Source organism: Vigna umbellata, chromosome 3, assembly GCF_029865625.1.
Source record: "Vigna umbellata cultivar VRB3 chromosome 3, Vumbellata_1.0, whole genome shotgun sequence".
NCBI lineage: Eukaryota > Viridiplantae > Streptophyta > Magnoliopsida > Fabales > Fabaceae > Vigna > Vigna umbellata.
The window spans coordinates 4565123-4637211 of NC_142167.1; the positions used below are offsets into that span (position 1 = coordinate 4565123).

The window sequence follows — 72089 nt, forward strand, 5'->3', positions numbered from 1 at the left end:
CACAAGTCTCAAGAATGCCCAACAAGAAAATTATGATGTTAAGGGCCAAAAGCTTGAGTAAAAATGTAAAGGTCTCCTTACTATCTTCCTCTAGAAGCATAACAAGAAAATATCCAAAGGATCCCTGTGCTGGAAATAAAATCTTTAAGAAAAATGTTTCTACTTTCTAAGACCTTAATCATTCATTTTATTTAAGGTGTATCCTTCTTGGGAGTTATATCCTTCACATACTTACTATTATAATACTTATCCTAACTTGTTATAAAATAAGTATTTAACCCTGATAGAAAAATAAGGAAGAATTGAAGATAATGAAGAAAATGAAGTTTCCTTTAGCTCATGTTAAAGATTTGAGGGCAAATTATTTTCAAGAGGGAAGGGATGATGGCATACCCCCTAGCCATGGCCAAGCACATTCATGAAGAGTTGGAGTAATCTATGGAAGATGGGCCTATGCTCTTTCTCTTGGGCCATTTTAAGCCATCATGAAGATTCTAGTGGAGTAAAAATAATTATGGCCCTTGTATTTTGGGCCAAGTAATCTAGGTTTTATTTGGACTTGTATTATGGGCCTAGTAATGTAGGATTTTAATTGGACCTTGTATTTTGGGCAAAGCAGAATAGGATTTTGACCACCTAGGTCAACATTGGGTCTTAAGCCCAACATTAACCAAGGTGGATGTCCAAAAGGGTGAATTGACCAAGAAGTCAACATTTTTGGCCAAGCTTGGAGATCAAGGGAGCAATTCGGCCTTGACATGGGGAGGCACCATATTGGAGAGCTTTTCCTCTTAGTTAGTAGCCACGTGTCACTCTAGTAATGGAGAGTTTTTCCATAGGTAATGGCCACATGTCACCCTCTCATTTGAGAGGATTTTTTCCACTTGTTTCCTTCCTATTGGAGCAAGCCAACCAAGGTGACTCTTAGGTTAATGTTTATGCCCATTGCAAGACACCTTAACCTATAAATAGAAGTGTCTCTCCTTCATGTATTCACCTTTGAAATAAAGTAAAGTTATGCTGCCATTTTGTGCACTCATACACTTGTAAGGTTACCCTAGGCTAGAGCAACCCAAGTGACCTCCTCTAGCCATCTTTCTCCAAGAGGCTCAATTTGTCTTAGAGAACCCTTAAACACATCTTACATCACCATAGATCACTCCAAAACTGAGACAAACATCAACCATCCCACCACTAAATTTCGCACCACCTAAAACTGTGAACATCATGGCTTGGTCCTTCTAGATTTGGAGAGGATTTGTGGACACTTGTCCACTCCTTAGAATGCCTCATTTTTCAACCAATGAGTGCAAAGGTGGGAGATCATGTTTTTAGGGTTTTTAGGAGACACCTTTGCCTCTATATAGAAGTGTTTCCTCTCTTGTAATCATCTTCGATGTTGAGTAATGTTATGTTTTCCATTTTTGACCATACTACTCATCTTAGATCAAGACTAGAACAACTTATGAGGCCCCTCTACTCACCTTCTTCTTAAAGTTGGTCTAACCTCTCTTAGAGCCTTCAAACACCATACCAGCACCTCTCCAACACATATGGTTGTGAGCTTCTTCCCTCACAAAACCATAGCTTCCACATTTTTTAGCTTTTATCATTCATGATCCACTACATTTTCGCACCATATATCTTCAAATATGTTACAATAGTCAATTCTTTTCTACTTTCTATATTTCCATATTTTTGTCATGCATTTTCGTTATGGATGACAATGCAGGCTATCTTTTTTAGGTTTATCTAGCATATGATTCGCAAAAAATGGGCAAGGTTAGCTTGCTCTACAAAAGACATGTGAGTTCGATTCTCTGGTCTGTCCCACATAACAACTAGCTTGTAGGCTTGTAGGCCAACCCACATAAATAAAGATAATTTTTCTCATATTTTCATGTAATTTTGGAATGAAGTTTGTTTCTATATTAAGTTTGTATAATGTTAATATTTACAATTAGTTATATTAAATTTTGGTACATATTTCATAAATCCATAAAATGTATAAATTTCAAAAAACTAAAATGATAAAGTAAGAAAAAATGTTCAAAGTAAAAAAGTTTAACAACAACAATCTTTTATTTACTAATATTTCATCTCTGCAAACCTTTTGCTTAAGATTTTAAACAATTGGAAAATAGCTCCACTTTAGACTAAAATTTATGTACATCAACTTAATTAGTATAAAGGGATGTCCAAAAAGTAAAAATGTCAAAATGGATTCTAACTCGTAAGCCAACTTGAACCCGACTCATTAATCCACAAGTTCAAGTTAGGTTGAAAGTAGATTGACCCATATATAACACTTTATTAACTTTTTTACCATTTTTTTATAAATTTTTATTATAATTATTTAATACTTTTAATTACATAGGTTTACAATTTGATCTTTTTAAATATTGGAATATTATTAAATAATGTTTTAATAGCTTAAATGTTTGATTTTGTTTGTCTATCAAGTTGTATACATTGATACTTTTATTTTAAAATTACTATCTTTATAATATTTTTTGGAGAATTAGATAAACATTTTGATTCCACTATATTAAGAAAATAAATTGAGTAATCCACTTTAATTGTATTACAATAAATGTATAAAATAAATTAAAAAAATAAATCAGTCATGAGTGAATCAGTCTACAAATCCATCAACCTATCCATCAACCTATGGTGGGTTGAGTTACGTTGAACTAATCTTTTTTTGGCTCAATCCCATGGAAACCCATGAATCAACCCATGTGAGCCAGTTCACACTCCTACTCCTACCAAAAGGTGTTGAGTAACGGAGTGGCATGATCTAAATACATTAGCAAACACAACATGTAAGTACAAAATAAATTCACGTTTTAGTTCCATCAATTGCATCAGCATTAATCGATGGTGTTTATTTGGATTAAGTTGGTGAGAGAAAGAGAACAAAGAAAGATTAACCAACTAGAGAGGGGTTTGCACACAGCAATGCTAGAGAGGGGTTTTCGTATTCTTATGTTAGACTAGGGTTGGAAAAAGAATTATACATGTTACCCAATCCCAACTCGTCCTTGATCCACACAAACTGTAAGTTATGCGAGACAAGCCTAAACGAATGAACACACTCAAAAACTCAGTCTACCCCAAACTTTTATAGTCTGCCCCAGACTTTTCTATGATCGACTGTTCCACACTGTCAATCTTTTGTTTTGCTTCTTTAGGTTGAATAATAAAATAGTAATCGTACAATGAATAAACTTTTCAAATCTTAAAATAAAAAATTAACTTTCAAATCACACAAACCGAAAAATTATTCTCATAGACCTCTAAATTACATAATCCAAAACCTATTTTTAACTTTTCAACTGTATGATTCAAAAGCTAAAATTGATTTTCGAAAACTGAAGAAAAAAAATAATTTCCAGATTACATAATCAAAAGTCATTTTCAACTACTGAATTATATAATCCAAAAAGAATAAAACGAAAATTTTAATATTCACGAAAGTACAGGACCAAGGGTACGGAGGTGCAAAAAGAATTTACCATTGCAGCAACTTTTAGAAATTTTGTTGGATTCATTATCAAGCCACTTTGTTTTACCACATCCACCACTCTCTTTCTCCATATGCATGTTTTGTCCATGGCACCCAACAGTAGAAATCCACAAGAGAAAGCAATTGGTAATGTCCCAAGTATAACAGTATATTTTAGTCTCTTATTTTAAAGAACAGTTAGTTTACTAACATATGAACAGTTCAGTACAGTATACAGCTCAGTTGAACTCTTAAAATCCATTTTTTGCAGGTTTAATTTCTTTCTTAATCTAAACTATGAGCAACACTAATTGTTTCCAAATGGTGTTAAGTGCAACTAGAACATATAATTGAACGCCATGTATTGTGAGAGGGGCATACAACATATTCAACTCTGATGCACAACATACAAAAGTGTTTTGGTTTTCTTGGAGAGGATGGTAAGAACACCTAAATTGACAAGTGCTACAAGTAATTGGGTAACATTCATGTACAAAAACTACAATCCCATTTGTAGAATACCTAAGAGCCCTGTAACCATGGAAAATGACAAACAAGCATGACGAGTTTCTCTGATCAGTGCCCTCCTGGATTTCTATTCCATGACAAATATGAGGGATCTCCAAGTTGCCTACAAAGATGGAAAGATAGGTTAGGAGTTAATAATAATACAAAATTGCCACTTCAAGTAGCCGTTGAAGCATGGGTGAATTTTAGTTCTCCGTAAGTACTTCTAGAAAAAGAACAAGAAAATAAAAAGAAAAATGTGAAATAAATTCATGAGAAAAGCATTAAAACAGATATTCTGAGGCTTTTGCGTGTTCTACAAATCATAACTGTAAATTTTTTAAACATATTTCAATTGGATAAAGGAGCTAAGAACAAGATCCTAAACTACTTCATTCAAACAGTTGAGTGAACACACAGACCGAAATAGATGCAGGCACTCTTAATATTGGCATGCTACCCCATGAATTTCCTATCTACAAAATTTACTTTCAATTATTTTTTTTTGGTCAGTAACAAGTATATATTACCCCAACCTGTATACAAAAATGATGTCTACAAAAGAAAATAAAAAATAAAAAAAGAGAAAATTTGCCACCTTCTGGACTCCTCCCACTTTCATACCCCTACTAACATGTACCTTTATATTTATGCCTACTATTGGCATATAACATTGGTACATCGAGCTTTTCCCCTACATGTATCCTTAATTAAACCAAAACAAGTTCCCTAACCCATCAAAACAAGTGCTAGTCATAAAATGAACTTTCATGGTCTGAACCCAAAAGCAATAGTGTGGATTTCAAGTATTTACCTTGGCTTGACAAAATATACAATGGTAAAAGCCAGAGCCAAAAAGAAGCACAATCCTCCGACAGTGAGATAGGCAATGCCCAGGAAGTCATTCTTCCCACCAAGCCAGCTAGTAGTTGACAGTACAAGCTTTTTCTTGCCATTAAAACTGTATGTGTTATAGTTATTATGCAGTATTACATTTATGGTATCACCTTCATTCAGATCCTCCTCTATCCTTCCATACAACTTCCTAAAAGTTGGCAAAGCAGCGGTTCGCATCCAGACAATAAGATCCTCCTGCTTACTCAACTGTTCCATAAAACATTCCAAAAAAGTCAGTAAAATATCCCCCATTGATTGACAAAACTTGGATTAATTAAAAGATGGAACATATGAATATCAAGGGACGCAATTGAAATTTTTATATTAAGCTATGCAAATATGTGAAACAGCAGAATAATTTGCCATGTGAAGAATCATTGTCATATATAAATTACGAATACAAGTATAAAGAGCAGTAGTAGCAGTAACAAATAAACTAAAAGATACATGCATAACACAAGCCCATGCAAGGGTAAATGAAGGCTAAAATCTAATTTCACAGCTGAACCTTGTGAAGAAAAGTAAATATACTTGATAGAATTTTAATCTAATCAAAACAAAAGTTTATAAAAATACTCACTGGTATGGATTCATTGAGGATTGCACCACCTCTAATAGAACCATTCTGGAAGTTTTTAGGGAAAACATCTTTTCCAAATTTGTGCTCTCTATCACTCTTCCAAGAGATGCCTTCCTTGTTCACTGTCAAATTCCTGTTGTCCCGGGAGAAACTGTAAGTGTCATTGAATAAACTCCAAGCTATAAGACCACAAGGTACAATTGCCTTTCCATTGGCTGTATCTTCAGGCTTACAATCACTTGTGGAGTTCTCTTTATTACGATCCCTCAATTGCGCATCACTTCGGCTTTTAACATATCTAAAAGTAAACAAAATTGTCATGCTTATAAGTAAATATATTAAGCCTGAAACAGTTGAGGAAAATAACCAATCAAAGACATTAAAATGGCAATGTACTCTAAATAAAAAGAAGAGTATAGGAGGAAAACATCATATATGTGGATGCCTCTATACCTTACATGCCATACAAATAATAATTTGTTATCTAACAATTCCATATAGTTGTAGAAGTTACGTAACAGAATCACAGTTACATTACAGCTTAAATATATGTAACGATAGTTGCAACTTTGTCAGAATTGTGTAACTTATTTAGATGGGTTAACTTGTTAGAATAGGTTAACTTATGCATAGTATTACCCATCTGACACATTCGGGTAGGATTGAACATTACATCATTGTGTTTCTTTGATGTAAGGAACTCCTATAAATGAATGAATGAGCTGAGAGATGAATTACTCTCCAAATCGTATTTTCTATACTTATATATTCAGTTCATATCTTTGCTGGTTAATCTTGTTTTCTTTGTCAATGTTATGTTAATGATAAAGGACTATCTCCTGAAACATATATGAGAAGAACTTGAAGAAGAACATTTGCAATTCAAAAGATCTATGACAAGGTCAAAGATCAAAGATCAAAACACGTCTCCTTAAATCTTGAATGTTATAATCTTCCATGAAGAGAGGAATTTAAAGAACGTGAAGATCATGAGCACAAATGAAGAATAATTTAGGAAATTAAATAAATTGTATTTTTTTTATTTTAATTGCAAACAATTTGTTTCTATTTTTTAAGTTATTTTTGGATCCAATATCCTTGGGCTTTCTTTTAGGGTTTCTTAGGTGCCTTAAACATTTATACCTATATATAGGGGCAGCAAATACATATGTAGACACTTTTGGAGTCATAATATATGCATTTGCATTTTTGAGAGAGGATTCTCTTGGTTCTTGGTTTAGAACTTTGATTCTTATCAAAGATTAACATCTTTGTGGTGAATCTTCCTTGACTTATCAATATGCTAGATTGTGGCATCTCCATCTCTATCTTATTCCGCGTTCGTCTCTGATTTATTTTTATTGTGCCCCTAGAGGATTCAAATTCAGAAAAGATTGTGCTCTTTCTTGGACAGGATCGTATTAGTTAAGCCAAAAGTGGCTTGTAAAAAAATAATTGATTAAGACAAAAGTGGCTTGTGAAAAAAATATTTGGTTACGCCAAAGATGGCTTGTGAAAAGAATATTTGATTAAGCTAGAATTAGCTTGTTAAAAGAATACTTGGACGAGGTTAGCCAAGAGTGGTTACGAGTCCAAACAATACTCAAAGGGTTAACTAGGAGTTGTTACAAGCCCAAACAATAATCAAAAGATTAGCCAGGAATAGCTACAAGCCCAAAAATACTCGTGTTCTGCTTTGCAACATTAATCTGCTTAGTGATACTTAATCTATTAGAGTGTTATCTATATCGGATAACGAAAAATATCAAAGACCCCAAGAATCCTTTATAAAGTTATAATGGAAACTATATCAAGCTATGGCAAAAACATTGTTGTCAAAAGAAATATACTATACGCATTTAAAAAAGTACAAAAATATAACTATAATGAAAAATAGGTATATTTTGTGGGATGCTCTTGAATTGTGCTGGTCATTGGGCATTATTATTGCTGAAAATAGGTATATTTTTTCAGAAAATACAAAAGTGGAGAAGAAAAAACAATTAAAAAATGCAGGTGGCATTTGAAAAAAATAATTTGAAATAAAAAAAGTCATGCAATATGCAGAGGCTAGCGGTGACCGGCCACGAGGGTAGTTGGTGGCGGCAGTGACCGGCGAGGAGGGCGATTGGTGAGACAAAGGATAATGAGGTTGAAGAAGGAGAGGCGTTGGTATTAGGTTCAGGTACTAAGTTGAATGCTTTTATTGTGCCTGACCCAATTTTTAAGTATGTATTACTTGGGTTTTATACCCAACAGAAGAAAAAAATAAAACAACAACCTTCCATTTAGGGTTTCTTCTCCTTCCTATGCACCTACTGCCCTTCATGAATAGGGTTTCTTCTCCACACTGCTGCCTTTCTTACTTCTCCATGCCACTCCCCCCGCATTTTCTACTATACCCGTTTCGCTCCCTCCAATCGTTATACAAAAAGAAGCCACCATGGTCCGCCATGAGAAACTCAATTCTCCATCGCTTTGTTCTGGCAATAGGTTGCAAAACCGCCACCAATTTCCGCCATGGCACCACCATAACCGAGTTTTGATAGCACTGATCTATTGATTGAGAACCTAATGTAGTTTGCTGGTCAGACGAACCACTAAAAGCATTTTGTATTTCTCTTTCTTCCTATCCCTTAACATTGCATATTATTATTGTTTGTACTGACTTGAGAAAGAGAGTTATTGAGAGAATACATAAGCCAAACACTTTAAAACATGAAAATTAGTTAAGTTGTAAAGTTGCGTTGGTTGCATTTTACCAAACGCAAAAGTTAATAAATGATAGTTTGTCACAATTCACGAAAAAGCTTAAAGAAAATTAAAACACAATTTGACTCTTTCTTCTTGTGTTTTTCCTGTTTTCATACCTCACCAAGAGAAAAATCAACCACATTTTACCACAAACAATAGTAAAGTATCTAAGGAGTCATTTGATTTGTGTCCTTCACCATCAAACTATCCTTTGGATCCTAATGATGATAATTCAGGTTGGCCTATCACACGTAAAACACGTATTTGGTCTACTTAGAACCCCAATCCCACTTACAACTTTTTGAGCAATCATTGATTATCCCCCTTGTATTTTTCCTTTGTTTCCTCTGTATTTTCACTTACTATTCCCAAAAACATTCATGAAACACTTGATTATCCAAGATTGTGACAAGCCATGATTGCTAAAATGCAAGTGTTTGAACCTAGAGGTTGCTGCTCTTCCTCTTGGAAAGAAACCAGCTGGTCGTAAACAAGTTTATGCTATTAAAATTGGATGTACTGGTGAAGTTGATCACCTCAAAGACAAATTAGTGGATAAGAGATACACTCAGAAATATGGTCTAAATTATAGTGATACCTTTTCTTTGTGGCCAAAATCACTATCGTTCAATGGTTATCATTTGTCACTGGACTCCCCATCAACACAACATTAAAAGTGCCCTTCTTCATGGCGAATTGGAAAAGGAGATCTATACGAAGCAACCACCTAGGTTTGTTGCCCAGACAAAGTTTAGTTTAGAATGCAAATTGCAAAGATCTCTATGGTCCAAACGATCTCCTTTAGCCTGGTTTGCAGAATTTAGTCATATGTTGAAATTGGGATTAATAAGAAATAGATCATTCAATGTTCTATTGCTACATTCCTTGAGAAACATGTGTATCTAGTTGTTAATGTTGATGATATTGTGATTACAAGAACTGATGCTAAAATTTCCCAACTGAAAAAGCACTCATTATGCCACTTTCAAACCAAAGGTCATGGTTTTTTAAAATACTTTATTGGTATTGAGGTGGCCCAATCAAAGGAAGGAATTGTGATATCACAAAGAAAATATGCCCTACATACTTTGGAGAAAATGGGCAAGATTGAGTGTAGGCCCATTGATACTCCTAAGGATCTGAATCAAACGCCAATGAGTGATCATGGTGAGTTGTTCATAGATCTTAAGAGATATAGGAGATTGGTTGGGAAACATTTACCTCACAACCACAAGACCTAATCTTTCCTTTGTAGCTGGGGTTGTCAGTCAAATTATGTGGAATACTCACATTGATCGTTGAAATGTTGTCATACACAAAATGGGCAATGAAGTTGTATTCTGATAAATTTTTGTGTATGTATGAAAAACTATATGCACTATGGGCATTATTTGGTGTAAGGATAGTCCAAGCTGCTATACCTACACCATTATGGCCTTTTTACAGGCTTGGCTGCTCCACACTACTATCAGGGATTTACCTACTATGATACAGAGTACAGAGTAAAACTGGAAAATTAGTTTTACATTAGGTTTATAAAATTTCAAGACCGTTAAATAATGTTATGAGAATAAGCTTGAGAGAAGAAGCATTGTGAAAAGGCGGAGGACAAGCATCAGTTTCTGGATAGTCCCCTATCCAATAAATATTTGGGAAAACTGGTGAAGAAAGAACCAGGATATCCTTGTTTCATGGAAGGACCTTTTTCCCTCACTTTGTAAATGTGGATTAGAAACAGTTGAAATGAATGTCTAAAGCATGAAGACAAGGGTTGTTACATACCGGCGATGATTCTGGTAAAAGTTGTCAAGCTGATAGTAGACATGAATAGGTGACTTCATATGCTTGTGCACCTTTTCAAAAGAAAATTGTTTTAAGAAAAGAAAAGATTGCCTCAATGAGAACTCCATTTATTGTCAATCATAGGAACAAATTTAATAGAAAGAATTCAGTTAAATGAAATGGATAAACAGGTGCGAAGGAGATTTACATGAAGTGTTATGTTGCATGCTTTATTCGCAGAACTTTGAATGTATGCTACCTTGTCAGTAACATTATTTGGTATGCACGTTGATTCATACCTAAAAACAATTTCAACAACCTGACATATACAAGAAAATGAAAGTTGAACTCAGCATTATATACAACTATGAGCATAAGGTCACCAAATTTACAACACTCAACATAACCTTCCTCGAAGCAATTAGCGAAGCAACTCCAATAGGAACGAATACAATGCTGACAAGCAAGAATGCAGAAATAACCTGCATCAAAAACTTAAATTAAGTACCAGAAATATCACGACAACAGAAAAGGACTCAAAAGCATTTAAGTACACATAAAGTCACAAGCAGTGAATTAAAAAAGAAGTAGTAGTTAGTGTTACCGCTCGTGGCGTGAGAATTGGCTTACACGCTGGAAGTTCTTGCTGGGTAAACTTTGAATCTGAAAGGCATTGTATTTTCAAAAAGAGCTCTAATCAGTTCAATTTTCTGTTGCTACCCAAAAGAGCAAAAAGAAACAAAAAAAAAAACTGTTGTAAAATCATCACACACTATCCAACTGCATGAAACTCTTCCATTAAGTCACAAACACCGATTCACATCAGAAGCCTCTTGGAACACAAACACCGACACCCGAAAATCAAATCAAATAAAAAAAATGGACATTAGCTTCCACAAAGTATCGTATCTTCATGAAATAGAACTCCATCAAAGGCTATATCAATTTAGGAACAATCAGGCACTAAATACTAACACGAGAACTATCACAAGCGATACACCTTTCACAAGCACCTAAATAAAACCCAAAACCCCTTTTCCCCCGAACACATACTCAATTTAACTCAAACAAAAATAAATACGAAAGTTCCATCACAAACCAAAAATAGAGAAAAGGGTCACTGAAAACGGAGCTAAAAGGGCGAAAAACGACGATAGATCAGAGAGATCAGAGTGCATTACACTTGGGTCGCTTGGTGTTTCTTCTTGCAGCTGTGGGATCGGTGGATCCAGCACCGGCTGCACTTGAAGAAGCCATTTTCCGAATCAGAATCGATCAGAGACCTTTCAATTCCAATAAAACCCTCGAGATTCGTAGTGAAAATGGGGAATTTGTAATTAGGGAAGTTACAAGCGTATTCGGTTGCTTTCCCTCTCGCTCTCTAACTTTGCTGTGAATTGAAGAAAAGAAAGAGCACAGAAGAAGAACGCAAAGGTGCCCAAAACAGAGACAGTCAAAATAACGCCAATGCAATTACGCACGCTTGTTTGCTTATCCGAAAAGCTTAGGCACGCTTTTTGTTTTGGTGCATTTGGCTAAAACTTCAGAATGTGAATAACTTTTTCAATCGTTTAAGAAATTTTATTTAGGTTTTCATTTACACTGACCTTTTTTATTACAAGTCTTTGATTTTGCCAAAATTTTATAATTGAGTTTCTGGAATTAAGTTATAGAAACTCGAAACTTGTTGAAGATCCAGTGAAATAATAATATACAGGAGTTTAACAGTTAGAGAATTCTTGATTGAGTTAATATTTTTTATTATTTTAAATAAAAAATATTTAAAAAAAAACGACAAATTAACTTTAACCCATCCATGCTTAGACTTTCTCAAATACTCACTCTTCATTTTTTTTTTTTGGTTAAATATTTATTTTCCTAAATCTTCTGTATTTTATTTTGATTAAATTTGCTGTATTGATTGACAAATGAAAGACTGATCTTTGAGGCTTCGTTTCAAACGGGTTCTTAGTTTCAAAATGGAGTCAAAATCACCGTGTTCAGGTTAGGTGTTTTAATGGGAAAATTCAATTTCTTTTATAGAGATATATAAAAATCGTTTGTCCTGCATTTCAATTTACATCTTTTTTTACGTAGGTTTAAAATTTTGTTATTTTATAATATAACATTTTCTATTGTAAAAAAATATTTGAATCCTCGTTATTTAATTTTACTTAATAAAACATCTAGTGTTTTATCTATTCAAGTAAATTCCATATAACCAATTATCTTTAAAAAAATTATTATGTTTTCCTATTTAATGTTAGGAATAAGTGTTACTTTTCACTTCTATGTTGATTAATTTTGTAACTCCTTTTACATAATTATATAAGATTTTAAAATACAAATTATATATATATATATATATATATATATATATATATAAGGAAATATTATGATTAATAAAAAAAACAATTAAATTTCATTAATACACTAATATACAAAAATCATAATTCCATTAATATATCAGTATACAAAAATCATAATTCCATTAATATACCAATATAAAAAGTTATAAAGATTATATATGAATTTATACATTAAATATATTCAATAAATAAAATATCAATTGATATCTTCTGAAAGACTTATATTAATTATGTTCAATTAAAAAACTAATATTTGATTTAAACTACTAGTTAGATTTATAAGTGAACTAAATAGGTAATGGATAACTTAACATTCATTACAATCTAAGTTGGTGCATTCACATATGTTATAGTGTAAAAATTCTCCTTTAGTTTTTTACCACCTAATATTAAAGTTTATATGACTTAAATTATCATCAAAATAAGATTTATGTTACAACACAATACACAAATCAAACCATAGTTTTAATATCATGTCATATCATATAAGTGATCACAAATTTCATAGAGTTATTACTAATAGTCTAAAACAATCACTTTCATATACAATACATGATCTGAACAAAATCATAAATCAATTAAATAAGCAAATTAATATTCACTTTACATTTATAATAAAAAAACCACATACAATTTATTAGAGACAATAAGAAAATATATAAATAAATAAATTTGTTTGAGCAAAAAATTGACCAAAAATAAGGTTGAGTTGGAATACTATTTTCACTTGAGCAAACAAAACAGTTTTCAAATTTTTTATTTAAAACCACTTTAACAAATAAAACTTTTAAATAGTTCAAAATGATCAATATAATTTATAATTTGCTTAGTTGTCATATTTCTTGCATCCCGATTCAACCTTAATTATTAAAATTCAACGTGTGTTTTCATTCACATTAAATTCATAAATTAATATATGAAAAAGTATAGAAATTAACTTTACTCATTCAAAACTTAGTCTAATAATTATATACCCGAACAAGCATAATCCAACCACTAAATAAGTTTCTCATTGAGAGTGTTCAATGTAAGCATTGTAAAATCGATCATTTATTAATTAAAACTTAAATAACATTTAATTTCAAAGCATTCAAACAATTGTAAAACAAGACATCATCCCTGCATAAAAACTAAAATTTTGTAAATAAGTCACCTTCACATTTAGATCATCTATCCTAATATTTTATCAAAAATATAAATAGTTTCTCTATCTATAATTTTTTATTCCAAAGAAAGTCATAGTTCAAACACAAAGTTACCCCAAATTTAGGAACCTAGTATAAAGTATCCTAACAAAACCAAATTTCAATATGTGCTTATTCAAGTTGAAAGGGTAATTTTTCTTAACTAACCATACTAACATTGGTGACAAAATTATAAGAAAATGAAGATAATAAAGAATCATTAAAATAAATAATAACTTTTTTTGTTTGGAAATCTGATTACATAGGAATGTCCTTGGTTTCTCAACTATTATGAGATGCAATCCTATTCTAAAAGAGATGAGAAATGGAGTCAAAATACTTAAAGAGAAGTTGGAGGGAAGGGAAGAGAAAAAACAAGAGAGAAAAGGGGAAATAAAGAATATGATGACATACCCTTAGTCATGGCCAAACATATTAAAAAAGACTTGGAGTCATTTGTGGAAGGTGGACCCAAACTCTTATCATCATGGGTCATAAATGAGTTCTTACTAGATTAGGTTTATTTTAAGCCTTGTATAATTGGCCGAGTAGTTTAAGGTTTCTTTTGGATCTTGTATTTAGGTCTTGGATTATAGTGTAGGGTTTTAGGCACAGAGGATTTGGGCCCCAAGGAGACACATGTATTTAGGGTAAAAATCTAGCTTGGAGAGCAAACCTTTTAAAAGCTTATGAGCCATTAGCCATAGTGGTCTCTTCCCCTTGCTTGAGTCCTATATTTTAGAGGAGGAGAAGTCATCTCATCACATTAAAATGACTACATGAACACCATTTTTCACCAACATCAAGCTTTTGCAAACCACTACCCATTTCGGAGTCTCCCATTGGGTTATATAGGTTAGAGGAGCTTATTCCATAATTTGGCAATCCAAGCTTAGGTTATCTTTATTTTTCCTTGTGTTTTCCTAACATTCTCTTATTGTTGCTATCTTTGAATGGTCTAAAACAACCTCCCTTACACACAAAACAATTATAGCAGTAAATGTTGATGATTTTTAAAATAAAACTGCATCTAGCTTAGAGGTCCAAAAAAATACGTGTTTTTAGTCAAATGAAAGTCCTATTTAATTTTAGTTTCCAACAAAAATAATAATAATCTCATTTGGAATTCCGTGTATAAAATTATGAGTAAAACAATCAACAAAGGTCAAAGTTAAATAATATTGTCCTTGATGTTTTCCAAGTTCTATTTTGGTAGTTTTGATTACTTTTTTGTGTCTTCTAAATTCTCTTAAATGTGTTGTATAACATGTTTACATGTGCTTAGTCTTTTTTGAGTCGTTTCTTCATATTTTTCATTCGGTCACATCATATGTTTAGGTCTAGTTCTTTATATATCATTACTTCTTAGTCAAGTTATTTTTTAAGAAAAAACAAACTCAAAAATATTGTTCAAGTGTGTTTTCAAAGCTGCATTTATATGTGCCTTTGATGTTAATATGATATTGTAAGTGATGTGCATTAGTAGTGAGATAGCCTTAGAGAAGTGTAGATAATGAAAACTACTTAAGTTAGTTTCTACTGTATTGCATAAACTTTCTCTTTCTTTCCTTTAAGTATTATGTTTTTGAAAACTTTCTTTTGTACATTATTGAGGAATAATGTATACATGAAACATACTTGTGTAGTTTTTATGCTTAATATCAATTATGAGATGCTTTAATTAGTAAAAAAGTTTTACTAATTTGAGATGTTACACTTTTAGTAGTAAAGCAAGTCAAGCCTTATGTGATATGTAGGAAGTGAGTGTTAAGTTTCTATGATGTTGGTTGTGTGTTTATTTACCTATAATTGTATAAAGAGTTCAAAACATTCTATCCTTAGAATATGCGACTTAATTTTGTTATATTGAAAAAATATATAAATCTATGTCTAGAGAAGTATAAGGATATATAAACAAATTATATCTATGTAACTTTTATTTTAATATCAATTATAACATGCTTTAATTAATAGTATAATTGTATTAATAGGACCCATTTTAACCATTATTTAACTTTTCTTTTATCATTGTTTATATAAATTATTTTATTATTTGATTATTTCTATTATTTTATTATTGTTTTAAATGTAATTAATTACATATAATAAAATTATAAATATTAGTTATTTTATATCTATTTTTTTAAAATAATTATATGATAAAATGATTTTTTTATTATTAATAGAAAAGTGAACAGACGCATGTGTTTTTTTTCCTCTAATTATTATAATACATTTTTTTATTTATATTTATCACCGGTGAATACACTTAGCACATGTGTCAGAATAAAATAACCAACCTAATTGTTTTTAAAAGACAAAGTAATCCACAAAATTTGGGTTACTTTCGACTTGCCGCTGGAAAGCAACCTAAAACTTGTCTGTTGCGGACTTAACCGGAACGGTTGTACTGATCCCAATTAACACCACATCTGTGGCATTCATTCCTTATATTTAGATTAACTTATACCAATCATGCATCCACATTAACCTTTGTGACACTCTTGCTGGTTCATTTTCGTAAGACAATTAGAAACAATCGCTAATGGCGGCACGGAACCTTTGCTGCATGGCACTGCGATCGTCAAAGCTTCTCTCTCGCCCTTCCCATCTTCTCTCTGTTCAGATGCGGATGCAGATGCAGATGCAGATGCTGTCCTCTTCTCTTCCTCTCACCCGAAAGGCAAGCCCTTTCCGTCTTTTCACTTTTGCACCGTTTTCATTTTCTGACCTACCCACTTCTCACCGTGTCTTAATGTTTGAATTTGATTACAAAGTTTCAATCTTTTTACCTGCATTGGACATATTTTCATCCATTTGTTCAAGAGGATAATGTTGATATAACGGAAGTTTTACGCTTATCTTAACCTTTTTAATGAGTTTAAAGTAAAATTCTATAATTTTCAACTATATTGTCCTTAGAAATCAATCACTCTTCAATTGACTCTTAAAGTAATTATTACGAAAGTCAACAATTTTCAATTATAGGATAATCCATGTTTGAATGACGACACTACAAGCAACATTTAATTCTTTGTTTAAAGTGTGAGCGACATGAATCTGATTTCTTATTAGTATTGTTAATAGTTCTGTGCCCAAAATTGATATTTGAATGAGTAGTTTGATGTAATTATCATTAGAGGACCAAAATAAAGATACTTAAGCCTAATAAATGGGTGTTTGTTATTTTATTACTATTGTTTGGGATATTCTTGTTACTTGTTCATGGGTCAGGTTTATTTGAATGGCAGATGAGCATGGATGCACAGAGTGTTGCTTCCAAGCTTAATAGTTCTGGATTGCTGAGGACTCAGGGCCTTATTGGAGGGAAATGGAGTGACGCTTATGATGGAAAAACCATAAAGGTATACTTGATGTTTTCTTTTTTCTCTTCTTATTCTTCTTCCAATGTTTTTTTGGAAAAGTGCAATGGAAGAGATGCAGCATGTACTTGCTGCTTCGTGGTCTATTAATGTTACTGATAATAGTAGTGTAACCATGCAGCCTGCTTTTTACTTGAAATTTCTTTGTTTTAATAGTGTTATTGTTTTAGCATCTTATATATTTGATGCCGTGGCAGGTTTATAATCCAGCAACTGGTGAATCTATTGCAGATGTGGCATGCATGGGTGGAAGAGAGACGAATGATGCAATTTCTGCTGCCTATACTGCATATCGATGTATGAAACATCCCAGTTTGATGCTGTATGTTATATTTTAAGCTACGAACAGAAATATAGGATAATATTAAAATATATTAACAGAAATTCCTCAATATATATGCCGTTTCCTAAGATACTTAGGGTGTGTGTGTATTTGGAGGAGCCAATAAGGAGCTTATTCGAGCTCTTTATGAAACTTTTCAGTTTGGTATATTTCAGACTACAAGTAGTGACCAAAACTAAATATGTCTTTCCTAAGAAACATAAGGGGCGTTTGGAAAATAGCTTATTTTTATAATCTCTTTTTATCGTATTTCATTAAGCTTTGTGGTGAAGTTTATCAAAATAATAGTTTATCTCTTGTCAGAGAAAGATAAAACCAGAAGAAACTATGTAATATATTATCATTTCTGTGATACGTAAAGCAGAATTCAAAGGGAGCATTTATAGTAGCTACCCTCGAAAGCAAAAAGACCAAAAACCAAAATAGAATCACCGAAAAGTGACAGCTGGAAATAACAACCTAAAGGGGAATATTGTGATAGTGTAACGGAAAGATATACATATATAGAGAGAAAATAATATCTTTTATATTCTTTATTTTTCGAAATGTTGAAAAACTGAAAGAGTTACAGATCTGGACTTTAAAAGATAAATCCTTGTGAACTTAGAATGTGCATCAACAAAGGTAACATAGTATGTGTAACCAAAATGCGATGGTCCCTAGAGCTTAGTAAAACTTAAGTACAAAGGAGTTGTGTAAACAGTTTTAGAGGTAGAAGAAGGAAGTCTATGGGACTTCCCTTTACAACAAGAAGACCATAAATCAATAACTTTTTTTTATTGACAGAAGGAATATTGCAACGATTAAGTATGAGTTTAAGAACATGAGTAATTCATTTGGTTGTCACTCTCCCTGTCCTTCTCTTTGTCCTTAGGTCATTGACTTTAGTGGAACTGATTGTATATCTAGTAATCATTCTCTTTCCTCCTCCTTTACTACTACTACTACGACTGCTATAAATTTTCCTGTTATAACTTTTATTAATGGTTGACAAACACAAACCTGTAGCATTGGTACTACCCAACCTGGTCCATCCTTTTTTGTTGACTTTGTTCTTTATGCCCCTAACTATCCTTGTAATTTACAGTCTAACATTCGATTGACCCAATTCAATGACATTATCTTCACTTTCAATAGAAATAAGTTACATTGCTAGACTAGATATTAGGCATGATGGTCTCTCAATGATAGTTCATGCACACAATTAAGAGACCTTGAGTTGACAAAATTTCAGAAGATGGTGTTGAGTGTGGAACATTTGTTTAGTTTGAATTGTGAGTCATGTTAGTTAAGAAAACATATTTGTCAGTCTTTTGCGACACTGAATAAACTAGTTTTGTCTCCTTTTTAACTAGTTCACTCTAATATTTGGGGTCCTTCACATATTGTTATTCCTTGTGGTTTCAAATATTTTGTTACCTTAATTAATGAGTATTCTAGATGTACTTGAATTTGGCTATGAAAAATCGATAAAAGGCGTTTTCTATATTTTAGATTTCTTTTAGAAATCAAAACACAATTTTGTATATTCATACATTTTGTTTTAGTAGTGACAATGCCCGTGAATTATTGTCTCATCAATTCCAGTAGTTCATGACATCTAATGGTATTTTTCATCGAACTTCTTGTCCTCATAGCCCTCAACAAAATGAAGTGGTTGAACTTGAAAACAAACATCTTATAGAAACTACTCGGACACTTCTTCATAGTCATCTTTCTCATTGTTTTTGGAAGGTGGTTGTCCTTAGAACATGTTATCTCACAACTAGATGTCATCAACTGTCCTAATTTATAGGGTACCCCATGTTGTCTCTTTTCTTCATTGTCCTCTATACTGTCTTCTTCCACATGTTTTGTACATAACCTCATACTTGGTCAAAGAGAAACTTTCTCCTCGATTGTTCAAATGTGTCATTGTGGGATATCATTGTTTACAACAATGGTATTGAAGTTTCTCTCCTAATCTTAATTAGTATGTTGTGTTTGCTTATGTCTTTCTTTGAGTCTATTTTGTACCATACACCTGTTTCTTCTAATGGTGACTTATTTACTTCCCCACTACTATCAATGTTCACATGAATCTGCCTTAAATCAGGATGCTCTTCCAATACCTTGATGGGGGTATATCAATGTCATTTGTGACCTGTTGAAATTCTAGTACATGACCCATTTTTGACATAATGATATAGGAGGCCATCCCTTGTACTAAATCCGCTCTCCTTTGAAATGATTGGCCAATTACTACTCATAAAGGTACACGTTCTACTCATAACTCAATTATCATTACTTTCTATCATACATTATACTTGTTCAGTCTTGTTAATTTCTGTTCCAATTCCTAAGTTTTCAAGTGAAGTTTAATCTCACCTGAAATGGTGACAAACAATAATTAATGCATGCCCTTCAAAGTAGTGGTACTTGGGAGTTGATTCCTCTTGTAGCTAACAAATACTGTTTTAGGAGTTGGTGGTTGTACAATGTTCCAAGAAGACCTAATATAAAGTTGATCGTTGTATATCTAGTTGCCAAAGGATACACACAAATCTATGACCAAGATTATTGATATTTTCTCTTCTATTGCCAAAATTATATATTTCGACTTTTTTTCTCCAATGCAACTATTTATGATTGGACTGTTTCAACTTCACATTAAGAATACATTTCTATGTGGTGATCTTTGTAAGAAAGTTTGCATGGAACAACCACCTGAGTTTGTACTCCAGGGGAATGATATGATGTCATCTTCACAAGTCCCTATGTGGCCTCAAGCAATCATCTTGGGAATGGTTTGGGAATTTTCAGATTGTCATCCAATGATTTGGAACGATATGAAGTTAGGCTGACCATTCTATATCTTATCGTCATTCTCCCTAAGGATGTATCTATCTTATTGTTTACGTGGATGACATAGTTATCATAGATAATGATAAGGATGGTGTTGTCCAACTAAACATTATCTTGCTCAAAAGTTCTGAACAACCAAAGACTTGAATTTCTTTATTCCATGGGTTGAATATTGGTACAATACCAGTTTTCAGGCATCAACCAAGTTTACACCTTTTGAAATAGTTTATGGCCGTCCACCTCCTTCCATGTCCCGTTTTGTTCCCGGTGAAACGTCAATTGAAGCAGTAGCGCAGGACCTTAAGGACAGGCATAAGGCACTTAAGCAACTGAAATTTCACCTTGGACGAGTCCAAGCTCAGATGGTGAAATTTTCTAATAAGAAAAGGCGGGCAACTACAATTCAGGTGGGAGATTGGGTACTTTTGAAGATTCGACTTCACAGACAGATGTCTATGCCGACCAGATTACATCCTAAACTTGCACCCAGGTATTATGGGCCTTTTCTAGTCCTAAAGCAGGTTGGTCAGGTCACTTTTCGTTTTCAATTGCCAGAATATGCAAGGATACATCCAGTTTTTCATGTTTCCCAACTTAAGCTCGTGGTGGAGAATCACCATTTCACTGTAGAGTAGGAATCTCCAGGTGAGCTGCAGTACAAGGAGTCAAGTTGTGTCCCTCTCAAGGTTTTTGATCGCTCTTTGCAAGGCCTCAATGTTCCATATGTACATGTTGAATGAAGGAGGGGGTCCTGACAACGCAATTTGAGAGGAAGAAGCACTGAATAGAGATCAATTTCTTGATTTCAACTTTGAGGACAAGGTTTTTCAGACCCCTGGCAGTATTGATAGGTCTTGGAAGGTTTACATTAGAAAAAATAAACACGATAGTTAGTAAGTGGTGGTTGGGGGAGTTAGGAGGAGTTTCATAGCCGTTAGGGGTAGTTTTCTTTGGTTGTTGACAATTTGCTTTGTCAGTTATGTTTTGTTTATGTCTTTTAAGGAGGTGGGTGTGTATTTTGGTTGGTTGTTGAGTGTTTATTTCAGAAATAGGATCTGTCTTGTGTAAGGGAATGTTTTCCCTTGACTGTTGTTGATTGCTTTCAATGTTTTTCCATTCAATAAAACTGTTTCTCACTGTGAGAATTCATAAACCTGTTGTGATTATTTATTTTGAGATAGTATCTAGGTTTGTTGATACCAAGAAACCTAATAGATATGAACTTTAAGGTCTCTCGTATTTATTGGGAAGACAATCATTGTGTTGGTGATTTGGCAAATCTTGGGATTTATGATAGACTATTTTTTAAGTGGTTTAGTTTCATTCTTCGTGTTATTAGTTTAGATTTTTTTTAACGAACTCCTTGATTTTGGTTTTTAGCTGTACCCTTTGTGGGATAATGGTCGTTTGCTTTTGAGCATGAGTTTAGTTTGGTCCCTCCATGTTTTTGTATGTTTTTTTCCCATTTGTATATAGCTTTCCTTGTGATGGCATATGCTTGTTGAGTGTTGGGGTGCCAGCCTCTCTGGGATGCCAAGGTTCATAGTAATATCTAACATTTATTTAAAACGATGCCTCTCTATTCTTATTGTTTAACAATAGTCATACCCTTTGCTAATATATTAATGATGTATTAGTTCTTGGTTCTCTGAGCAAAAGATGAAATCCTGCCATTTTGGACCATGATAATATTATGATGACTAAAATTTCCTCTGTAGCATGGAGCAAAACCACTGCTGCTGAAAGAAGCAAATTTTTGAGGAAATGGTATGGTTTTTCTCTTTTGATTTCATGAGTTCATGAAGCCTGCATATGTTTCTATGCAATATAGCTTGACCTATCATGATGGAAGTTCCCGATTTTGTATTTTTTTTTTGTGATAATAGTTACGTCTTGTTAATTTTCTCTTCAATTTTCAAGGTATGATTTGCTAATGGCACATAAAGAAGAACTTGCACAACTTATAACCTTGGAGCAGGGGAAAACTCTTAAAGAGTCTATTGGTGAGGTACATAATGGGTGAACTTCTATCGTTTGGTACTTGGCCAATTGTTTTTCCTTTTCTTTCTTATGTATTTTCCCTGATTGAATTTCATTATGGTTACAATATATATGTAACTTACTATTTTACAGATAAACTATGGGGCTGGATTTATTGAGTTTTCAGCTGAGGAGGCAAAACGTGTATATGGGGATATAATTCCTGCACCTTTATCTGATCGGAGATTGTTTGTTCTTAAGCAGGTAGACTCGGTGTCTTAAATTTTTATTTCAGCAATTTTATTATACATTAACCAATAAGGTATGGCTTAGGGGATAATGGGATTTGGCTTTCTATGCCACTCTATGGTGCATTTGGTTTAGATGAAATGTCTATCATCTTTAAGGATTCTTCTCAGCTTAAACATGTCATGAATCAAAATCCTTTTTATGACCACTATATGGCCCACGGTCTTTGTTAGGACCTTAGTCGTGGACTCCGGCCCAGTCACTAGGCCCATAATATGAAGAGTTTATTACTAAAGTAATAGGAAGGGAAGCATGGAGCAATTGCTGAGGTAGTAGTGAGAGTGAGTTGTGGGTTGGTTGTGAAGGTCACTGGGATGAGAGGGGACATTAACGATTGTGGATAGTTAGTTATTGGTAAAGAGCATTTGTTCCTTTGAAGGAGCCTAGCATTTGGCAGTAGGATTTTCAATTCTATTGCATTTCCTCTTATGCATTCATAATACACTCATTTTCCTGATTCCACCACTGATCTTTTATTTCTGATTGTGGTTTCTAACAAATTGGTTCTATGTGTTGGATAACTCAATTTGGGAGGATGCTTTGAGTTTTTGAGTTAGCAGATTTGTTTTTCTCATCTTATGGCCCCATGGGCATAAAACAGTTGAAGCTTGCATTTCCAACTTTGCTCCTTGGTACCATGGTCCTTTCCAAATTATTGAAAGAATAGGAACAGTGGCGGACAAAATTCAGTTGTCGGATTAATCCAGTATTCCATGTTTATTTGTTAAAGAAGGTTGTTAGAAGTTTTATAGTTGAAGAGGATCAGCCTACTGATTTGAAGGGTGACACAGAAGGTTCCTTTGATTCGGAGGCAATAGTGGCAGCTTGTAGCATAACCAAAGCAGGGGATTTAGTTCCCAATTGTTGGTGCTTTTGAAGAAGTCATTTGGGCGAAGGTGTTCAATTTTTGGAGTCAGATTCAACGTTTTATACCTGAGGACATGAATGTTGTTCAAGAAGTGACAATGTTAGGACCCCATTTGTGGACTCAGGTCCAGTCTCTTGGTCAGCAATGTGGAGAGTTTATTCCAGATCAAACAGGAAGGGAAATAGGTAATAATTATTGGGGGTAGAGAAGGAGAATGAGTAGTGGATTGGTTGTGAAGAAAATTCTGTTATAAGGTTCTTAGTGGTATAAGAGGGGGCATTACATGTTTTGGATAGTTATTCATGGGTGGGGAGCATTTGTAGCTTCAAAGGGCCCTAGCTCTTGGCAGTAGGAACTTTTATTCTATTGTATTTCCATTTGATGCATTCATAATAGTGACATTTTCATCATTCGTGTTTCTTTCACAACTGATATTTTATTTCTGATTGTGGCTTCAAAAAGTCTCTTTATTGAAGTCTCCTTAATATATACATATTGGGATTGAGAGCTCTATTTAATTGTTGTCTTTATTTTCCCTGTTTGTTTTATGGTTTAATTATGTTCTTAGGTTTTGAAATTTGGGTAAATCCCCTTTTAGTCCGTCAAATAAAAAGGTTCTTTTTTGTTTCCTCAAATTTATTGAAATAGGGTTTGTTTTTAAGTACTAAATTTGAGGGACTAAAAATGGTTTTAAATTTTAAATCTCAAACCCTAATCCCTTAAAAATTCATTTTAATGCCTCAAATTTAGTGTTTAGGGACTAAAATCATATTCTTTTTCCAATTTTGAGGATTAAAAAAGTTGTTTAAATTTGAGTGCATAACCAGAATTACCTTAAATTTCACAGACTAACAACATAGCCTTATTTATTTAGGGTATATAGTTAGTTCAGTATGGTAAATATTAACATGTGATCTTAATGCAATAAGAAAAAGAAAAACTAGTCTTATTATAACAATTTTAATTCTGTTAGTTTTGTTTGAACTTTGTATATTTAGTATAATTGAGCATGTGTTTGGTATTTAGTATTGGTCATGTGCATTTATTAAAGGAAAAAATTATGTTAATATGCAATTATTCTTAAATGAATCACTAAAGATTTTCAAATTTACAAAGCAAAAAGGAAGTCCTTTCAAGGATAATTGCATATTAATTTAATTTTTCCTTTAATAAACACACACGGCATTTACAAAAGACCAAACATGTGTTTAACTACTTTAACTTAACCATTAATTGGTTAAATATAAAACTAACGGAATTAAAATTTTTGTACTAAGACTGTAACTTTGTTTTTTATTGTACTAAAAGTGAGATATACAAATTCTTTTTGTACGAATTAAGTTCTCTTCCACCCCTCCATTTCCTATGTTCTAGTAGAAGAAAATGGGAAATGGTGCTTCTAAATTATATTGATGTGAAAAATGGCTATTAATAAAGCCAAAATATGCCATTGTTCAAGTGTGACTGAATATTTTATTTTAGGTCATATGTCAAGTAGGATCCAAGGAGGCACACAAATGGAAAGTATACTCCCCTCTTATTAAAAGAAATGACATTAGGTTGTAGCTATATTTTTATACATCTGTATTTGAAAGGTGTTGGAAATTAAACATCGACTAGCGCTAAGGCGAGTTTATAATATATAAGTGGGTACAAATCTTATCTTATAAGCCGATTTTGTGGGGTTGAGTTAGGCTTAAAGTCTACTTCTTAACATGATCGATGGATTAGAGCCTATCTTGGCAAATTTTGATGTTTGTTTGATCTATTGTTCCACTCGCTATCAAGCCGATATAATGTCTAGTTCTATACTTGATATGAATATACATCAGTGTGAAGGCGGTGTATTGGAAGTCTCACATTAACTAGAATAAGATGAGTTTATAATATATAAGTGGGTGCAAAATTCACCTTAAACTGGTTTTATATGGTTGAGTTATGTTTAAAGTCCACTTCTTAATAAAAGGAATATTCTTGTGATTGTTGAGGAAGCTTTTTCCTCAGCAAATGAAACATATATTTTTGTCTTGATTTCCAATAATTTAGTGCATGTGAATGCAGCGGGAAATTATTGTTCCAGTTGTCCTTTATACTGGAAGTTCTAGAATTTGATTTTACCGATTCTAATCAGCTTGATAGTCCTGATTCCTAGTATTTATGTAGATGGATTATGTTAATGTCTTTGGAATTTGCAGCCTGTAGGGGTTGTAGGTGCAATTACACCTTGGAACTTTCCCCTTGCTATGATTACTCGAAAGGTATCTTTAGTTTTGAATCTTCACAGCCAAATTTGACCCATTTTTACTTTTAAGTGATTTTACAAGTTTTTGGCCCATTCTAATATATCAGGTTGGTCCAGCCCTTGCATGTGGCTGTACAGTGGTGATAAAACCCTCTGAACTTACACCTCTCACTGCTTTAGCTGCTGCAGAACTCTCCATTCAAGCTGGAATACCAGCGGTAGTTTCTTAAAGATATCTTTATGACAGTAATGAAATTTCATTGCATATTTTGCTAAGGCTCCATCTTTTTCGGTGTGATGTTTTGTAATTTTGTAATTTTGTAATTAAATTGATTGAAAATTGTTATTTTATCATAAATCAACAGCTTGATTGTTATGTTTGTATGTGGTTCATTTTGATACTTTGGAATGTAATCTACTACGTGTTTATGTGGAAATTATATTAAACTGTGTGCAGTTATTCTGTTTCCTTTGTCTTTTACTAACTTTAATGTTTTACTATTAATATTTTGGTACTGTACAATGTACTTGTTGCGTATGTGAAGTAGGTCTTCAGAAGAGAAATACTAAGTTGGCTCCTTTGGACACCCCTAATCATCATTAGTTTCTTCCACTAGATTGTGTAAATTTTCCAAAAGTCTTTAGTTACCCATTTCTTATGTTGCTATATGTTTGAGTCTTCTTCTTCCAGTCTTTTACCATAATAAACCTTCCGTGTTTTTTTTTTCATCCTTCTCACCCTTGTTTATGATTTTAATGGGTGTGGTATTTATGACACAGGGTGTTGTGAATGTTGTAATGGGAAATGCTCCTGAAATTGGAGACAGTTTGCTTGCAAGTCCACAGGTTTAGTGACCATTTGATTTTATGAAGCAATTACCTTGTGAATGTAATTGAATATTTGAGAAAGAAATTGTCAACCTTATTTAGGTAAGGAAGATCACATTCACAGGCTCAACAGCTGTTGGAAAGAAATTAATGGCTGGTTCAGCTGAGACAGTTAAAAAAGTATGCTTTGATTTTGTCATTAATTTCTTCAAATACTGGGTCTGTGCATCTAATATTTAAAAGAATATTTTACCCTTATATGCATGTTTTTTGGATTTCTAGGTATCTCTGGAACTTGGTGGCAATGCACCTTGCATAGTTTTTGATGATGCTGACCTTGATGTTGCAGTAAAAGGAACTGTAAGCTAGAAATGACGAGAATGCATGTTGGCTGAAATAATGTTTTTCTTTTAATATATTTGTTGATTTTTTGGGTCTAATTTGGTTACTATGTAGTGCTTGAAACCATTTGACAATGACTCAGGAATAATGTAGAGTTCTTGTTTAACTACAAAAACTTGAGCTGAAACCATGTGTTTCTTTGACAGCCCATGGGCTTTATTTATATTGAAAAAACAAAAATAATGCAATTAATAAAATGAAATTTAAGCTTAACTCAATCCTACAAAATCAACTTGTAAGGTAAGATTTGCACATGCTTATATATTATAATTTGATTTTATCTCTGGTTGAGGTGGACTTTTCAACACACCTCCTCATGTTGAGGATTGACCATCTCTGAGTGTGGGAGACGAGGAACATGTGACATGAGGCCGAACAACTTGCTAGGATAGACTCTAAATAATTCTAATAACACCTTAAGAAAGTGTAATTTAAGCCTAATTCAATCATATAAAACTAGTTTGTAAGGATAGATGTGCATCTAGTTATTTACTATAATTTGGCCTTATCTCTTGGTTGATGTAGGCTCTTCAACATTGGTTGGGTCTTTTTCTAGTCTTTTTCTAATTGGTGAGATTTGACATTGTTGTAAAACAGTAGTAGGATGCTGGAATTAATTATTCTCTCATTCATGCTTTTGAAACAATACATAGGTGTTTAAAAAGAAACAAACTATTGTCTAATTAAGGTAAAAAATCTCCTGAAATAAAGTCTCTAAATCAGGAGATATCTACCCAATAATACCTGATCTTAATAAAAGGAAATTTGCCCAATAATTACTAATCCTAATCCCTTAATTTTAGGGATTACACATAATTGCAGGATTACACATAATTGCTATATTAATTGTGCAATAAATTCACATATTCTGACACCCCCCTCAAGCTGAGGAATAGATATTGGTCATTTCCAGCTTGCTTATAAGATCTTGGAAGATAGGGCTATTGAGACCTTTTGTTAACACATAAGCTACTTGTTGCCTGGATGGGACATACACCATGCATAATAGACCTTCGTCTACTTTTTCTTTGATGAAGTATCTATCTATTTCAACGTGTTTTGTCCGGTCATGTTGAACCGTATTATGTGCAATTTCTATTGCTGATTTATTATCACAATACAGTTTCATGGGACCCTTCAAATCAACTTTCAAATCATCCAGAATAATTTTTATCCATAATAATTCACATATTCCTTGAGCAAGTGCTCTGAACTTTGATTCAGCTGATGATCTAGACACTACATTCTGTTTTTTACTTCTTCAAGTTACTAAATTTCCACCTAGGAAAGTACAATATCCAGTAGTCGATCTTCTATTAATTAGAGATCTTGCATAGTCTGCATCGGTGTAGGCTTCAAGGTTCAATTTTTCATTCTTCTTGAATAGGATTCCCTTTCCGGGAGTGCCTTTTAAGTAATGTAGAATCCTGTAGGCAGCTTGAAGGTGAGACTCCTTTGGTTCATGCATAAACTGACTTATTACACTTACCGAATGGGCAATATCTGGTCGGGTATGTGCCAAATATATTAATTTTCCAACCAGCCTCAGGTACATCCTTTTTTCTACTTCTGGTTCATCTCCAGATTTACTCAGTTTGTGATTGGGGTCCATTGGAGTTGTTGCGGGTCTGCATCCAATAGTCTTTGTCTCAGCCAACAAATCGGTTATGTATTTTTGTTGGGATATAAAGATTCCTTGGGTAGAGTATGCTACTTCAATTCCTAGAAAATATTTCAGTTTCCAAGCTCTTTGAGATCAAATTCTTGGACTAGTCTTTGTTTCAATTTTTCCTTTTCTTTTTCATCATTCCCAGTTGCTATAATATCATCCACATACACCAGAAGAACTGTTACCTTCCCCTTTTCTGAATGTTTTATGAACAACGTGTGGTCTCCTTGGCTTTGTTTGTAGCCAAATCCCTTCATAACTTTTGAGAACCTCCCAAACCATGCTATAGGAGATTGTTTCAGTCCATATAGTGCCTTCTTAAGTCTGCACACCTTATTTTGTCTATCTCCTTCAACCCCCTGTGGGATATTCATGTAGATTTCTTCCTCTAGGTCTCCATGAAGAAAGGCATTTTTAACATCATACTGTAGTAGTTTCCAATCAAAATGAGCAGCTAAGGATAGAAGAATCCTTAGAGTATTCATTTTAGCAACTGGTGCAAACATGTCTTCATAGTCTATTCCATATGCTTGAGTGTATCCTTTGGCCACCAATCTTGCTTTGTATCGTTCAAGTGACCCATCAGCATTATATTTTACTGTGAATATCCACTTACAGTCAACAATATTCTTTTCTTTGGGTTTATCCACAATTTCCCAAGTGTTATTCTTCTCTAATGCTGTCATTTCCACCGGGAAGGCGGCGCGTGGGGAACTCGCGGCGGAGAATGGCCGAAAAGAAGCGGCGCGTGGCGACTGGTGCGGAGGCTTCGGAAGACGGGACCACCAGGGTTGGGTTGCGCTTCTCAAGGCGCACGTAACCCTTGACTTCGCCGGAGAAAGCGACGCTTGGCGGCGGCGGACAGTGGCGACGACGACGACAACGGACAGCGGACAGCGGAGTGAACGGCAGAAATGACAAAGATGATGCCGCCGACGGTAGACAAAGAAGACACAAAGGTCTGGCTCTTGATACCAACTTGAAGAGTTGAGAGAAGATGAAAAGTCTTATATTTTTCACGTAATGAGCCTAATACAACTTACTACTGTATTTATAGGAGACAGTAGTTCTGAAATATAAAAGGGCGGGAAGCCCCTAACAAATCCCTAACATAAATATTAATAATAATAAAGACACTATACTTCAACATTTTTGAGTTGGTTACCAAGACAAACCATTGACTCTAGTACCATATTCACGTAGCGGAATTTAAGTCTTACTCAATCTTACAAAATTGTCACGAAGATATCAAGTCTAGTACCATCAATGTTGGGACAAGTTTTGATATTACCCACATGTATTAGTTTAATTGCCATGTCTTGCCTGAGGTAATAGTGAGGACCAATGTTGTCACTAAGATATCAAGACAAACCATTGACTCTAGTACCATATTCAGGTAGTGGAACTAACTCAATCTTACAAAATTGTCACTAAGATATCAAGTCTAGTACCATCAATGTTGGGACAAGTTTTGATATTACATAGATGTATTGGTTTAATTGCCATCCCTTGTCTCAGGTAATAGTGAGGACCAATGTTGTTAAAATTGCGATCTAGATCGCGTACTTGCACGATTCTGCGAGTTTTCACCTGCAAGCGAGTTGATGCGGAGATCAGATTGAAAGCTTCCTAGATCGAAGTGATCTTCTGAGGTAGCTCGTTGGATCGAAGGATCGTTCGTCGTGTCGATCTTCTTGGTGCACCTTCTCCATCTTCATGGTGCTGTGATATTGGAGTTAGATATCATGTTTTATTACTATGATGACTTGACCATGTTTTAAAAGAAAGTGACCTGATCCAGTTTTAATAAAAAACTAACCTAGCCCAAATAATAAGTTCGCTAACACTTATCTTTCCCTCTTTTTTGTCAGGGTTTGTTGGGTTTATGAGGGGTGGGGGTTCACTGGGGAGATACAATACCAATGAGACGTGAGCGCAATCACATAAGGGATTGACACCACTCTCAACCCAAAACCTTAAGGCAATGGGTTTCACCTTTATCTGGTGCTCCACTTTCTCATTTTTGTCCAATGTGAGACTTAGACTCACACTTGGATTCCCAACAAATCTTTCCCTTATGGATGAGTCCCTTCCACATTGGTACACTCCCCCTCCAGCAAAAGCATTCCCAACCACGAGTACCCCTTCTCGTATTGTCGTTCATCTTTAACGGGACACACTTACTTGGAACTCTTGCCAAGAAGACTTTCGATACAGGGACTATTATACTCACTGAGCCAGTCACCAAGACTAACCATCGACTTTGATACCACTTCTTAGGTTTATCGAGGTGGAGGGGGTTCACTGGGAGATACAACACTCTCAACTCAAAACCTTAAGACAATGAGTTAATGGGTCTTCACCTTGTGCTACACTTGGGTTCCCAACAAGGGTTAAGGGTCCACAACTCACCAAAAGAATAGACACCTCACTTTGCACATAAAAGGAGAAAACTCACGAGTCATACGAGCTTTCTACAACATCCACCTACGTTGTTGAAACTCATCGCCAACAGTCATCGTGATGATCGTGACCCTTACAACCATTGTTCTTCTCCATTTTTTCTCCTTGCGTCTTTCTTTTTCTCCTCACCATTCACATTTCTTTAGTTTGTATTTGAAGAAAAAATGGCATCAGGTGACACTCGAAGTGGAAGTGGAATTGGAGTTAGGACTTATCCTGCAAGGAGTCATTGTGTTTCTATTGATGGGAAAACAAGAAATCTGAAATGTAAATACTGTGAAAAAGTATTGACAGGTGGAATTTATCGACTCAAGCATCATTTAATAGGAACTTCAAATTATGTACATTTTATGTTTCCAGAAACTCCAATTACCAGTATGATTATTATTGGTCTTGGCTTGATGACTGAGGCCTGTTTGACTAGGTAGTTTCAATTTTAGTAGTGGATTACTGATACCATTCATGCTAGTGTTAAATAGCTCAATATTTTTAAGGCAATGTAGGTCTTATCGTTCATTATTTCTGCCACAGCATAACTTTTATGTTTGTTATTCAAATTACTTGAGTCTAGAACTAGTGATCCTTGCTTCCTGTTTCTTACAATAAGTGGTAAAAGACCAACTTAAGTTTAAATACCCACATTACAAAGACAAGTTCATATTGTTATCTTCTAGTCATCTGATCACCTTGACTAGATTTTTCGTTGTGCAACTGTTAGCTGATGAAGTTTAAGTTAGCTGATGAAGTTTAAGTATGTGTTCTTTTGTTTCAGGTATTATCTAGCATGATGTATTGGGCTGGTGAAGTGATTTTTTTAATTAAACTGTCTTTTCACTAGCCTTTTTGTGATTTTTATCCATTTTGTAGATTTTATTTCCTTCAAAAATTTTAGTAGAATATTATTTATTAATCATGTTTGAGATTTTAATATGTGCTATAAAATAACGTGCTCTCTATATCTATCAAATGAACAGAACTCCCACAATATGGGGGAAACCTCCCCAGTTTAATTTGAGCAGTTTTGGAGTGTTTATGTGGAATTTCTGTTTTTTGAAGATTATGGTTTCTGTGCAAGGAATATTTTGTTTATTATAATAATCAGCAATGGATTTGTGGTTGGGCAAGTTGACCATGGGATGGCATGGTAAAAACCAACAAAGCTTATAAAAATGTTAAAAAATTGAATATAAGCTTCCAAATTTTGTTAGTCTCTAAAACTGAAAGTTAAGTGGCATGTTGTAATTGTCCGTTCTTCAGTTATGATAATACACTAATTATAAGATGTCATTAATTTGATTGCAGCTTGCAGCGAAGTTCCGTAATAGTGGACAAACATGCGTTTGTGCAAATAGAATTATTGTACAAGATGGTTAGATTTAAAAGATAGTAAACTGTCAATTTTTTTGCAATTACATCTGTCAGCTCTTGAAACTTCTCATTCAAATGTATTAATGTTGTATGTTTATGATTCCCAATTTATGAAAACTTTTAAGAGAATTTGATACTTTTTTGTTTGCTAATCCATTTGATTAAGCTCCTTCTCCTTAATAGTATGAGTTTCCGAAATGTACTATCTTTTTGACAAAAAGTGTTCTTTTATATCAGTGTTCTTGATATGATCATGATGACATTGTGAAACTTTACTGGATTCTTACTAGCCTTTTGTAACCTTTCAATACCGTAATCATTAGTCTTATTGATCACGGCTACTGTGTGAATGGATTTTTATTTATGATCTCATGATATGACATTGAATTTGTTACGTTTTGAAAAATAAAAATTTCAGAAACAAAAACAGGAGAACCCAAGATAAACAATAATGATAATTGCAGTGACATTCTTATGAGATTTCTCTCCGAAGAATTTTATATTCCTTTTGATGGTTTTGTTTTCTGTTTGAAGTTCACACAAATTAGTACATTATTTGTTTTGGTACTCTTTGATTTATGTTTTACTTAATCTTTTCTTTGTGAAGGTATATATGAAAAATTTGCAAATGCACTCCGTGATGCTGTTCTGAATATGAAAGTTGGGGATGGTTTTAGTGAAGATGTGGCACAGGTAGTTGTTGGTCTGTTTTTGTTTTAATTTTTTATGTTAGTGGGGATAATTTTCATTTGAACCCACTGTCTACGCTTTTCCAACTTAGTGGGGATAATTTTCATTCAAATAGAATTCAGGTGCTGTTTGATAAATAATTACTTTCCTTTCCAATATTTCCTTTATATATATAATATATTGAGTGTCATTACTCTGTAGAGTCCTCTCCTAAATTTAGAGAAAATGAGTCATGGTGTAACTCAATTTCATATCCATCTCTAAACAGGGCCCTCTAATCAATGAAGCTGCTGTGCAAAAGGTTTGTGTTTCTCTTAATATTTCATTTTCTTTTTGTATTGTTAGAGGGTCTCCTCCAACTGATAGGAACAATTTTTTTTTTGCTTTATGATTTTTACTTACAGGTGGAGTCCTTAATTCATGATGCTACATCAAAGGTTTGTTGTCTTTGCTATTCCTCCATGTGATTATTTGCTTTAACTGCCCTGGCTCCCCTCTATGTAAGGCTGGGCATGGTCAATTCTGAGTTAAAACTAAACTGAACTGTTACTGAACCAGATTTTATTGACTTTATAAGCATAGAAGTCTTGTTGAAATTGTTATCATCGAAAATTATTTTGAGGTTTGGTTAACCAGTTCCTATTAAAATCCGAACTTTATCTTTTCACTTATCAACATGTCATATATCTTCATCCTGTGACGGCACCAAATATTTTACTTTGTGATAGGACTGACTACCGCATAGTGGTACATGTAGGATTTGTATGTGGTCTTTAAAAGCTAAACTGATAAATATGTCAGCATCTCTGTTGGATGGTGAAGCTTGTTGCTTGAATATTGGAAAAAATATTATTTATATAATCTTTTGCTATTGGAATGAATGGTTCTCTCTTCCTTTGGTATTAATGGCTTGTTCTTCATAGTCACTACAAAGCTTGTTGTGGTTAATGGCTTTTGTTTGTCGTTGCTGTTCCGAGAATATACATTTTGTTAATTCAGTGGATGAGTTTCGTTATAACATAAAGGAGAAAAATAAACAAGTTTTCCTACCAATCTTTAATATTGTGTTTTTTCTACAGAAGTCTCTTCACTTCCAATTTTATGATTTTGTTGAATAGAAACTCCTGAAGTTTTACATCCTAGCTTAATTGTTTCTTCGAGGAGTTCAAGTACATATTTATTTTGGGAGATAAATATCTTCTTTCCTTGGATAAGCAACATCTGTTCCAAGGAAGTACTTAAGTTTTCTCAAGTCTCTCATTTTCAATCAAGCTACTAATGTTTCCTTTAAAGCCAATTTCTCTATTTCATCATCTCTTGCAATAATCATGTCATTGACATTGACAACCAGTTGTGAAGTTTATACTTGTAAGGGAGTCTTTTGTGATTAAAGTATGATCTACTTGACTTTGTTTATATCCTAAAGAAACCATTACTTTTGTAAATATCCCAAATTATGCTCTTAGAGATTGTTTAAGACCATAAAGGCATTCTTTAGGAGTCATGCCTTATTCCTTCCATTGAGTTTCAAATTTGGAAGGAATCTCCATGAACTAAGAAATTCTTCACATTCATATGGTCTAACCCAATATGAGCTGCCAGAGTAAGAACAACTCAAATTGTGTTCATCTTTGTTATAGGACAAAAAGTCTTCTTATAGTCAATTCCATAAGTTTTTGTATCCTTTGTATTGAATATAATAAAAACTAGGTATAGGATTAATCTCTCTTGTGTAAAAAATACACATAGGGTAATGTATTTATAATAATGAGAATGTAGGTTAAGCCCAAATACAAATGAATATGTAAAAATAACATAATTAACATAGGGACTATGTTTCCCTAATTAACATAAAATGCAATATATATAACACTTTCTCTCAAGATGGTGCATATAAATTGTATGTACCAAACTTGTTACAAATATAATCAAGTCCCGGTAAAAACTTAGTGAAAATATCTGCTAACTGATCATTTGAGTGATGAATTCAATCTTATGTCTCTAGATACCATCTTTTCTCGAATGAAATGACAATCAAACTCTTAAGTAAAACTCTCCGTGCATTTCCCCCAGCTGTTGGTGCCAAGAAATCAAATCCACCCTCAAGAATGCCAATATCTTTACGGATATAAAGAATATCCACGTGCATATTATTACCAATAGCATATAAAAATTCACTCCTATTGTTGTTACCCACTCCAAATTCTTGAATGTAATCTTCCACCCTTTCTTGTTGTTTAATTGTTCCCCATTTTCTAAAAGGTCGAGACAAAATCAGTGAAATTGTTACGTATCCGAGTTGGAGACGTAATTAATCACGATCACAGTAGGTAGAAAAGACAATGACTGAATGATAATGAACGAATGAATCTCTTTTATTGATGGTAATATCTGAATAAACAAAAGTAAACAATAATTGGGAGCATAACCTCCTTCAATTACTTGGGAGCATAACCTCCCTCACAGGACGCATAACTGTCTGTCAACAAAACTCAATAATCAAAAGCATGACCCTAACAATAGCCTCTAGCCTTATTTATACTAATTATTTCCTAAATAAAATATTTCCTTAGAATAAAATATTTCCTAGAATAAAATTTTTCCCTAGAATAAAATATGAATATTGTTCTAAATGAAATATTTTCCTAGAATAAAATATTCCCTTGAATAAAATCTTTCCCTAGAATATATTTCCTTGAATATCGCTCTATACTAAATATTTCCCGCATATCCTAACTGCGAGCAGTTAGGATAGTAACTTCTTCAACCGATCGGCTCATGTTCTTTGCTGCTTCCCGCCGTTTGGCTCGAGCTCTCACCGCCTTCAGCCGTTCGGCTCGACTCCTCACCGCCTTCCACCATTCGGCATGACCTCTCCTTGCCTTCCACCGTTTAGCTTGACCTCTCCCTGCCTTCCACCTTTCGGCCTGACCTCTCTCCTTTTCCAACCGTTCGGCCTTCTCCTTCTCTCCTATACCTTTTTCTCTCATATACCTTGTACCCTAACAGAAATGTAGAACGTGTCAATTTTTGTTTTTTACAACTCCATTTTATTGTGAAATGTTCACATATTTTAACTCATGAACAATACCATTATGAGACAAATAAGGAGAATTCATGATTCACATATTTAGTACCATGCATAATGTATGTCAATGTGACATGAGCACAAGTATCAATAATAGTAACAAACCATTTTTCTCCATAAATATATTCTAAAACAGGTTCCCCAACAATATAGTGAATAGAGTCGAGTTAGTAGTAGAACATATAAAACATCCTTTAGTACCATAGATGATTCTAAAATTACATTCCCATATCCCCGAATGGGTACACTATAATCATTTGCAATTGTAATGAGTTAACTATTTTATAGTTTAGGAAAGGAGTCATGTGATTAGTTATTCTTGAATCAAGAATCCGAACATTGGGCCAAAATATTGAATGCACTCCTACCTTTCATGGATAGGGTATATGATCCAAAGGACTTGGTCATTGATTCAATCATGTTCTCAAATGATTAAGTTTCTTTTTAAAAGAGCTTTCATATCAGACATTAAAAAAAAACAACAAAGAGATAATAAAGGATCAACTTTGATTAGTAAGAAAGAGAACCTGTTTGGCAAAAGAACCGAAAAAATTGAGTTCTAGTCAAATTGGAATCATATGAAATGTCACCACCCGTTGAAATAGGCTTAGGAGATCCCAACAACACTATTTGTGGCAGTGATGAGTGGGGCACATCTTTCTCCCCCACCACTAACCTCAACCAAGATAGCTAATTTTGTGTGCATATAATTTCCTCCCCATGTATTTATGATTATGTCTAGAGTGGAGGTTATGACATTTTCTTGGCTTCGTTGGCATTTCTCTGATGCTTGTTAAGCTACTGTGTTGTATGCTTGAGCAGCAACAGAGTCTAATTCCACAGGATGGGTTTGGTTACATTGAACAAACAATGTTATTATGAAAAACCAAGGTCTTTTAATTGTCTATTGGCCATCGTTCTTTATAGCTGTGGTGTATGAAAAGAAAAATTTATATTCAAAATATTTTCTCATTTTTTTCAGATGTACAACGTACAATTCTTTTGCTCTTTGAAAAATATTCCAAGGTGGATAAATATGTCTAGTAACAAATGGTTATAATTCTCACAACTTATTTCCTCTTTATCTGAAGGGGGCAAAAATAATTCTTGGGGGTAAAAGACATAGCCTTGGATTTACATTTTATGAACCAACGGTGATCAGTGATGTCAACATTGATATGCGCATATCCAGGTAAATCTTTTGCGACGTTGTCTAGGTTTTTTATTTGTGTTTCTCATTAGATTGCTAAGTTATAACTGACAACTTTGACATGATATTTTGATTGTTTTCTTCACTAATTGATATTCGCACAACATACCTGAGCTTTGGTATATTATAATATCTGGCCTTGTTAATTTAATGGATGCTGCACCTTAGATATCTGGTGCCCATGCATTATATTAGTGAATTCAAATTTCAAATTTCTTAAATAGTCAGGAATAAGATAAGATCAACATAATTGTTATTGAAAATTCAAAGTTTTTTTTTTTTTTGTTTTAATATGCTCAATGCCCATGCTTATGGATTGTTAGAAATATAGCTTCAGGAGTGGAGACTATGTCCAATAATCTGCAATGAGAGAATACTTTTCATTGAGAGTAGGATGCTTGCAGTGCCAGTGCATACTCAGTTATATGCGAACAAGCTTAGAGGAATTCAAACTAATACCTAATCAGCTCTAAAGCACTTTATAACTACTCTAAACTGGATATTATGTGTTTTCTCTGTCAGAATTGTGTAACTTATTTGGATGGGTTAACTTGTTAGAATTGGTTAACTTATGCATAGTATTGCCTGTCTGACCTATATAGATGTACTATGTTGGTATCCATATTGTATCTATTAGACTTTTCTAACAATGATAGTGTTAGAAAAGCTTTTATCAGAGAATTAGAGAGATATAGGGTGTAAGACACTATGTAAAACGGATGTATGCCTTAACATAAGAAGAGAGCCCAATCCTAGAAACTAGTCCATTAGGTGGGAGAGCCTAAAGGCTTAAAGTACCACTTGGGACTCTTAACAACATGTGTCAAACGCCCCCAGCTATTATTATCAGCATATTCTGTCACTGTCATTCTCACATTCCTTAATCAAACTCCACTCAATCACCTGTAGTCCCTTCCCAGTTGATCACCCTAGATTTTTGGGTAAAGACTTCCTTAATTATATTCTAATTCTTGACTCGGGAATTATAGTTTCCCTGTCACTACAGATAATTTGTGAACTGCTTTTTCTTTCTTTTTAAGATAAATAAACTGGATGTTCTGGGGTTATAGATGCGTTTTTATATACACAAGGTTAGTCTTTATGAAGTTCAAACTGCGAATGAGTTTTGTAGAAACGAAACTGCAAAATTGTTGAATCGTTTCATTTCATTGTTTGTATATCTTCTGAAAAGCTAGCTTGCACCTGACTTTGCTGATATGAGGTTTCAAACCAATGTAACTAATGCAATTTATTGTTGCATATTTCCAGAAATTTTAGTATAGTTTCATATCACTTTGCCTTGTCATAGTCAAAAGGAATTTTGTTTTCAATTTTCAGTGGAGTTTTTTCTCTGGTTAATTCCTCTATATGATTTGTGTTATACCAGAGAGGAAGTATTTGGACCCGTTGCACCCCTTTTGAGATTCAAAACTGAAGAGGATGCTATCAGAATTGCTAACGACACCAACGCAGGTAGTTCTTGTTTACTATATTTTCTAGCTTGATTCTTCTTTTGGAAAAGAATGGTTTTTGGCCCCCTCCCATGCTGCCATTTAAATGTTTCTAGTTTTGACCAATCTGGTTTCTCTTGGTTTAACTTTGTCAAATGTTTTTCACCATGAAACCACATGTACATATGAAGGTTTGGGTTCATACGTGTTTACGAACAGTATCCAACGATCATGGCGTGTAGCAGAGGCTCTAGAATATGGACTTGTTGGTGTTAATGAAGGAGTAATTTCAACTGAGGTGCGTCCCATTCCTTATTCAACGAGATTAAGTTGCAATGATGTATTTCTGATGGGTTTATCTATGCCTATGCATTGATGTAGGTGGCTCCTTTCGGTGGTTTTAAGCAATCCGGGCTCGGAAGAGAAGGCTCCAAATATGGAATGGATGAATATTTAGAGGTACGGAAAATTTTTCAGCTCTATAATTTTACTCTACAAACAAAATTTCTTCAAAGTCCATGCTGATTGTACTCGTGCAACTTTTCTCCTTCAAGCTTTGTAACACTCGGTTGCGGTTTAAAGTAGGTTTTTTCTTCCTTCACTCCCACAAATTCTTTCCTCAACCCCCTAAATTTCAAAATGACCATTTTACACTTTGTAAAAGTAACATCCAGAATTTCTGGACTAAGATTTCTAGAATAGGATTTGCGGAACACATGAAATACATTATGGAATATGCTTTCCGGAACAGGATTTATGTTTGAACAATGCATGCACCTCATTTTGTTACCTCATTCTTTACATTATTACGTGTGATATTGTTGAAGCTTGATATTACTTTTCCAGATAAAATATGTCTGCATGGGAAACATGAACAAAGAATGAAGTATGACGGTGCCAAGTTACAAGAGAGGAATTGAAGCACATTCATAGAGCTGCGTGCTTGTTGTACACTAATAAAAGCAGGCTTTGTTTTCTGTTTCTGTTTTTCATTTCTTTCTTTGAGATCTTATTCCATATTAAAAATTGTTATACGAGGTTGAAAAAACAATGCAAATAGCCTTTGACCCTTCTGCGGTAACGGTTTTTTTCTTTGGGATTTTGCGGTATCGATTAAGTGATTGCACGTTTATTAATGTTTAGATAATCTAAAATCATGTTAGACATTCATTATAGGTAATGTGATTTTGGATGAACATCTATATGTTTGGCATTATATTGAGTAATTTTGGGCTGAAGTAATTTTAGATAATTTTGTGCAGAAGGATAACATCTTCGTATTATATTTTACTATTTACTATTAGTTTTAAAAACAAATCATCTGAATATAAAATTATTTTATTTGAAAACCAGTTTTATCCAGAATTCATTTTCTAATATAATTGTATTTAAAATAAAAGTTGAAATCAATTGCCCCAAACAAGCTTAAAAGTCAAAATTTGAATGTTTTGAAATGATTTTCACAAACTTTTGTATTTTACAATTTTTGAAGTATAATTTTGTATTTTGGAATGTACTGTCTAAAATATGTTATTATGTATTTTAAAATATTAAACAAAAAATATATTTTAAATTGTATAGTGATATTTTGAATTATAGAGTGATATTATAGAAGTGTGGGAAAAAGTTGACGACAATAAATGTGTCATGTTAGGTTGTCATATTTAATCAAATCTCACGAGACGTGCAAGGACATTATCCTCGCGGACTGATGTTAATATGTGGGGCCTAGTATTAAAGTTTTATTTTTTTTTAGAAAATATGTATAAGTATATAATAATTTCGCATATGGGATTTAAGAAACCAAAATTGTTATCTAAATAAAATATTTTTAAAAGATATTTATTTCAATTAAATTTCAAGTATTTTTAATTATATTAAAATTTCTCTAAACGAAATTCAAATTTAAGTTGTCTTTTTATCTCTTAACAAAGGAGATAATAGATTATTCTAAGGCATATCAATAACAATTTAATCAGTTACATAAAATGTTAACTCATTAAAACAAACTCAGCCTTTTCACATGTTTTTTAACCTTTAAAAAATAATTTCTCTTAATTAATTTTAAAATTGATTGTATGCTAAACTAAAATTCTTGTGAGTATTTGTATGTAAGACTCTTACATACATGCAATACATAACTCAAGTTAAAGAATCTTCACCATTAATTGCTCAATACTCTTAATTATCATCTGACAAAATAAAGTATGAAGAATGCTAGTCTTACTTTAAGAACATATGATCACACAAAATAAAAATAAGTTATTCAGTAACAAAATAATTTATTATCTACTTAGATATCATTTTAAAAAGTATACGTGGATATTTTAAAACTTGCTGATATCTTAAATATTTGCAAATATTTAAAAATAAAAATATTTTATCATTTTTAAAATAAAATTTAAATAAAATAAAAAAGATATATAAAATATAATATAATTTAAATTAATTTTAATTTTAATTATGTTTAACTTAATAAAATATGAATTATTTTTTTTTTATTTTTTATGGTAATAGATACATGTAGGTGTGAGTAATATAATAGTCACATTCGATTTGTTTATAAGTGAGTATTGGAATATTTGTTACCCGATATCTACGGGTAATAAATATCCGCAGATACCTATTATCCATCACAAATTTTATCACAAAAACTCATTGGACGTGAATATTTTTGTCATCCTTAATTAGGAGTTTGTCTCCTAATACTATTTCACTATGATTAAACCGTGGTCAGTTATTTATTGCATGTATTTGAGAGTCTTAAATACAATATACTCACAAGAATTTTAGTTTAGCATACAATCAATTTTAAAATTAATTAAGAGAAATTATTTTTGAAAGGTTAAAAAGTATGTGAAAAGGCTTTGAGTTTGTTTTAATGAGTTAATTTTTTATGTAATTGATCAAATTGTTATTGATATGTCCTAAAATAACCTATTATCTCCTTTATTAAGAGATTAAATGATAAACAAAAAAGGTGTTTCAAAAAATAATTGATTAATTTCTTTATTAATTAATTAACTTTGTTTTAGCTAAAGAAACATTTTGACTTATTTTCAAATTTTATCAAGAATAATTGACTAGTGGCTTAACGATCTATATGTTGAGAGTTTGGAAAAAGAGATGGGCCACCTTCTTTACTCCTAGTTTAGACTCGGGGCAATGGACAACTCGTGTACTCTAGTATTGGAATGTTGATTTGCTTTTGTTTCTATATTCGAGCATTGTCATGCCGAGTTGTTACATGCTCATGTACTTAGGTCAAATTACCCATATGTTGGAATGCTAAATTGTTTTTTGTTCTCGGGCACTGGGATGTCGAGTTATTCCTATACTCGGCTATTAGAAACGCTGAATTGCTTTTTGTGCTTGGACATTGGGATGCCAAACTGTTCTTGTACTCGGGTAGTGGAATACTGAGATTCTCTCGTACTCAGGTACTTGGTGAAGTAGACCAGTGTCTCGCTTAGAGGGCTTGTGATGTTGCCTAAGAGCTTAGGGGCCACGTCCATGGTCTTTTCTCATTGCCACATTTGTGGTCTTTTCTGATTGTCACCTCTATTGTCATTTCTCATTGTCACCTCTGTGGAATTTTCTCGTTGTCACCTCCGTGGATTTTTCTCATTGCCACCTTTGTGGACTTTTCTCGTTGCCATCTCTATGGACTTTATCGTTGCACCTCCACAAACTTTTATTGTTGCTACCTTTGTGGACTTATCATTGCTATTACACCAGCTGTCTTTCTTGCTCTTGCAAGTTCTTTTGTCCTTCAAATTTCTTTGTTTTCCCTTCCTTTCTTCATGGTTATTTTTGCTTAGTTAAGTGGTGTGATCATAGTTGTGGTACCGCTAACTAACAATCACTGTTAGCATAAAGGAGAAAAAATGAATAATTAAACAAATGAAAGATCCCTAATAAATGTTTTTGGAAATAAAATGTTTGCTTATCTCTTTCACGTTTACCTTTGTGCCATCTTAGGCATTCTATCGGTGGACGTTTGTCTTCTTGCTTATATACTCTTGAGGTGACCTTGATTAGATTTTCATCAATTTTTTCTACCCTTAGGCTTTGTTATGGAGGGGATCCATAATGAAATACGATTCGTCTTGGTTGGATGCAAGCTTTATGCTTTATAATTGAACTTTCTTAAAACTAGGTGTGCCCTGTACGCCGTTCTTTCTTGGATCCGAGTATAGAAATGCCAGATTGTTATTTTCTATTCTAGTTAGGTACTAGAATGTCATGTTATTCTCGTACTCAATCACTAAAATGTTGAGTTTCTACTGTACTCGATCATTGTGAAGTCGAGCTTCTACTGTACTTAGTCATTGAAAAACCAAGCTTCTATTATACTCAGTCACTAAAACACTAACCTTCTATGTACTTAGTCACTAAAATGTTGAGCTTCTACTATACTTGGTCACTGAAATGTCAAGTTGTTCTTGTACTCACTAAAGTATTCATGTATTTACTAAAGTACTCTTGTACTCGACACTATATTATCGAGCTGATATTGTACTCGGGCATTAGACTGCCGAGTTTACTTCTGCATTTGGATACTGGAATGATGAGTTTGTTGTTGTGCTCAGACATTGTACATAAGAGTTAATCTCTTGCTCACTAAACTCTTCTTATACTCAGGTATGAGTTTCTCCTATATTGGGCTATCGACTTACTCTTGTTCTAAACATCTTCATGCTAAGCTATTTTATTTTTTGGACTTAGGTTAAGTTGAACGCTGAGTTGCTCTAGTGCTTAAGTGTTAGATTGTTGGGATTCTGATGTGCTTTTGTACTTGAGTACTAGAACTAATGCTGTCAAAATGGGTTGTAACCCATGAGTAGACCCGACTCACCTCGGGTTTGAGCTAGGTTGGGTTTGAAAAAAATGTAATTTTTTTATGCGAGTTAGTTTTCAACCCGACTCACTTAGAACCCGGCTCACGCGGGTTGAACCCGTGGTGAGTTGGGTTGGCTCACCAACCCACCTAATTTAATTTAATTATTTATTGTTTTGTGTTTCAACATTATTAGTTAACATTTTTTTATTATATTGTAGACGAGATAAAAAAAGATGTTTCGAGAAAGAAAAATATTATAATTTATCTATTTAGGACTCTAATAATATAGATAGACAAGTGATACAAAAACTATTAATATTAAAAACTTATTTATTTGCCTTTTGTGCTTGTTTTTGGATTACGCTTGGATTGTATGATATTTGTTTTTTTTTAAATTGTCTTTGGAGTTTAACATCATTTTAAAGTGAAATTTATTTAGATTTAAATTAAAAAAAATTATAATTTTTTTATTTAAAAAAAATATATAATTAAGTAAGCTAGTGAGCCAATCCATTTAACCCACCAACCCGTGGTGGGTCGGGGTGGGTTAGAATTTTTTCAGCTCGCTAATAAGTGAGCAGGGTTGGGTTGACTCACTAATTGACCAACCCGTGGTAAGTCGGGTCGAGTCGAGCCGGGTTACCCATTTTGACAGCTCTAACTATAACGCCGAGCTCCTTTGAACCTGACATTGGTTCCTGTATTATTTTTTTAATGCTCGGGCACTATAATGCCAAGCTTCTTTTGTTCTTCGTGCTCTTTTTATACTCAAATATGCGTTGAATTACCGCTCGAGTACTAGAATGCCGAATTTCTCTTGTACTTGACAATGGAAGGCTGGTTTGTTCTTGCTCATGTGCTCTAGTGTCGGAACACTGAACTACTTCTATACTTTGTAAACTAAACGTTGAGTTGATCACGTACTTAGACACTATAACACTAAGTTGCTCTTGCTCTTGTAGGTTGTGCGACCTAGCCACTCGTCTACGATCTACTATGCTAATTCAAACATTTTAGAGATCAAGATCATTGTTTCTTGAAGTGGTAATGTAAGACTTTACTATTAAGACTCTACTATTAAGACAAAGTTCGATAATTTCTTATCGAAAATTTTCTCCATTATGTCAAGTTTTTAATTCTTTTACTCAAGTGTTGCATTATGGTGCAACTCTTTATTTCTTCGTTCTTTCTCTTATGTAGACTTCTTCCTAGACTTTGAGATATATATTAGCTAAAAATATTTTTTGTGTTGTGTTTTTCATCATCGTGTTGTCTTGTTGAGCTCTAGTAGTGAATGGACCCCTTTTCTTGTGAGGAAGGGTGTGGATGAGACCTACCCTTTCGCTTAGGGATGCTCAACTAACCAGAGTTGGCGCTTCATGCCGAGTTTGCTTATACTTGTCTAGGTTAAGCACTATGTTTTTTTTACAAGGGTTCAACTTCTGCAATGATTCAACACAAACACAAATAATACGAAAATATAAGGTAATGATTTGGTAAAAATAAAACTAAGGATAAGATATTACCAATTTGACATTCAAACCCTTAAACTGAAACTCTGAATATCACATAATGTGAACCCCATTTACAAATGGACTGATTGAGGATATTTAGGGTTAGAACCTTGAAATAATTTTCGAAATTTAGTATAATATGAAGAAAATAACTTTCAAAAACTTCAATATTTGGAGCTACAGGACTCCGATTGGGGAGTTTCCAAGACAGTATGAAAGATCACTTTTTGGACTAAAATTTAGACTCAAGAAACAGTCAATTTGGATGTTTAGAATGAAAGTTATGAATGTGAGATAAAATTGGACAGAAATAGATATTCTATAAATTAAGAAGAAGAAAAGAACAACCAAGAGACAATAAATAGAAGGAAAGAAACACTCTTACACAAGAGGTAACACACAAAGTATGGAAAGTCCTTTGATACAACCAAGGGTTCCTTAATCACTCAAGAACTTAGGAGAATCACTCTCACTAAGATAGAAGGGAGAAAAATCCTAATTTCTCTGCATACAAATCTAATTCCCCCCTTGATGCCAAACTGATATTTAGGGTTTCAAATTGGGCCCTTATTACAACTTGAAAATAAAGCAAACTAAAGCCCATTAATTGATTGACCCAAAAACATAATTTGGTTAGTTAATTTTACAAAAGATTTGGCCATTTTAAAAACAAACTCATAACTTGTAAAATAAAATAGCAGCAAAATGATGCTTTAACTCTCTTCCATTTAGGCCATAATGTAATTCACCATCTTGACCTTTTTCTCCTTGAAATTTGGGCTTGTATTCATGGTCACATCCTCATCAATTGGTTTATAACCATTTAGATGTGCCCCATGTGTGGATTGAACTAAATCATGACTGAGTGCAATTAGTGAATATCTCTTTATGGCCTTTTTACTAATGTTTGAATTTTAAGCTTGGCTTTGTGTTGTTGTCTCCAAGTCATTTGTTGCCTTTATTTGTATTATTTTGTATGACTTTTAATGTTTTAGAGTTGCAAATCACACTTACATAATCATATTCCCTTTGATATGAGATTTAAAATTGTTGCATTAATGATGTTAATCTCAATGCTAATGAAAAAAATATGAATCTATGTGTCCTAGGAAGCTCTTTACTAAGACCCACAATGTGTATCAAATGTTAACTGTTTTTATAGAGTCGAATGTACCCTACAAAGTCTTCTTCCACTCCACGAACTCCTATTACCCGATACTCCTCCTCCAAGCGTCCTTCGTCTTCTACTAAATGGTGGGGTGCCTACACATGTTCTCTTACGTTCAAGTTAGTGCTCTAGGTAAGAGATTCTAGTCAAAGTTGGATTAATACAAAAAGTGAAGTCAAAATATGATTAAAATAATATTTATAAAGGTGTTTTTGCTAACCATGGGCTCTCAATTATGGACTTATTAGACTATAGGCCTAATAGCCAACTTAACTGTGTTGAACTATAACTATTTTTGAGTAAGTTACTTAGTGTGGAAATGTCTTCGGTAGGTAGGAGTAGATATTGGTAAGAAGTACCTTGCTCCACTAAGCAGCACACTTATCAGAACATGCCATGTAGCCTTTAGTTTGGAGAAGATAGTGTCCAGTATTCGACCATCAGTACCTACTATGTACCATTGAAATTACTCCTTTAGGGCGCAATACTTAGTATTTGGTAGACACTCTTTATCATCAAGTATTTGATTATCGTCTTGTTAGTTTTAGTGGCTACAAGACACTTGGTGCTAAGTATCTGGTAGGCGGTATCCTTGGTATATAGTTATCTAATCATTTGAAGGATGTAGTTGATAGAGCCGAAGGGTTTTCAACCACATACAATATTCCAACCCCCTAATAGTTTCATGACTTGAAGGCATGCAAAGAGTTCCAGTAGACAATCTGTAAAAACCACACTCCTTGTAGAAACCATACTTACGAACACCTCTTCTTCGAACAACTGACTCATCTTCATAGAATACTACATGGTCCCACGGTGGGCGACAATTGTTCTTATAGAGAAAAATGTATCCTACAAAGTGTTCTTCCTCTCCACGAACTCCTACTACTCGGTACTTGTCTTCCAAGCCTACTTTGTGTTCTACTAAATGGTGGGGTGCTTGTAGAAGATTCTTCGATCCTCAAATTAGTGCTCTAGGTCAAAGATTTTAGTCAAAGTTGGATTAATACAAAAAGTGAAGTCAAAATATGATTAAAATATATAATATTTATATATAGAGGTGTTTTTGCTGACCATGGGCTCTCCCCTGAATGGGCCTATTGACCCATAGGCCCAATGACCAACTTATGTCGAACTACAACTACTTTTGGGTAAGTTACTTAGTATGGAAATATCTTCGACATACAAGAGTAGATACTAACAAGCGGTACCCTACTCCAATGAGGAGTGCGCTTATCAGAAGATGACATGTAGCCTTTGGGTTGGGGAATATAGTATCCAGTATTTGGCCATTAGTACCCATTATGTAGCATTGAAATTACTCCTTTGGGAGTGTAGTTCTAGTGATTACTAAGCATCTGGAGCCAGGTATCAATTAGCGATACCTCGTTGGTATATAGTTAACTTGTCATTTTAAGGTTGTAGTTGACAGAGTAGAAGAGTTTGACTACATAAAGTACATTAACATTTTTTTTTGTTGAGATTACACTACATTAACATTTTTTGTTGAGGTGAAATATTGGATCATTAGTTGAGTTATTGATGACTTAGGACCAGCTGTCAGTTATGGACCACATGAATGCAAAATGATCATAGCTTTAGTTAGGAATAATCAAACGGTTAAACAATTTCTTAAATTGACTACCAACTAATTCATGGATATTTAAATTATTTTCTAAATATATTGCTATAAAAAATAATTTAACAAAAAGTTTATCCTCTATTGAATTTCTAGTATTTTTTTTTTCAATATATAACGCACAGACTGTCTTAACATGTTTCTTGTTAAGTATTTAAAATTGATTTTAATGTCAATAAAATATCTAGCCCAAAAAGTCAATGGCAAATATTAAAATCACAACAAACATCCACATGTGTGGTTTTTAATCACAACAACCAAATATTAATTGTAAAAGAATAATGTTAAGTATTCAAATGCGACGAACATAAGATTTCTTATATAAAGTATTTAGTAATTTGCGTCATGTAGTTATATGCATACACAAGTTTTAGTGAAAATGGTGATTTAAGTTGTAGTCAATTATCGTTTAACTAACATGAATACTTAGTAGTTGACCGTAAAGGTAATTAAACTTGAAATTATGATTAGAATTGTGAGAACCTGATAATTAGTACACATTAATTCAATCTCTAATCACTATTTAATGCACCGTGACACGTCAAAATGCACTCACCTTTCCACTGCATGCGCCTGCCATGTGTCACGGTTGGAGCATTCTGAGAAGGTTAGTGGGAGACAAGTGGCGTGTGGAGGATGGGGAGTTTATTCTGCAGGGAAAGAGAAAAATAATTCTGGAAAAAAAAAACTCTCCCGCTTCCTCCTGCATGCTTCATCTTCTTCTCAGAATTTATGCTTCCAAAATTCTCTGCCCTCTCTCTAAACTGTTTTCATCTTCTTCCTAAGAAAATTCACCAGCAAACCTTTGATCTTGTTTCAGACACCATAGAAACCTTCCCTGCACTGTGAACCTCATTCTGATCCGAACAGAATTGAGAACTGAACTGGTAAGTTCTCATCTCTGCACCTTCGTCCATTTGGTTCATGCACACCAAAATTCTGGTTGCATGCATAAGTTAGAAGTCTGATCTGCTTACGGTTTTGGTGTGTTAGATTAAGTGGAGGTGGTTGAGTGAAAGTCTGATAGAAAGCTGTAAGAGCACGAAAGAAACTCTAAACAATTGAAGTGAACTGCTTGATAAGGTAAGGGAAGTTTATATGTTTAATTTATACTGTTTGATTTATGATCTGAGATGCATGTATGGAAAGCATGATGTTTGAGTATTTAGGAACGTTTACTGATATGGAATATGATTTCTGGTTTGTTTTGCATGTGTGAAAAATATGAAGTTGAGTTGTTAGAAATGATCACTGATATCTGATATGCATTCTGGTTTGGATGAATCTGTCATGAACTGATACGGCTTGTATGAATTATATTTGATGTTGAAATTGTTTTAAATGCATGTTGAGTTGATTATGGATGAATGGAGAATGGCTATTGTGTGGTTGGAATGATTTTAAATGCATGATGATGATGTTTGAAGGGAATTAAACCTGAAATGGAAGTATAAAGTTGGAAAATGGAAATCTGGAAAAAAATTCTGCTAAGTGTGAAAAATCTAAATTTTCTGATCATTCTCTGTTGCAAAAAGGACGTTCGTCACTGTACGGTCTTAGACCGTTCGGTTTTTGGTTAACATGACTTAGATTGGAATTCATTCATTTGGAATGAATTCTGCTCGAGAACGAGCGTCCCCCAATTGAGTGAATGAGCGTTCGTTCTGCTCAGTATAGATCAATATTTAAAACTTTATAAATAAGTGACGTTCGGTCTTAAGTCGAGCGTTCGTCCTCAATGACGTTCGGCCTCATGTCGAGCGTTCGTCCTTATTGTTGTTCGACCTTATGTCGAACGTTAGTTTTAGAGAGCGTTCGTCCTTATACTGAACGTTCGTCCAAAGTTGGCGTTCGGTCCTATACCGAAACGCTCGTCCTATAAAGCGCTTGGGTTATAACCAGCGTTAGTGCTGATTCGTGCTTGGTCATTGACCTAGCGTTCGTCCACAGCAGGGTTCGGTTTCTAACTGAACGCTCGTCCTTATTATTGAATTCTGAGCGAACGTAATTGACGTTCGTCCAAAGTAAATTTCTGAACGTTCATTCATTGACAGTAAGAGTTGTTTCTGTACTTTAAATATTCTGGTTATTTATCTAAGTTATTCTGTAAGATAATTATTTCTTTTGATTCAACCTAAAGTTCTTGTACTCAACATCTTCTAAGTATTATTCTGAACTTCTAAATTCAATCTCATCTAAATTCTTTAAGAATTCTTAATGTCCATCAGTGAATAAGAGTTCGTTTCTTTTGTTCAGAAACGTGAAATCAAAGGTTCTGTAATAAGTTCGTTTTATTTGAGTAAAGAATGCATGACGTTAATGTTAAGAGAGTGGAACACAGAATGAAAATGTGAAAATGAGAAATGTTTAATGTGGACGAATGATATGTTGAACGAATTATTGGAATTGGATTTTTACGAGCGTTCCAGGGAGGAACGTCTCTTATATGATTGAATATTGAATTGTTAAGGTATGACTGTGGTTAGTTAATGCTGGCTTGGTCCATCCTGATATTCCGTGATACACCTCTTCAAGTAGAAGGGGGTAGTCATGCGTGGGAATGGCAGGAGGTCCTTAGTCCATAAGTTAACATGGGCGACGTAAGAACGGACTTACCTTGAGTGGCAGCTGTTTGGTGTTACCCAGTTACTACACCACTCGGGTGCAAGGACGCCTGTAACTACATGGTTCATACAGTCCGGACGGTCTGTCTTATTATATGCCTTTATATGATTATTATTTGATGAATTACATGCTGTATGTGTGTTTAGAAATGTAACTGTATGTGTTGATTGTATAAATTAAATATTATAAGCTTACCCTTGCATTTTCCATTGTGTTGTCTACTGTACATGTATACTCCGTCTTGTCAAATGCAATGATCATCCGTTGTGGATGTGAGCAGATGGTGGTACATCCCTTGAAGCAATGCTGGAAGAAGAAAATTTGGACGACCCCAATCTGGTTGAAGTTGAAGTAAAGGCCGAGCCTTAGAGTGCTAGTTTGATTTAGGCTGTACATGTTAGCATAGTTATAACGTTCGGCCACCTATTTTGTAAGGCCGTTCGTCTTATTCATCTCTGATTGTATTTTGGTGCACGTTAGTTTATGTATTTAAGAGCGTTCACTCTTGGTTTTATTGTATGCGTTTACACGCGTCCTCTGTACTGATGCCGTTAGGCTTTTCAATCCAGTTTTAAATGCAAAGACTGTTTGTGATTACTGTTAATTGTAATTAATTCTGAATTATAGTGATTACTGTATTTTGGGATGTTACAAGAATCATTGTTAAAAATCGTAAATTGTGAGATCCTAAATTTTATTCTTTTATAAAAACAATAATATATATATATATATATATATATAACATAAATAGTTAAAATAAAATCAATTGTTTTCGTCCGTGTAGGTTATGTTTGTCTTAATTCAATTTTATTTTAATTAAAATTCATTGATCTAAAAAAAGTGAACTAATTAGAAAACACTCAGAACAAAAAGTTGAACTTTTAATTTCTTTAACTTTTAGCTTGGTTTGAATTTTATTTTAATTGAAACTTTGATCACTTGATAAAGTGAGTAGATGGTGAGACCAAGACATAATAACTAAGTTTTTAATTGCATTAATTATTAATTGAATTTAAGTTTTATTTTAAAAGAACTCCATTTAACTAAGAAGTGGAATCGGTAAAATGAAAGTACACGAAAAATCTCGATTCATATGATTTTGTGATTATGTTCGATAATCAGTATGTTTTCACGATCTCATGGATGTTGTGAAATTTGAATAACAAATACCACGATTATATGGTGTGAATCACAATTTAAATTACACTTGTTTGACACAATGTGCAGTTGACACTTTCAACTATCCAGTTATTGCTTTTTTTGTTTTTTTACAAGATTTCTTTCTTAAGTCAAAAATGTCTGCCAGCTAGCTAGCTTTGCAAGGTTTATCTAATAAACGTGAAAAATTTTATTTTCAGCAATTAGCATTTAAATAGTTCGAAGAAACACACTCATTCACACAAGCCCTTTGAGCAAGTTACCTCTTGAGGATAACAACGTTATGCAATAAGAAGTTTCGTATGTGAACACATATTTTGAAATAATTTGAATAATACTATAACACGTTATTAAAAACTTGCACGTTTATGGTTCAATTTTATACTATCAAATTAATTGGGCACGAGAGGAATATACCTCTTACTTTCACTATATATGACAACCAAGCATTTATTATCGCACAAACATTGCTCAATCCTCTATCGATCGTCCTAGAAAAACACAACAATGGGAAACTCTTCAAATAAAGCTCTTCCCATCGATACCACTTTTAAGCTTCCTGCAAATTTACCACTCTGGCCACAAGGTGTTTTTTCCTTTCCTTTTTGCTGTAACACTGTTATTTATTACTTGTGTTGAATGAATACATGTTTCTTATTGGCTTTTGACTTGCAACTTTAGGTGGTGGTGGTGGTGGTGGTGGTGGATTTGCTACTGGAACTATAACTATAGGAGGTCTTAAATTGTTTCAAATTTCAACATTCAACAAGGTTTGGACAACCTTAGAAGGTGGACCTAGTGATGCAGGAGCTACTTTCTTTGAGCCAGCAGGAATACCAGAAGGGTTCTTCATCTTAGGCCACTATAGCCAACCCAACAACAAGCCTCTTTTTGGATCAGTTCTGGTGGCAAAAGATGAGTCATCTGGAGCTTTAAAGAAACCAGTTGATTACACACTGGTGTGGAGCAGCAAATCCCAAAAGATCAAGCAAGACAAAGATGGCTATGTTTGGCTACCAACAGCTCCTGATGGATACAAGGCCTTAGGCCATGTTGTCACCACCACACCTGAGAAGCCTTCACTCGACAAAATCAGGTGTGTGAGGTCAGATCTCACAGACCAGTGTGAGACAAACTCATGGATCTGGGGACCAGACAAGAGCAATGAAGGGAAAGGTTTCAGTGTTCATGAAGTAAGGCCAAGCAATAGAGGCATTCAAGCTCCTGGTGTTGTCGTTGGAACCTTTTTTGCCCACAATGGTGAAACTCCTTCCTCTCTCCCTATTGCTTGTTTGAAGAACCCCAACATGGACTTCTCCTCCATGCCAAACTTACCCCAAATCAAGGCACTACTCCAAGCCTACTCTCCTTTCATGTATTTGCATCCTGAAGAAAAGTTCCAACCTGCTTCTGTTAGGTGGTATTTCAGCAATGGGGCGTTGCTTTTCAAGAAAGGGGAAGAGTCCAAACCTGTGGCAATAGATCCAACAGGCTCTAACCTTCCTCAGGGTGGCAACAATGATGGTGAGTATTGGTTGGATCTTCCTGCAGAAAAAGCCAACAAGGAGAGGGTCAAGAAGGGGGATTTCAAGAGTTTCCAAGCCTATGTCCATGCAAAACCCATGTTTGGTGGAACATTCACTGACCTTGCCATGTGGGTTTTCTACCCATTCAATGGTCCTGGAACAGCTAAAGTAGGGCTGATAGATATTCCACTTGGGGTGATAGGAGAACATGTTGGAGACTGGGAGCATGTGACACTGAGGGTAAGCAATTTCAATGGAGAACTAAGAAAGGTTTATGTCTCACAACATAGCAATGGTCAATGGGTTGAGGTCCCTCAGCTTGAGTTCCAAAGTGGAAACAAAGCAGTGATATATTCATCCTTGAATGGGCATGCCATTTATGCAAAAGAAGGAGTTGTGATGCAAGGCCTTGATGGTATTGGATTGAAGAATGAATCTGAAAAGAGTGACAAGGTGGTTGACCTGGGAGTAGGGTTTGAAATTGTTGGTGGTGAGTATTTGGGGTCAGCAATTGTAGAACCACCTTGGCTGAACTATTTCAGGCAATGGGGTCCAAAAATTTCCTATGACATTGGAAAGGAGTTAGATAAGTTGGAGGTGGTGTTCCCTGCTTTGGATTCTCTTCAAAGGAGTTTGCCAAATGAGTTGTTTGGAGAGGAAGGACCCACAGGACCTAAACTCAAGAGAAATTGGAGTGGTGATGAAGTTTGAGTTGAATGATAGTTGGTGGCATTATTCAGACCATGCAATTGAAAAAAAAGTAGACTTTTATTTGGTTTGTTGGTTCTCTGTATAGTACTGTTTATTTTAGGGTTGTGTTACATATTATTAAAAATAGGTTAATAACTGTGTTAGTATTTTGTGTTTCTATTTTATTAGTTTGTATATTAAAAAGAACTGATCACAAACTAGCTTATAAAAAAGTTGTTAAAAACATCTTCCTATTATTAATGACTGATGACAAAGTTGATGCTTGTTTGCATCTGCATGCCAGCTGTTCGGTTCCCACAACATTAAAATGCGCATGTTATTTTTCTTCGGATTAGGTAGACAGAGGAGAAACAAAAATGGAAAAGATTTTTGTGTCTAGTTGGCTGATGTTGAATTTGCATGGTTGTGGGCAGTGAGGAATTAGAAATTTTAAGTTGTGACGATGATGATACTTATACATATAAATTTGCTAGGTAATATACTAGTTATTTATAAGTTAAAATTATTAATTTTTGTGTGCATGAGTTTGAGTTTTTAATTCCCTAAATAGAAAAAAGCTTGTGCACTCTATTTTTTATTTTGGAAATAAATAAAATAACGTGTGAATATAAAGAGACTTTAAGTTTGGGTAGAAAATTTCATAACTTTTAATATATATAAAAATAAATTGATTTTGAATTGATTTTATTTTAAACTGTTTATTTTTTGTTTTGATAAAATATTTTAATTACAACCAAATTCAAAAAACTATTTAATAACAAATATTCTTAAAAATTAAAAATATTAATATTAATAATCTTTTATAGTTGTTCTTGATTGATATTATATTTGTTAAATGAAGTTTAGAACGATGTTTCAAAATCAAATTTCAAATGATTAAGTTAAAGTTTTTGTAATTTAGTAATTTTATGTATATTGTATTATTTATCCTTGATTTTATGTATAACATGTTTTAAAATTCGTTTTCGAGTTATAAAAAACTCTACCATAATCGATTAACACTTCAGATAATCAAAGCTACAACTGAATTTTTTTTAGGTAAACCTGATAAAAGGATTGATTGTGCTTCTAAAATTTTTTATTCACAATGTGATTATGTAGTTCTTGACAATAACGAAGCTATTTGTGTTGGATTTTTAATTTTGAAATTTTTTATATTTTTAAGATAAAATGTATCAAGTACTAAAATGTACGGATGGTTAGACGAGTAATCATATATTTAGGATATCAGACAACACATACAAATATCAAAAAGCAAAAAAAAAATATCTTTTGAAAGGTATTGAATATAAGATGGTGCCTGCGAGCATGCATACATTCAAAACTTATTTTTGGAGGATACCAAAACACACTAACAATCATACAAATATCCAAAATGGAAAAAGAAGAAAAATACTTTTCCATTTTATTTTTATATATTTCTTTTATTATTTTTAGAAAAAATAATGATGTGTGAAAAGGTAAGGTGCGAAAAAGTAAATGACTGTCAATGGTATGGGAATACAGCGTCTAACGTGGGGTACAGCGAGTAATACAAACAAGTATAGGGGTAAATTGCTAAAATGTGTGATGCCAAAAGATAAACACGGTCCAAACCACAAAACAAAATAAAATAAAGTACATAGGAGGTGTGGGGTTAGTAGAACGTCTAGTGTGTTGAGTAATTAATGTGAGGTGTGTGTAGTGAATTTGAGGATACAGCTAGTAAAATAAAATAAAAACAGGCTCCGACAAACATAAAAGGTAGACAAGTGTGAGGTTAACATATTGGGGGTGAGCAAAGTAAAGACCGAATAAAAACAAAACAAAAAGGGGGGGGGGGGGTGTAAGGACAATAAAACTCGGGGTGTGAACATTATCTCAATCGTGGCCTAACCCAAACACAACATCATCTTCTTCTTGTTCGCGGGGATCTTTTCTTCTTCCTCCGTCTCCCACACGGAAGCCAACAGCCATTTCCGCTCACCGTCGCAGCTACGGCGTCCTTTTCGCACTCGGAGCGTGCGGTGGTGGGCGATGGAGGCGCGGTGTCTCCGTAGGCGGAGAACAAGAAGGTGCGTGAGGTGGTGGCGGTTGAAATGGAAAGAGAGGGAGAATTGGGTGGCACGGGTATGGAGGTGCTGTGGAGGATGATGCAAAAGAGTGAGAAATGGCTATGGGTAATCCTGAATTGTGATTATGGGCTTTGATCATGAAGATGAAATGTACGGAGTGGAGGACTTTCACCTTCTTTTTTATTACCTATTTTTTAATTTTTCAGAAATAAATTTTATTCCCTAAATAAAATTAGATGTTGATCATATAAATAAATACATATTTTTTATATACGAAAAAAATTCTAAATATTGTTATGTAATTAACTTTGAAACATTAAATTTCTAAAAATAAATAAATAAATAAAATTATTTATACAATATCACTCTGTAGTATTCAAGTTGGTTCAAACAAAATTATATTAAATATATTAGTATTTGAAATTTTTAAGTTAATGTGCAGAAAGCGTTTTAGACGTCTGTTTTTTTGGCTTTTTGACGTCCGACCTGTATCCGACGTCTTTGTGGGTGTTAGTCAGACGTCCATTGTGTCAGGCCCGACGTCTATATAGACGTCCGCTGTCAAACCCGATGTCTATATAGTTGTGTCAGGCCCGACCTCTATATAGACATCTATATAGACGTCCGATGAAGCCACCCCAGACGTCTATGTACCTGAACGGGTTGTTTAGGGATTAGGGGTTTGGACGTCAGTTTGTGCACTACCAGACATCTATAGACGTCTGTCAGTGCACTAACCGACGTCTACTGGGCTTTTTTTTTTTTAAAAATCAATTTATTTTTGTATTAAAACCACACCTGAAAAGTAGAAAATTGTCCCAGAACAATATAGTATAATATATATGCGTTTCATATAAAGAAAGTTCTACTTAATGTACAAAATAATCCAATACCAAAACTATCAAGATATAAACTTAAACTAAAACTAAGCAATGTTCAACAACAAATAAAACTGTTTCTAACTCCATCTTTGCAGAAGATAAGTTGTCCACTCCTACCTTATCTGCCTAATTGTGTCCTCTGGTATAGGAGATGTACTCTTGAAGCGCTGCAAAATTAAAGAAAGATTCATTATGGTTTCATATATGTTTAAAGATGAATTTGATTTGTAATGTATTCAAGGTATGCATCATTACCTCATTCCAGTTATCTGTAATGACAACTCGAATGATGGTCTTAATCCAATACATGACATAGAAGCCACATTTCCATGAATCCTATTGCTGGTTACACTAAAATGACACTAAATAGTCAAGAATTTAGATCATTCAATAACATAAAAAATGAATTACAACTATAAATGACTTACAACCTTTGGATATAAAATTTGAACTAGTTGACCTCGAGATTTACCAATAACTCTGTACAGATTGAAAACACAAAGTAAAATTATCATAACTATATTAATCATAAAAGTTTAAGGTGAACATCAAATTCAAAGTCATTTTTGGAGAAACACTTACCCTTGAAGCATGGTTCTCAAGTCATTTTTCATCTTCCTGTGCAACGAACAAAACCATATAATTTTACATTGTTTGGGAATGATGACCATCAGCTATCAGTGCGACCTATCACGAAGGACAAATAGTTATTTAACTAAGTAATTAAGGAAACTTTAATAATGAACTTTTACATATAACAACACCTACCCATTAATGTATGGCACAAGGTATACGTCTCTTTTTGACTCATCCATCCATGTTTGCAAATAATGTTGTCTGTTTTCAAGTGTGTTACCAGAAGGTTGAATGGTTCAACAAATCCATACATGGAAGACTGACCTTGGTCTACAATGATTGTGTCCATGTACCTAAAACAACAAAGTTAAGTTGTTAGAAACTATAGGAATCAAACAAAAAGAAATATGGAAGACAAAATTAACTATCTTACATGCACCACAGTTGAATGATGGAAATATTCAACATCCTGTCTCCCCCAATCACCTCCAATGCATCAGACAATGTGATATATACTGGCACATGGGGGGCAGACCAAATACTCTCAAATCCCAGTATAGTTCTAATGGTGCTCTCTTCAACTTGGGTAATCTTGTCATTAGCTTTGATAGCTATGGGTAATCCTGAATTGTGATTATGGACTTTGATCATGAAGATGAAATGGATGGAGTGGAGGACTTTCATCTTTTTTTTATACCTATTTTTTAATTTTTCAGAAATAAATTTTATTCCCTAAATAAAATTAGATGTTGATCATATAAATAAATACATATTTTTTATATACGAACAAAATTCTAAATATTGTTATGTAATTAACTTTGAAACATTAAATTTCTAAAATAAATAAATAAATAAAATCATTTATACAATATCACTTTGTAGTATTCAAGTTGGTTCAAACAAAATTATATTAAATATATTAGTATTCAAAACTTTTAAGTTAATTTTGATGTTCAAAGTTTGCAGTGAATTATTTAATTACAAATGGAGAGACTGTCGACAAGAGTTGAGGTAACAAAGAGATGATGACACATGTACTAGAAATGAATTGATTGCCATGACTCTAGAAGCAATAGATAAAGATCATTTGGCTTCTTTTATTGACTATAGACTTAATAAAAGAACAAAGGTAAAAAAATATTCCTTTTCTTAAAATTGTGTTATAATTTAATAATTTTGTTATGATAATGTTAAGAGATTGTTTTAAAAAATAAGCAAAATAGGACAAAGTAAACTCTTGCTCACGCAAGAGGGAGGAAGAAGGAATAAATGGTTAAGTGTTATTGTTTTTTAGTTTTCTATTTTTCATAATATCTATGACATACTTAATATGCATAATGATCATTTTCACATGAAAGAGAGTGTGAGCACAAAGTGAGTAAAGGAGAAGTCTTGATAGCTACCCATAAGAAGACACATGGAGATTTTGTCAGTGATGAGACAAGGGAAATTGGTGCAAGTTTGGGATTGATTTTTCCATATTTGTTTAAAGTTTGTAATCTCAATTTGATTTCCACTTTGTTTGTTAAAATTTGCATTTTTTTGGGTCTCTTCTTTTCCATTACTTGGATCACCACAAAGTTTATGATCTGGTTAACTTTAAACTCTCGATCACCACATACATCTTTGTCAAAGGAAGCAATGCCAAAGTAATTTAAAATAGAAGTTAGGAAATTACTCCTTTGATAGTCTAAATATAATTTACATTGAATGAGAATAGAATTGTTATGTTATATGGTGTGTTGGTTGTCTTGACTAGGCAATTAAATGCGAAGTTGGTGGTATTATTGGTATGAATGTATTATTTGTAATTCTTTGCAATATGTTTAAGTATATTTATGGTGTGACTATGATGCTTAGATGGATGTATGAATTTATAAGATGATTAATGTATGTTGGTTTAATGAATAGGAGTTGATTTGGCTGTTGTTTGACTCTATTACACAGTAAAATAGGGTATAGACTGTGGTTTGTTTAAAGAATAATTTATCTTTATGATAATGTAGTTTCTTTTGGTTAAATGACTTGTAGATGTTGCATAATCTAAGGTTTGGACTACTTTGTGTTTGACTGAATTGCATTGTAGTTGTTACGATATCAGATTTTGATACATGTGAAGTAATTTTCCAATCTGTTTAAGTTTATTACAGCTCTTTGGCTTTAGTGTTTGCTAATGTGTGGGCTTACTTGACGTGGAAAAGAGTCCAAAACTATTTTTTACATTAACACTAGATGAGTATGTGAGGGTTATGCTTTGATGTTGTATGGTTCTTTTAGGTATTGTCACTACTATCTAAATGAATCCACAATTTTTAATACTGTAACATAATTTTTGAATTGATGGTATTGGTTATATCTAATTTGGAATTCTGCATTGTTTGGTTTTGGTTATATCTAATTTTGACTTATGCATTGATTGACTAGTCTTTTGTTAAACGTTATATTTAGGAAAAAATTGAAGCATATGAATCCACAACATCACCATCTCAATCAAAAGAAATATCCAATGCAGATTCATTGGCTCGACCTTTAGGAACCTAGGAGCATTGTGGACGTGTTCATGGTCTAGGTTTGGGTTCTTATCCATCTAAAGTTTTTAGAATCAATGCTCGTTGTCATAGTGCAGCATCTGCAGCTTCTCCTTCTTATATGTTGAATTCCAAACTCAGGTTTAATGAATAATTTACCAATATTTACTTTGTGAAACTTCATTTACTGATTGACTTGTTGGCTACCATTTTTCTTACCTTTAAATTCATTTTTTATATTATAGGTATCTTCTTTGACATCAGAGGTTAATGAAATGAAGGTCATTGTGACTTTCATGTTGCAAAATTATCGAGGTCAATTGCCTCCACAATTTGCAATATTTCAACCATCACCGGTAATAATTGTTAAATATATGAAATAATTTATTTAAAATAGATTACTGACGAATTATTATTTTATATTGTAGGTATCTGATCAAGGAAATATATCAAATGAGGATGAATTTTTTAATGCGTACTTGAATAATTTTATTATTTTATGTTGAACAATTACTTGTATTAAACATATTTAAAGTTTATTTTATATAATATTAAATTTTAGTTTCAAATTATTTTATTGTATATTTTGTTTATTAGAGATTTTTTATCATAATAAATTAATATAATGAAAAAAAAATCAATTTGATGCATTCCTGTTGACAGTTCGAAAAATCCTTACAAGTTCAATAACTTTAGGAACAAAGGTATGACTATTTCGAAATCGTTATTAGTTCTGACAGTTTTGTGCAAGTACCAACACTTTTCTATAACATATGTTAATAAAACTTTCCAAAAATTACGACGATTTTGAGTAAAACATCCGAAAATCGTTTCTCAATGATGTTTTTTTGACTGCTTTTAAAACTACGGGAGATGAATTTTTCAAAATTAAAACCGTTAATAACCCTAGAAAAAAATTCGTTTTTTAGTCTGATAACATCTAAAACAATTCTAAATAAACACATCTGAAAACCATTCTAAATAAAGTTTTGTATGTAACACTAGTAAAAAAAAGCTATTTTAACGCGCTATATACGCCTCGGTTTTACTGAAACCGAAGCGTATAAAAGCGCGGTGGCAATTTTGCAAAAACTGAGTGATTATATGTCTCGGTTATTTTTGAACCGGTGCCTATATCTTTTACTGTCTCGAGTAAAAGGACAACCAAAGCATAAAAGTCATGTCACTTCACCACTGCCAAGGAGTTTTTTTTTCTGACAAAGCGCTATTACCTCGGTTCAACTCAGAACCGAGGCATAATATGCGTTATTGCTTCGAGTAGAGGCCCAACCGAAGCATAATGGGTTGCCCCTTTAGGTTAAAATCTGAAAAATCTTAAAAGGCTTTTATCTTTCTCTCTCGCACAGGATTTTCTCTCGCACACCTCTCTCATCTTTGCCTCTCCGTCGAGCCATCAAGATGGTGTCTGCCTCCCTCCGCCGGTGCTTCTTCCAAGGACTCCACGGTGCCTCCAGTTCTCTCGCTGCTACCGCTTATTCCTCCGACAACTGACACCGGTGCCTCCAGTTCTCACCGCGGCTCCAGTTCTCTCTGCTCTTCCTCCGATTCTTACTCAAACCCTCCCGCCAGACCCTCCCAACCCATCATCATCCAACCAGTTTCCTACCCTGTCAAGCCCAAATCCCCGCCGCTAGAACCCTCGCCGGAATCCTCACCACCACCTGCCGAACCGCAATCCCTCCGCCCGCCGTCGGACTCGCAGCGCGCATGGAGGCCAGATCTGTGGTCATCGTGAGCCTCCAATGCCAGATCTGTGGTCATCGTGAGCCTCCGGCCACCATCGCGCGTTTCTCCCCCAACGGCGAGTGGGTCGCCTCAGTCGACACCTCCGGTACCATCACGATCTGGAGCACGTGAAACGATCTCCGGCCGCATCGACCACCTTCAGTGGTCCCCCGACGGCCTCCGAATCATTGCCTGCGGCGAAGGCCTAGAATCTTCTCGAAACTTCTCTGTGTGTGTGTGATATTATGTTTGACTTCGTTTATACGTTTGTTGTTGTTGTTACTGAAACATGCTTTGAGTTCTTACTATGCTATGAACCCCCAAAATGAAGCCTTAAGTTCTTTGTATGCTTTCTGTGTTGTTGTTCTTACTGAAACAGGCTTATTGTTGGTTGACAGTGAAGAGATGATGCCTAAGCTTTGGAAACGTTAGAAGATCATTTCATAGTGAATAAATTAAAAAAAAAAAAACAAGTTACCGCCTCGGTTACTTAAAAACCGAGGCATAATCCATTCTTTTCTGACTCAGTTGATAACCGAGGCATAAAACCAATGTCTTATTACCTCGTCCGAATATACTTCGGTTGTAAAACCGGTGCGTATAAACAAAACCAACCGGTGCCATATCCTCGTAATGCAGTAGTGTAATATATAATATATTTTATACAAAAAAAAAAGTAATACAAGATAAAGGCATGTGCTATTAAATACAATTATTTTATTATTTTTTTCTCATAAATTAAACAAATCTAAAATGATGTATGTAGTAATCAAAGAGTTGAAATCAGAAAATCACTAATACATATAAATATGAAGCAACGGATCTTACATGCAAAGAATCTTGTATTATGTTTCAAAATTACTTCCCAAGCTATATACACTAGTACAGTAAAGGGAAACGACAGCGGTTATTTTCGCTGATAGACACCGGTTCCTGAACCGAGGCATATTCAGGTGAGGTAAAAAGCAGTGGACTTTATGCCTCGGTTTTGAAACGGGACATATAATAATACGATTAGGCCTCGGTTCTAACAACCGAAATCGTTTCTCTTCCTTTACTGCCTCGGTTGGAGCCTGAACCGAGGCAGTAGGGTCCATTTTTTATTTTTTTTTTCTTCTTCTTTAGCCACTCGTATCATTTTGGTGCCTCAAGCTTCTGTCTTTGCTCACTCAAGCTTCTGTCTTTGCTCACTCAAGCTTCTTGACAAAAATCATTTTGGTGCCCCATGCCCAAGTTCCAAACCCCATGGGAGACACACTCAGAGGACCCATCTTCACCTGCCACAATCAACCATTGAAATTTGAAGCTACCTTCCCACTCACACCGTACCACACCACGCATGCCGCAAAAGGAAAATTCATTCCAGGCTTCTCAGATTCAATTCAAGCTTCTCAGATTCAATTCAACAAATCAATTTAACAGTCAAATTCAATTTAACAAAGGAACCAAACAAATCAAAACAAAATCAAATCTGGACAAAAAAGCTTCTGGATCCGCACAAGCTGGACAAAAAGAAATGAAATCTGGATCCGCATCCGCCTCCGCCATCACCGCTGCCTCTGTCGCTTCTCCTCCTCCTCCGCCACATCCTCTGCATTCGCCTCCGCGCCCTCCGCGCCCTCCGCATTCGCCCCCGCGCCCTCCGCGCCCTCCGCGCCCTCCGCATTCGCCCCCGCGCCCTCCGCATCTGCCTCCGCCACAAGGCCCTCATCCTCGCGCCATTCTTCTCCGATATTCTCCTCCAGCCGCCGCATTTCATCGGAGATTGTCCACTCCTCTGTCGCGCGCTGCTCTTCCTCCGCCGCCGCCGACTGCGCGATGCCTCTCCTTCCTCTTCATCGGGTGCTGTTTACGGAAACGGTGGCAGATCTGGGGCTGGCAGTGGCGTGGTGTGGTTTTGTTGTGGGAGGTTCGTGGGGGTAAGGAAGAAGCGGCAATGGAATGGAGGGAGAGAAGAATCCAAGAGCGAGAGGAGGCGAGAGCCTGGGGAGGGAGGCGAGAGCGAGGGGAGGCGAGAGCAAGGGGAGGCGAGAGCCAGGGGAGGGAGGGAGGGAGAGCCAGGGGAGGGAGGGAGGGAGGGAGAGCCAAGGGAGGCGAGAGTGCAGAGGGAGATATAGGTTAAGTTGGGGAAAATTTTGGGGAAAAAAAGAGAGGCTTATATGCCTCGGGTCTGAGCAGTAGAGGCTTATGCCTCGGTCCTTTCCAAAAACCGGTGTCGTATAGTTCTTTCACCTCGGGTTCCTCTTAACCGCGTCAGAAACTGCGTCAGACACTAATATTTAGGCACCGGTTGTCTTTACAACCGAAGTAATATCTCTTTTTGACACCGGTCTCGTCTGAACCGAGGCCTATAAGGTCTCATTAATTACCAAACTGCCACCGTGTCTGAATAGACAGCGGTTTTGTATAAAAAGAGGTCTATTGTGCGAGTTTAAAAGTATATTTTGTACTAGTGATATAAACAAATTCTCGAAATTAAAAAGAAAAAAAAACTCAATAATATTATCATGACTTTCGAAATCATGTGAAATAGCAATACCAAAATAAATATGACAAGTAAGGGATCATAAGTTAAGCCTTGATTAAAGTTTGAAAATCTTAATACCATGATTTTCAAATCCTTTTAATTATTATTCTACAACAATAATTGTTTTTAAGAAGAATGCGTGATAATAGACACTTTTAGACATTCTTTTGCAATGCTCAATACTCTGAACTGAGTAACAAGAGTAATTTAGACATTTTTAACCTATTTTGAAAAAAATATATCTAAAATAGAAAATTGAATTTTTATGTTTATTTTTATTTGAAAAAAGAAAGTAAAAATGGGATATGGCGTTGAGAATTCGTAGGACTTACTATTATATTGCCAAATGTGTTGCAACCATAAATATGTGAGTAAAAATGAGAGCATAATAATTGAACAATTATTCGCGTTACCAGTGAGTGAAACAATTATTATTGAACAACCACAATAGAGATTGGGATATTACAATTTGCATATAATAAAAAAAACCGCTTCAAGATAATCATTCTTGAACTTTACTTGGTGCAAGTCCAGGAGGAACAATAAAAAAAACTCCTTCAAGATAATCATTCTTGAACTTTACTTGGTGGATGTCTAGGAACAGTGAAATCTAAAAAAGAAATCAAATTAAGAGGTTACCAATTAGTCATTAGCACTATGATAAATGATAAGAAATACTACTTTCATCCCAAATTATCTTGTTAGCCATTAGTTTGATGATCATAAAGCATGAGTTTGATGATCATTAAGCATGAGTTTGATGATCATTTAAGTTTGACATTCTAGAGGTCTTTAAAGGTGTTGTATCTAAAGAAATTACAAGTGCTAAAGATTTTCTTACTCATTGAAAAATGCTTTGTGAAAGTATCAGGCAAAGGAAATGTGAGAGAGTACATCACGGATTTCGAACACTTCAAAACTTACATGTACATTTGGTTTTAATCTCTCTTCCTTTACAATTTAGACAATTTAAGGTCTCATACAACTGTCTGAATGAGAAATGGTCTCTTAATGAGCTCATTTCATATTGTGTACAAGAAGAGGACAAACTAAAACAAGAAAAGATTGAAAGTGCTCACTTAGCTAGTACCTCTAACGACAAAGGCAGAAGAAAGAAAACTGAGAATTCTAGTAGTGATGCTGCTAAAGGTTCATCACAAAAGAAATAAAAACAGTTTAATAAATGTTTCTTTTGTAATAAATTTGAACATATAAAGAAGGACTGAATGAAATATAATGCTTGGTGTGAAAAGAAAGGGATGCCTAAGTTACCACAAGCCAATTGATTTTGAAATATGGATCTATTTTGGAAGTTATAGGATGTTTTTTTTTTTTATTTTGGATATGAAAGACAATTAGGTTCTACTGTCATTTAGGAATAATTTGATTTCATTTTGTTAATTTAGAAAATTTTTGTTAATTATGTTCGTTTTGAAATAATGAATTTCGATTGTTTTAAAATTCAAGTTTTGATGGAATCTATTCGCTTTTGGCTAATGATAATCTATATATTCATGATACAGTGACTTCCTATAGTGAATCCTTAAATACAGAATTGCATAATACTAAGGATAATATTGACTTCACAAACTTAATTAATAAGATCAAGGACTATAAATTTTAAGATCCCAAATTAAAGATATCTTTTGAGACGGGAATAACCATATTCTTTAAGGATATTGAGTTTGGAGAGAAGAATAAGGTTAGAGGAAGAATTAGTGAAAGTGATCAGATTTATACATTTGCTTACAATGAAGCAAGTTTTGAATCTCTAGCAAATTTAGAATCTCTACAAGAACAAACTCAATATCCTCATGAACCTATGTTTCATGAATGGTATAAGTCCATGCAAGACAATAAAGTTTGGGAACTTGTCTCATTAGCAGTAGGTGTGAAACCCATTGGTAGTAAGTGAATATTTAAAACTTAGAGGGATTCTAATGGTACTGTGGAAAGGTATAAAGTTTTTCTTGAAGGGTTATACTCAAAAGGAAGGGGTTTATTGTTTTTAAAGAGACTCTCTCTTTAGTTTCATCGAAAGACTCTTTTAGAACAATTATGACTCCTGTTGCATGTTACGATTTAAAGCTTCATCAAATGGATGTTAAGACAACATTTCTCAATGGCAACATTGACGAGATGATTTATATGGTGCAACTAGAAAACTTTATATTAGAAGACCCAAAGCATATGGTTTGCAAACTACCAAAATCCATTTGTGGGCTAAAACAAACATCTCTTCAATGATACTACAAATTCCATTAAGTAATTATCTCATTTGGCTTCAAGATGAATGTTGTTGACACTAGTGCGGAAAGAGCTTTAGACGTCTGTTATTTTGGGCTTTTAACGATTGATCTTTGTCCGGCGTCTATATGGGTGACATTAATGAGACGTCGAACCCGATAGGTCAAACGTGTATATAGACGTCCGATCCATACAGGTCAGACGTCTAAAACGTCACCGTATTTGATTGGATTTTTTTCCGCTTAAGGCCTCTCGGGTTGCTCCTGGCTCATGGTGATTCGAGTTTACAACTTTATATTTTAGTTGAAGAGAATGTATTGTACTTTTTTTTTGTATTGGATGGTTTTAAAAACGTAGTTGAGAGAATTGGAGAGTGCAAAACGCAAGAAATCGCCGCCCAAGGACACGAGAAAAACTGCACCAAAACCCAACGAAAACGCATTTTAATCGGTTCAAATGAAATATAATGCATCAAAGAGTGATGTAATCAGAGTAAAATTAATTTAAAACGGTGCAAAAGTGAGAAAACGAACTTGAAAAGCGTAACCCGTAGAGAGAAAACGTGAGGAAGATGATGAACATTAAGTGCATGTAACTGCCGCCTCGCGCTCGCAGTGTTTTAGTGCAACCATATAGAAGTCGGTTCCCCCACATCAGACTATGGCTGTAGAAGTCGAATTGGCGGAATCTGACGTCTAAATAGAGTTAAAAAGTGACTTTTTAGATTTCAAAAATGAGTATATAGAAGTCGGTTCCCCTCACATCAGACGTCTACATGGTTGTAGAATTCGAATTGGCGTGATCTGACATCTAAATGGAGTTAAAAAATGACCTTTTAGATTCCAAAAATTAGTATATAGAAGTCGGTTCCCCCTAGATCAGACGTCTATATGGCTGTAGAAGTCGGATTAGCGGGATCTGACGTCTGAATGGAGTTAAAAAGTGACTTTTTAGATTTCAAAAATGAGTATATAGAAGTCGGTTCCCCGACATCAGACGTCTATATAGCTGTAGAAGTCGGATTGTCGGGATCTGACGTCTAAATGGAGTTAAAAAGTGACTTTTTAAATTTAAAAAATAAGTATATAGAAGTCGTCTAAATGGAGTTAAAAAGTGACTTTTTAAATTTAAAAAATAAGTATATAGAAGTCTGTTTCCCCCACATCAGATGTCTATATGGCTTTAGACGTATGTTCCCTCCATAAGAGACGTCTATATGGTTGTTTTATTTACGAAAAATGCCACCGGTCATTTTTTACGTTGGATATTCGAGAGTCGAACATCTAAAGGGTGATGTTAAAGGTCTTTTCTGCACTAGTGTGATGATTGTGTATCACAAATTTCAGTGCAAGAAAGTATATTTTCTTGATCTTGTATGTTGATATATACCTAAAGGATTAGGCATAAAGGATAATAATAAATTAAGGGATTCTCTAGTTGTTAAAGGAGACAAGTTTAGTCTCAATCAATGCCTAAAACGAAATTTAGAAATTCAAGAAATGCAGAAGATTCTCTATGCTTTAGTGGTTGTGGTTGGGAGTTTGATGTATGTCCAATTATGTACGTGTTCAGATATAACATATGTAGTTGGAGTTTTAGGCACATATTTAAGCAATTCATGAATATATAATTGGAAAGTAAGCAATAAAATTATGAAGTTTTTTCTAAAGAACATTACAAACTCACGTATATAAGGACAAACCAGTTAGAGATCATTAAGTATTCTAATTCAATTTTGCAAGATGTGAAGATAGTTTAATATCCACTTTAAGTTACATTTTCATGCTAGTTGGTGATGTGGCTTCTTGGTCCAATACCAAGCAAACCCTTATGACATTAATTATCTACTATGGTTACAGAATTTGTAACTTGCTATGAGGCATCAAATCAAGGGATATCACTGATTTTTTTTTCACAATGCTACATATTATGAACGAAATTAAAAGCTCACTTAAGTTATAATGTCACAACAAATAAGTTGTATTGTAGTTTAACATCAATAGGAGCTGGTGCAAGTCAAAACACATTGACATCAAGCTTTTGGTTGTTAAAGAAGTGGTATCAAAGATGATGGATTTCCATAGAACACTTAGGAACAAATTCCATGAAGGTAGATCCTCTTAGGCTCTTACAACTATGGTCTTCCATGATGATAGATCCTCTTACTAAGGCTCTTATACCTAAGATCTTTCATGAGCATATTGTTCATATGTGTGTTTTATAATTTGAGGAATCTTTGTTTAAGTGGAAATTAATTATTTCTGTATGTTTATGTTCTATGTTTGTTTTCATGTATACATACATTCTTTTGGACACTTTTTGGTTTAATAAATATATGGTTTATTATTCAATATCATTTTGTTCTATCAACATTAATAATACTATCAGATTTGATTGTAATTGTTGCAATAAAAACTATTTTAGTTTTAGATGTGGATATAATCAATGGACAAGATATCATGCATATGTTCAAGGTATACAATGAAAATTTGAAATTATTTTGTTAAAAATTTGAAATTGAACCATATGATTTAGATTATAATGTTTTCTTACTCCAACACTTGTAGCCAGCAGGCAAAGGCAAGCGAGTGTAGCTGAAGCAGTGCAAGATTCTCTTCCAGCTCAGAATATCTCCCATGGAAGCTCCAGGTGGAAATGCTGTTCACAAATGAATGAATAATAATTAGTAATAAGGTTGTTTGATATATATTAATTTTTGGCTACCAGGTTTGAAAGAGAAAAAGAAGGAAGAACATACCGACTTTCCGAGAGAGGCTGTTGCACCAGCATTGTAATTTTGGAAATGCATCAGTGATGGCTTTTTTGCACCTGCCATTAGGGGCTAGAAGTCTTTGATCACCCTTGTTCATGTAATACAAACATTCTATAGTCATGCCACGTATTTCTACTTCACATTCCTCTGCCAAAACCAACTTTTTCTCATCCAACACACTTATTACAAGGATCACCAACAAACACAACCATTTCATTTCTGAATTTCTCATTTTCTTCTACTTTTTCTTTCCCTTCTCTTCAACTTTGGCTTTTAAATACTCTAAATTTATTCTAGTTTAAACATAATTATATTCTTAACTCTTTTTCAATCATAGTTTACTATTTCAAGATAAAACATTCTTTATTAGTAACAACGGTATTAATTATAATTTATTACATAAATAAATACTTTTATTATGTAACAGTTTATTACATAAATATATTCTTAACTTTTTTTTCAATTCATTAGTAACAACTGTATTAATTAAAGGTTAGACGATGAAAACATTGAGAGTATTTAGATTTGTATAATATAATCTGATTAATTATACTTGTATTATTTCATTAGGGTGTAATGTATCATTTGATTAATATCATTTAGACATGTATCATCTAATTAGTGTATATATGGTTCTGCCTCATCAGGTTTTACACATATGGTATGTTGTAGCAATGAATCTATTAGAGCTTTCTTTATTTATTTATTATATTATTTATTTTAATTTGTTTTTATTTGTATTATTTGGTATTTATTTATTTTGTATATTTATAGTATTTATTATTATTTATTTTATTATTTATTGCAAATCATTTTATTATTATTTATTATATTCATTATATCGTTTAGTTAAATCATTACATTCATATTTATGAAGAAAAATTTCAAATTGATCTCTTTTTGGATATTTTAAAATTTTTGATACAATCAAGTGTTTTTCGTTACTATTATAATAACACCATTATTATTATTTATTATATTTATTATATCGTTTAGGTTAAATCATTATATTCATATTATGTAGAAAAATCTCAAATTGATCTCCTGTTCGATATTTTAAAATTTTTGATACAATCATATCTTTTTTGTTAGTATTGTAATAACACAGTTAATATTACTTTGTATTAACAAGTTTAGAATAATTTTAAATAAAATTTATCATAAAATATAAATATAAATAAACTTAATCTTATTAAAAATATTTAATAAAAACATCATTTTTAAATAAAAATATTTGAACAACATTTATTCAAAAATTAAATTTCATTTCAATTTGGAGAGGTACAAAATTGTTTAATTTTAAAAAAATAAGACGAAATTGAGGCTGTAACATCCCAATTCAGGGTGTCATGGATTATTACAAAAAGCAGTAAATTTCAAACTTTATCATAGCTTGGAAATTTATTTTTAAAAAACCTCAACATTTAAACATGCATAATTTATTCAAAACCTAATAGTTTCAAAACACTTGTCCAATGAAAACACGATGAAAATAAAATAACTCAAATTACATTGTCTTTGAATTCAAACACAATGCCTTTAAATAAAAATCTCATGTCTGTCTTCCGTCATCTCTTGAATTTATCATGCTTTAGCAACATCTGTAACATCATGTGCTCATAACACACAGTCACAAACATGTATGTGGTACGTTACTGATAAAACAATCATAATAATAAGATATAAACACACTGAATATATCAATCATAAACAACCACCCGATACACAATAGCAATAACAATAGAATGCTTAATCCTCTAACATAACAATTAAATCGCAATGAATTACTCAATTCTCAATTCACGATCCTCGATCCTTGATTCCTTCGCCATTGATGTCATTACTAACATCTCGTGCATAGACCCTTGTCTATCCACTCATTAGCATCTAGCTAACTACTTACTATAACCATTATAGTAACATCAATATCAACATAGCATCACTTGGAGTATCTCTAATACCATGATCATCATCATAGATACACCACCATCATGACTATCCTAGTCATGAACAACACCATGAAGATCACCATATCATAAACACCATATTGGAAAGAGTAAGTTCCACTTTTGTACCCTACTTTACCCACTTGTAGTACCTCTTACAGACCAATCTGTAGTCTCTCCTACAACTCTGCTCAATAAGTCCTGCAATCCAGCTAAGGAACATGTAATTTTGTCACACAAGAACAAGGAAAAAACATCACCCCCACATAAGGAAGATTCAATACCCGAACAACCATTCATTTGCACACAAGGCAAAAGAAAGCACATATCCGCCGATAAACTCAAGATTTATTAGCTACGATAAGTAGACCTATCTTCCACTCTTACGTTTACCAACCACATACTTAGGTACACCCCAACACTCACTAATGTTCGAACCTCAACCACAAGTCAAAGCTGACCTTAAACATAACCACTAATCTCACTCTCTGATTATCACCATGTTATACAACTCCTCAAGCTTGGTTCATGTCCATTCTTCATCAAATTCACCATTTTTAAGAAAAGTACATTGGGATAATCGATTATCATAAGTGATAATTGATAATTCCAGAAAAGTTCACATTTACATATATTATATCACTTAAGATAATCGATTATCTTAGCCTTGACAAATCAAATTCCTAAAATCGTCACACATGAAGGGATAATTGATTATCATCCCAAATATTTGATTATTCCCGAAACATAACTCAAAACCAATGTGCAAATAATCAATTATAAATACTAATAATCGATTATTGTCGAATCAAAACACATTTGGAACAAAATTCAAGTGTACAAAACACACATACATCAACCCTAAGTCACGAGGGAACATACCCAATACATCATGCATGCATTGAAGT

General features: G+C 33.8%; 4 protein-coding genes across 4 annotated transcripts; 2 read left to right on the top strand and 2 right to left on the bottom strand.

Annotated features, from left to right (window-relative positions):
• Window positions 1–3835: 3835 nt before the first annotated feature.
• On the bottom strand, window positions 3836–11560 carry ALIS5 (ALA-interacting subunit 5). Its single transcript, XM_047314361.2, has 8 exons — window positions 11210–11560; window positions 10633–10691; window positions 10436–10510; window positions 10237–10347; window positions 10029–10099; window positions 5493–5790; window positions 4830–5119; window positions 3836–4139 (listed from the first exon to the last, which is right to left on the bottom strand). The coding sequence occupies exons 1-8, from the start codon at window positions 11283–11285 to the stop codon at window positions 4085–4087; spliced, it is 1035 nt and encodes a 344-aa protein (XP_047170317.1). The 5' UTR covers window positions 11286–11560; the 3' UTR covers window positions 3836–4084.
• Window positions 11561–15948: 4388 nt separating this feature from the next.
• ALDH5F1 (aldehyde dehydrogenase 5F1) lies at window positions 15949–39800 on the top strand. The gene is made up of 20 exons (XM_047314364.2): window positions 15949–16264; window positions 16833–16946; window positions 17162–17261; window positions 21870–21918; window positions 22072–22159; window positions 22285–22395; window positions 25504–25566; window positions 25658–25768; window positions 26331–26396; window positions 26481–26558; window positions 26661–26738; window positions 32215–32281; window positions 32888–32973; window positions 33239–33271; window positions 33375–33407; window positions 37150–37250; window positions 38656–38741; window positions 38911–39017; window positions 39101–39178; window positions 39566–39800. The coding sequence occupies exons 1-20, from the start codon at window positions 16127–16129 to the stop codon at window positions 39602–39604; spliced, it is 1626 nt and encodes a 541-aa protein (XP_047170320.1). The 5' UTR covers window positions 15949–16126; the 3' UTR covers window positions 39605–39800.
• A 12297-nt stretch (window positions 39801–52097) lies between these two features.
• Window positions 52098–54191, top strand: LOC124838682 (hypothetical protein At1g04090-like). Its single transcript, XM_047314355.2, has 2 exons — window positions 52098–52252; window positions 52348–54191. The coding sequence occupies exons 1-2, from the start codon at window positions 52174–52176 to the stop codon at window positions 53901–53903; spliced, it is 1635 nt and encodes a 544-aa protein (XP_047170311.2). The 5' UTR covers window positions 52098–52173; the 3' UTR covers window positions 53904–54191.
• A 10526-nt stretch (window positions 54192–64717) lies between these two features.
• LOC148201458 (uncharacterized) lies at window positions 64718–69467 on the bottom strand. Its single transcript, XM_088109096.1, has 3 exons — window positions 69221–69467; window positions 69016–69120; window positions 64718–64770 (listed from the first exon to the last, which is right to left on the bottom strand). Exons 1-3 carry the CDS (start codon window positions 69465–69467, stop codon window positions 64718–64720), a joined length of 405 nt encoding a protein of 134 aa, XP_087965222.1.
• Between the last annotated feature and the right edge of the window lie 2622 nt (window positions 69468–72089).

Excerpts from the sequence above, each read along its gene's own strand:
- ALIS5 (XM_047314361.2), bottom strand. The coding sequence starts at position 11,285 with ATGGCTTCTTCAAGTGCAGCCGGTGCTGGATCCACCGATCCCACAGCT. Across the intron at positions 10,511-10,632 it reads CAATTCTCACGCCACGAGCG|GTTATTTCTGCATTCTTGCT; the intron begins GTAACACTAACT and ends TTTTTGATGCAG. Across the intron at positions 10,100-10,236 it reads CATGCAACATAACACTTCAT|GTGCACAAGCATATGAAGTC; the intron begins GTAAATCTCCTT and ends TCTTTTGAAAAG.
- ALDH5F1 (XM_047314364.2), top strand. The coding sequence starts at position 16,127 with ATGGCGGCACGGAACCTTTGCTGCATGGCACTGCGATCGTCAAAGCTT. Across the intron at positions 25,567-25,657 it reads TTGCTATGATTACTCGAAAG|GTTGGTCCAGCCCTTGCATG; the intron begins GTATCTTTAGTT and ends CTAATATATCAG. Across the intron at positions 37,251-38,655 it reads ATTGATATGCGCATATCCAG|AGAGGAAGTATTTGGACCCG; the intron begins GTAAATCTTTTG and ends GTGTTATACCAG.
- LOC124838682 (XM_047314355.2), top strand. The coding sequence starts at position 52,174 with ATGGGAAACTCTTCAAATAAAGCTCTTCCCATCGATACCACTTTTAAG. Across the intron at positions 52,253-52,347 it reads TTTACCACTCTGGCCACAAG|GTGGTGGTGGTGGTGGTGGT; the intron begins GTGTTTTTTCCT and ends TTGCAACTTTAG.
- LOC148201458 (XM_088109096.1), bottom strand. The coding sequence starts at position 69,467 with ATGAGAAATTCAGAAATGAAATGGTTGTGTTTGTTGGTGATCCTTGTA. Across the intron at positions 69,121-69,220 it reads CAGCCTCTCTCGGAAAGTCG|CATTTCCACCTGGAGCTTCC; the intron begins GTATGTTCTTCC and ends ATTTGTGAACAG. Across the intron at positions 64,771-69,015 it reads TGCTGGCTACAAGTGTTGGA|GAGTTTTTTTTATTGTTCCT; the intron begins GTAAGAAAACAT and ends ATTATCTTGAAG.